This window comes from Dasypus novemcinctus, chromosome 21, assembly GCF_030445035.2.
Source record: "Dasypus novemcinctus isolate mDasNov1 chromosome 21, mDasNov1.1.hap2, whole genome shotgun sequence".
NCBI lineage: Eukaryota > Metazoa > Chordata > Mammalia > Cingulata > Dasypodidae > Dasypus > Dasypus novemcinctus.
Genome location: NC_080693.1, coordinates 29,259,192 through 29,331,280, shown reverse-complemented (window position 1 = coordinate 29,331,280; position 72,089 = coordinate 29,259,192). Strand labels below are relative to the sequence as shown.

The window sequence follows — 72,089 nt, the reverse complement described above, 5'->3', positions numbered from 1 at the left end:
TACAAAGTAAATAAAAAAATAAAAAAATTAAAAAATAAAAAAAAATTATGTCTGTTGACATAGTCCTATAAGGGACTCAGGAGTGGGAAATTAGACTACCAAACTTGTTTCTTCCTGCTAGAACTCTCCAATGAGATAAATTATGAAACAGCAATGTATCATTATTGGATAGAAATGGTGAAAGGACATCACAGTGTTTGTAACTAGCAGAGCTGCTATATGAATATAATAGTAGTTGAAAGGGAAAGTCTAAGGACATGTATATTACTAGATGGAAAGCTAAATAATGTAACGTGGGACTGTATAATAGTGAAACTTCATGTGAAATAAGAATGTGGGAAATACTGGGTATATAAGAACTTTCTAGAAATCTATAAATACAAGTAAACTAGAGACACAGAAACAGAATAGCAGCTATGTACAGCAGGGGAAGCATAGAAAGGTTGAGAAGTGATGAGTTTTTGTTTGCTTGTTTTTTGTTTTTTATTATTATTATTATTGGAACAATGAAAATACTCTAATAATGATTGAGGTGATGAATGCACAATATGTGATTATACTAAATAACATTGATTGTATACTTTCAATGGATTTATGCTGTATTAATATGTATCAATAAAATAGACTTGTTTTTAAAAATCTATCATTATTAACATAATTTAGTTGAACATACAATAATTTCATTATTATGATAAAATATTATTTGCTATTAATAGAATGTATTGATTGTTTTATGGTTAACATTTCCTTAACCTCCATTTTATGCCAGAATCTGTACTAAGTCTTCACATGCATTATTTCATCTTTACAGACACAAAAAGAAAATCTCAGGATTGGTGTCATTGTTACCCTCATTTTACACACAGAAAACTAAAGCTTAGAGTGATTTTAAAACTTGCTCAAAGTTCACACTGTTAGTGGTGGTGCTGGAATTCAAATTTAAGACTGTGAGAAAACTGCCTGAGACCCCCACCCCACCTCAAGCATCACACAGATACTGCTGAATGCTTCCTGAGCTTGTGGGGTCAGGGCTACTCTGTGGAGAGTATAATGGTTACTGACCCCGGGTCAGTCTTGAGTTTGGAGCTGAGTTGGGAAAGAGGCTTTAACGGGACGAGTTGGAAGTGTTGGTCTAAATCTGTCCAGTACGGCAGCTACTAGCCACGTGTGGCACTTAGCACTTGATATGTGGCTAATGAGACTAAGGAATTGAATTATTTAACTTAAGTAAATTTAACTTTAAAACCGATATTACATTCTGTTTTTGGAAAACTTTTAAGTATGCTTGGAACAACTTACGTAGGTGAACCTACTTTCTCAATTGTAAATTTTATGAAATCTAAATACAGATTAAGTTATTTCTGATGAAATTTTAGCATCAAATTGAACATTGTAAGTATAAAATATGCACTGTATTTTGAAGACAGTACAAAAAAGAATGTAAAATATGTCATTTTAATTTTATATTGATTGCATGTTAAAATGACAATAGTTTGTATATATTGAGTAAAATAAATTTCACTGTTTTAAATACAGCTACTAGCAAATTTTAAATTATATATGTGAGTCATATTATATTTCCATTGTACAGCACTGATCTAGATTAAGCCTGAACTTCTTAATACCTGCAAATGAAACTGTCCTACTATCTGAAAGTAACCCAAAAGCTATGAGACCTGTCCTAGACCCTCATCCAGGGCAAGGAAGGGGAAAAAACAAAGGCCTTTCTTAATAGGACCACACTCAGAACAAACTGTTCTATAAACCAATTACACTGATTCTACCAAATAGGTAATTTAGGCACAACAATATATAACAAACAGTAGATTTTAAACAACAGTATTCCCACATTAATTTCCAGTTTCTTTCACCATAAAAAAAATTGGTAAACAATCCTGGCCAGATGTGGCTAAGAGAACAGCCTCCACTCTCTTCCAATGTGGTATTGCCTTCTGCTTGTGTTCTCCCAGGTAGGCTAATCCAATCTGTTCTTTCCTACAGAGATCTGCACTAGGATGTACCTGCTCTTAGCCAAAGCTTCTCTGCTCAATACCTGCTCATACCCTTGCTCAAAGTTCCCTTAGTTTCCAGGTCTTTAGTATTTGTATTGCTGAAGAGTTTTACTTTCTGCACTCTGCTCTATAAAATACTTATCACTACCTGGTGCATGCCTTCTCTCCTTGTTCTCCAAACTGAACATTGTGTTACCTTATACACTAGAAGGAGAGGCTTGATAACGCATAGGGGTCATATTTTATTCTTTTTGGTACAAATATTAACTTCCTGATTAGGTTTGAGTAAAAATGAGAATTTTTTTGCTATATGCTAAAGCTAATCTGTTAGAGATTTTTATTTTTACTTGCATCAACCTTTGCAATGATCCTAACTTAGTAAATATGACTCTTATATAATGATCAGATAATTTATAAGAAGATCAGTGAGGTCATAGTGAAGGAGTTAATTTTAACATGGTTGGTGAGAAAGAACAGCTTCTTATGACAAAGAATTTATAACATTGATGATCAGACATAGCTTTTCACCACAAACACTTCATTAATTGTGGTTATCTGTAACAAACAGAACCTAGATATCACTAATGAGCAATGCTTGGGAGGTAACAATTAAAACAGAAAAGCTCTTTGCCCTATTTAACAGACTTAGACAAAAACTCAACTCTGATGACAACATGCAAAATAACATATTTAATAATATGCTCAAGTTTTATAGTAACTGTATATATAAACAATCTCCAACTTTCTCCCATCTTTCTAATAAAACACATGACTAATACTAAATTTAAAACTTCTTCACTTATATCATTAATTTCTTCACTGATAGTTTCTCATTAAGTACTATTGAAATACATGGGCCATGATTTCAACTATAATTTTAACTAATCTGAATCAAAATAATTGGGGACTTGTAATAATTTCTTTCCACTATGTCAAGGTGAAAATCTTTCCCTACTTTAATACCCTCTCTTCTTCACTTCATGCTCACAGTCATAAACGTAACAGCAGCAAGTGCCAAGCCTGGCTGTACATCCCTGTCTGAATAGGTGATACTAATATAGCCAGTCCACGAACCAACATTTGCGGACTCCAGAACTACATTATTTCCACAGTGGAGATGGAAGCCTAAATGAAGAGTATGGACCTTCCAGGGTTATGGTGAAAGCTATTTCCTCAAAGGCCCCAAGACCTTCTCCAGAGCATCACCTGGCAACCTCTCACCTAATTCCTGGTATAAGAACCTGGGAGTTCCAGTTTCCTGTTACAGTTAACTATGTAATCCAGACTCACCCTTCCACTGAACAAACACAACTAAAAAGGTCAGATGCAAGAGTAAAAACATCTTCTCAAAGGTATCAGAGAACAGGATAATGAGGCCTTGTCCTGCAGAGATCAGGTTGTAGACCAGAGTTCAGGAGGTCATTTATCAGTGGAGCTTCGGCTCCTAGACCCCTTTAGCTGCAGAGGGACTTGGTGATCCAGAGGAGGCCTCTGAGAGGTGGCCTCATGCTCCTGGCAAGCTCACTGGTATGGGAGAACAAAAGCAAAACACATTTACTGGGTTATAAGCGAACATAGATGAAAAGATTCTACACAAGACATTTGCAAACTGAATCAAGCCACATATGTGCAGATTACATAGTGGAGTCAATCCTGAGTCAATTACAGGAATGCAAAATTGGTTTAACATTAGAAAGCCAATGTAATTTTTCAAATTAATAGATTAAAGTATACATATCATATGATTATTAAAATGGAGACAATTGTGTTTGAGAAAATCTAGCATTCATTCATGATTTTTAAAAAATTCTTAGCAAACTAAAAACAAAAGGGAACTTGCTTAATCTGATCAAAGACATACACAGAAATACTTTAGCAAATAGCATGCTTACAGTTAAACACTAAATGCTTTCCTTCAATCTTCAGGCAAGATAGCATCTGAGTGAGTGCATCTCATAACCTATCCTGCAAAGAAGCAGCTGAGTAGGATCGGAGTCCTGCTGGAGCCGGCTGTTTCGGGGGTTTGCAGGGCAGGAGGTGTCTGGACATCAATTTGGTGAGACAGTGACAGAAGAGATTTGTGCAAGAGGCAGAATTTTGGGTATCTTACACGGAGGTCAGAAGTTGTGGGTGCGACCCTTCCCCTAAGGCTGGCAGCCCGGCTGCAGTGATCCCTGAGAACTTTGTTGTGCTGCAGTGTTCCCAAACCCTGAGTGGGCTGATTCAGGGGCTTGCAGGGCAGGAGGTGTGTGGATGTCAATTTGGTGAGACAGTGACAGAAGAGATTCTTGTGAGAGGTGGAATTTTGGGTTTCTGACACAGAGGTCAGAAGTTGTGTGTAGGACCCTTCCCCCTAGGACTGGTGGCCTGGCCACGGGGATCCCTGAAAACTTTGTTGTGCTGCAGTGTTCCCAAACCCCGTGTTAATCGGATGCGTGGTTCCCAGGTTTGTATACCCTAAACCCTGGTAGCCCACACTCCAGAGACCCACATACCTTGAGTCTGCAATATCACGGACATCCCATTCCTGAATCCACCATGCCCTGAGGTCCGTCTGAGGTCCTTGATTACCCTAGCACTCTGCATTTTTGTTTTGTTTTGTTTTTCTCCTTGAGCTTGAAGGAGTGTGCCAGCTGACTTGGGGAGAGTCTGGGAAGAAAGGAGAGACGAATCTGCTGAGGATGCCCAATTTACCTAAACATCCTGGGATAGGAAACTTGGTCTGGGAGAAGGTGGAGTCAGAAAATCCATTAGACCTCCCCTAGCACACCTAAGGGGGAGGGACTATAGGACATGCTATCCAAGCTTCCAATAGCATATTTGATGTTTCTAGTGAGGTGTAGGTGCTCTCATGCTGGAAATAAAGAGTCATTGTCTTCTGTGCTGAGTTAGTTCAACAAGGACCCACTTGAATCTCCTACCGGTCCTCTCAGGCAGCTTTCCTGCTGCCCTGGGAGAGAGAGAAGTGAGGAAGGGAGAAAGGGGGAATGTCAGATCCCTAAGCATTTTACTTAACTACAAAGAGGATTCCTAGCTTGAAACATTGGTTATTTTTTTTTTTTCATAGTTGCTACTATTGTGTTGTCGCCTGGTCTTTTCTCCCCTTTTATCCCCCAAGGTCCTTTTTCATTTATTTTGTTTTTTTCTCTTTTTCCTTTTCTTGCTTATTTCCCCTCTTCCCCCCCCCACCCCACCTTTTCTCTTTTTTTTTTCCTCTCTCTTTTTCTTCTTTTATATTTTATTTTCTTTATATAATAGGTGCTGCAGGGAGCTCTTCACATTTGCTGTGTTTCCTCATCCTCCATTTCCTCTTTCCTGTGTGTATTGATTTTGGCTACTGACAATATCCCTTTCCACTACATCTTTCTATCCTCCATCATCTACTGTTTCTCTTACATTCCACCTCCCTTTCTTTGGTCCCCAAATTGTCTGACTTTTTATCCCTAATACCTTTGTTCTATTTTCTGTCTTTTATCCACTCTTGATATTATTGTCTTTCTTTTCTCTTTCCCTCTCTCATGAAAACACTGGCCTTTTAATTCATACTATATTCCACCCCATATTCAGTTGACTGTCTCATTATAGGTACTCTACTTACCACTATAACTCTACACAATTTATATGAGTCTAATATCCATTCTCCTAGATTTCACATTGTTGCTCTGTTAACATTTATTACCGATACTAATTTACACATTTTATTTTCTTACTCATTTTGCTTTCCCTGGCCCTAATAGTTTCCTTCAAAGTGAACTTAGCCAGCAACAAGAAAATAGAGTAAAAAGAACAAAGTGACAAAGAGAAGACGTAACACACACAAACAACAACTAATAAATCCCCAAGACTAGACAAAGAAGTGAAGGAACTGATTAAGCTCATCAAGATAAAATGATGACCAGACAGCAACAAAAAAGTACAAACCAAACCAATAATCAGGAAAACATGGCCAAACCCCATGGACACACTAAAAACCAGGAAGGGGAGCAGAATATCGGACTAGTAATTAAAGCTCTAAAAACATACTATACTAGAGACCAACTTAATGAAGTAAAGGAAGAGATAAACAATATGAAGAAAATACTTGGAGAGAATACAGAAGAAATTGCAGTCATACACAAAAAGATAACAGATATGATTGTGATGAACACCACAATTCAAGAAATCAAAAATACACTTCTCACCTCTTAAAAAAAATTCAACAATGAAATCAATGATGTCATCAACACAGTGACAGAAACCATACCCTCAAAAAACCTCCCCAAGTACTCTGGAGAATAGAAGAGACTGGAGAAGGAATCCTGAATTGCTGAAATGAAGAAAGAAAAAAAAACACCAGGTTATGTTTCAGGTTCTCGGGAAATGAGCAGTCAAAGAGGTCAAAGCTGGAAGAGGAGACAAGATGGTCGCTGAGTGAACTTGCCTTTGTGGTCTGTCCCGGGAAGAGACGGCTGGGCGCGGCGGCAGGTTCTCCAAGGCGAGGCTTTTTCCGGATTTTTGCAGGGCAGAAGTGCCGGGACATCGATCGGGTGGAAAGTGAACTTAACCAACAACAAGAAACTAGAATAAGAAGAAAAAAGGGACAAAAAGAAGATATAACACCTATGCAAAAATAACAGCTAATTAACCTCCAAGAGCAGCCAGAGAAGCTAAGGAATTGATTAAATCCATCAAGATAAAGAGATGACCAGAAAGCAACAAAAATCTACAAACCAAACCAGTAATCAAGAAAATATGGCTGAATCCAATCAACAAACCAATAATCACGAAGGGGAGCAAAACTTGGCACAAGCAATGAAAGATCTCAGAACATTTATCACCGACAAATTTGACGAAGTAATGAAAGAGGTTAACAACATGAAGACATCACTTGGAGGAGAAATTGCAGACATACGCAAAAACATAACAGATATGATGGGAATGAACACCACAGTTCAAGAAATCAAAAATACACTTGCAGCAAATATCAGCAGACTAGAAGAGACAGAGCAGAGAATTAGTGATGTGGAAGACAGTACATCAGAAATCAAACAGATAGTAGAAGGGGTCAATAAGAAGATAGAAAAAATCCAATTAGGACTTAGGGACCTGAATGACAATGCAAAACGCTCAAACATACGTATTATAGGCATTCCAGAAGGTGAAGAGAAGGGAAAGGGGTCAGAAGGAGTGTTGCAGGAAATAATGGCTGAAAACTTCCCAAATCTACTGAAAGAGACAGATGTACATATCCAAGAAGCACAGCACACTCCACTAGTCATAAACCCCAACAGGCCCACCCCAAGACATATACTTGTCAAATTATCCAATGCTCAAGACAAAGAGAAAATCCTAAAAGCAGCAAGAGAAAAGAAAACCATCACATACAAGGGAAGCTCAATTAGATTAAGTGCTGATTTCTCTTCTGAAACCATGGAGGCAAGAAGGCAGTGGTATGATATAGTCAAGGTACTAAAGGAAAAAAATTTCCAACCAAGAATACTCTATCCAGCTAAACTAGCATTCAAACATGATGGAGAGTTAAAAATATTCACAAACAGAAACTGAAAGAGTATACCAACAAGAAACCTCCCCTTCAAGAAATTCTAAAGGGAGTTCTGCAGGAAGAAAGGAAAAAACAGGAAAGGCAAAGTTGGAGGAGAGTATAAGACCAACAACAACAACAAAAAAGACAAAAAAATATATACAAACAAAATATGACAAACACAAATCCAATCGAAATATGGCTAACACAAATAATTCCTTGATAGTAATAACACTGAATGTCAATGGATTAAACTCACCTATCAAAAGATTCAGACTGGGACATTGGATAAGGAAATATGACCCATCCGTATGCTGTCTACAAGAGACACATCTTAGACCCAGAGACGCATGGAGATTGAAAGTGAATGGCTGGAAAACAATCATACAAGCTAACAATAACCAAAAAAAGGCAGGAGTAGCTATATTAATATCAGACAAAATAGACTTTAAATGTGAAACAATTGTGAGAGACAAAGAAGGATACTACATTTTAGTCAAAGGGAAAATCTGTCAAGAAGATCGAACAATCATAAATATCTATGCCCCTAACAAGGGTGCCTCTAAATACGTCAGGCAAACGCTGGAAAAACTAAGTGAAAGAATAGATACATCTACAATTATAGCGGGGGATTTTAATACACCACTATCAACTCTGGACAGAACATCTCAAAAGAGAATCACCAAAGAAACAAAACATCTGAATAGTATATTAGAGGAGCTCGATCTAATAGACATATATAGATCGCTACACCCAAACACAGCAGGATATACATTTTTCTCAAGCGCACATGGATCATTCTCCAAGATAGATCATATGCTAGGCCACAAAGAAAGGCTGAACGAATTCAGAAAGATTGAAATCATACAAAACATTATCTCTGACCACAGTGGAGTCAAGCTGGAGATTTGCAAGGGACAGAAGCCCAGATTTCACACCATGATTTGGAAATTAAACAGCACACTCTTAGAAAAACAGTGGGTCAAAGAGGAAATCTCAAAAGAAATCAATGACTACCTTGAAACAAATGATAATGATAACACAACATACCAAAATTTATGGGATGCAGCAAAAGCAGTACTGAGAGGGAAGTTTATAGCCATAAATTCATATATTAAAAAAGAAGAAAGAGCAAAAATTGAAGAACTAACTGCACATTTGAAGGAATTAGAAAAACAACAACGAAGTAACCCAACAGGAAGAAGAAGGAAGGAAATAACAAAGATAAGAGCAGAACTAAATGAAATAGAAAATAAGAAAGCACTTGAACAGATAAACAAGACCAAGAGCTGGTTTTTTGAGAAGATTAACAAAATTGACAAACCTTTAGCGACACTAACAAAGAAAAAAAGAGAGAAGATGCAAATACACAAAATAAGAAATGAGAAAGGCAATATCACCACTGACCCCACAGAAATAAAGACTATCATAAGAGGATATTTTGAAAAACTATATTCCAACAAAAATGACAATCTAGAGGAAATGGACAAATTCCTAGAAACACATAAGCAGCCCATATTGACAAAAGAAGAAATTGATGATCTTAACAAACCAATCACAAGCAGAGAGATAGAATCAGTTATTAAAAATCTCCCAACTAAGAAGAGCCCAGGGCCAGATGGCTTCACAGGTGAATTCTACAAAACATTCCGGAAAGAACTGACACCAATCCTGCTGAAACTATTCCAAAACATCGAAACAGAAAGAACATTACCCAACTCCTTCTATGATGCCAGCATTACCCTAGTACCAAAGCCAAACAAAGACATCACAAGAAAGGAAAATTACAGACCAATTTCTCTAATGAACCTAGACGCAAAAATACTTAACAAAATACTTGCAAATCGTATTCAACAACACATTAAACGTATTATACACCACGACCAAGTGGGATTCATCCCAGGTATGCAAGGATGGTTCAACATAAGAAAATCAATCAACGTAATACAACATATAAACAGATTGAAGGAAAAAAATCACACGATTATATCTATAGATGCAGAAAAAGCATTTGACAAAATACAGCACCCTTTCTTGATAAAAACACTCCAAAAGATTGGAATACAAGGAAATTTTCTGAATATGATAAAGAGTATATATGAAAAACCTAAAGCCAACATTGTTTACAATGGAGAAATCCTAGACTCCTTCCCTCTAAACTCAGGAACAAGACAAGGATGCCCACTGTCTCTGCTCCTATTTAACATTGTCTTAGAAGTACTTGCTCGAGCACTCAGGCAAGAACCAGATGAAAAAGGCATTCACATTGGAAAGGAAGAAGTCAAAATTTCATTATTTGCAGATGACATGATCCTATACATAGAAAACCCTGAGAGATCTACAATGAAGATTCTAGAACTCATAAATGAGTTTAGTAAAGTCACAGATTATAAGATCAATGCGCAAAAATCAGTAGCATTTCTGTACACCAATAATGAGCAAGATCAGGAGGAAATCAAGAAACAAATACCATTCACAATAGTAAATAAAAAAATCAAATACTTAGGAATAAATTTAACTAAAGAGGTAAAGAACTTATACACTGAGAACTATACAAGATTGTTCAAGGAAATCAAAGAAGACCTGAATAAATGGAAGACTATTCCTTGTTCATGGATAGGAAGACTGAACATTATTAAGATGTCTATCCTACCAAAACTGATCTACACATTCAATGCAATCCCAATAAAAATCAACGCAGCCTTCTTTAAGGAACTAGAAAAACTAACTATGAAATTTATTTGGAAAGGAAAGAGACCCTGAATAGCCAAAGACATACTGAAAAAGAAAAACGAAATTGGAGGAATCACACTACCTGACTTCAAAACATACTACAAAGCTACGGTGGTGAAAATAGCATGGTATTGGCATAAGGAGAGACACATAGACCAATGGAATCGAATTGAAAGCTCTGATATAGAACCTCACATATACAACCACATAATATTCGATAAAGCCACCAAACCCTCTCAACTCGGAGAGAGTGGCCTATTCAACAAATGGTGTCTGGAGAACTGGATAGCCATATGTAGAAGAATGAAAGAGGATTACCATCTCACACCTTATACAAAGATCAACTCAAGATGGATCAAAGACCTAAATATAAGAGCCAAGACCATAAAAACCTTAGAAAGCAGTGTAGGGAAACATCTACAGGACCTTGTAATAGGAAATGGATTTATGAATATCTCACCAAAAGCACGAGCAGCAAAAGAACTAATAGATAAATGGGACTTCCTCAAAATTAAAGCCTTCTGCACCTCAAAGGAGTTTGTCAAGAAAGTAAAAAGGGAGCCCACACAGTGGGAGAAAATATTTGGCAACCATATATCTGATAAGAAACTTATAACTTGCATATATAAAGAACTCCTATATCTTGAAAATAAAAAGATAAACAACCCATTTAAAAAATGGGAAAAAGACTTAAACAGACACTTCTCCGAAGAAGAAATACAAATGGTAAGAAAGCACATGAAAAAATGTTCCAAATCTCTAGCTATCAGGGAAATGCAAATCAAAACTACAATGAGATACCATCTTACACCCATAAGATTGGCAGCTATGAAAAAAACAGAAGAATACAAGTGCTGGAGAGGATGTGAAGGAAGGGGAACACTCATCCACTGCTGGTGGGAATGCAGAAGGATCCAACCATTCTGGAGGACAGTATGGCGGTTTCTCAAAAAACTAGCCATAGATTTGCCATATGACCCAGCAATACCACTGCTGGGTATATACCCAGCAGAACTGAAAACAAGGACACAAACCGATATATGTACACCAATGTTCATAGCAGCATTGTTCACTATTGCCAAAAGTTGGAATCAACCCAAATGCCCATCAACAGATGAGTGGATCAATAAAATGTGGTATATACACACAATGGAATACTACTCGGCTGTAAGAACAAACACACTACAAACACACGTGATAACATGGATGAATCTTGAGAACCTTATGTTGAGTGAAGCAAGCCAGGCGTTGAAGGACAAATACTACATGACCTCAATGATATGAAATAACCAAGCTGCCCTAGATAGCAAGAGACTGAACGATAGGCTTACAGGAAATCGGAGGGTGGAGGAAGGATGTGAGCCGATGTCTGCAGGGGTGGAATTTAAGATGAGATGGTGCTAAGATGGAGTTGAAGAAGGACAACCACCACACCATGGAGCCTAGAGTGATTACAACTGAAAGTGGGAGGATTGCATCCAGCATCCAGGTGGAATCTGAGCCTCCTCTTGACATAGAGGTGCAATGGACACAACCAATCCAATGTCCACATAGAAGAGGTGGCATTGGATTGGGAAAAGTGGACATGGTGGCTGATGGGTATGGGGAAAGGCAGGAAGAGATAAGAGGTGGAGGCGTCTTTGGGACATGGAGCTGCCCTGGATGGTGCTTCAGGGGCAATCACCGGACATTGTAAATCCTCACAGGGCCCACTGGATGGAATGGGGGAGAGTATGGGCCATGATGTGGACCATTGACCATGAGGTGCAGAGGTGCCCAAAGATGTACTTACCAAATGCAATGGATGTGTCATGATGATGGGAATGAGTGTTGCTGGGGGGGGGGGGAGAGGTGGGGTGGGGGTGGTAGGGTTGAATGGGACCTCATATATATATATTTTTAATGTAATATTATTACAAATTCAATTTTAAAAAGTTCTTTAAAAAAAAATACACTTGCAGCAAATAGCAGCAGATTAGAAGAGACAGAGGAGAAAATTAGTGACATGGAAGACAGTACATCTGAAATCTAATGGATAGTAAAACTGATCAACAAAAAGATAGAAAAAAATCCAGCTGGGACTTAGGGACCTGAATGACAATGCAAAACACACAAACATATGTATTATAGGCATCCCAGAAGGAGAAGAGAAGGGAAAGGGGACAAAAGGGGTGTTGGAGGAAATAATGGCTGATAACTTCCCAAATCTACTATGAGAGGTGGATGTACATGTCCAGGAAGCACAATGCACCCCAAACAGCATAAATCCCAAAAGGCCTACTCCAAGACATATACTTGTCAAAGTATCCAATGCTCAAGACAAAGAGAAAATTCTAAAAGCACCAAGAGAAAAGAGAACCATCGCAGACAAAGGAGGCTCTATAAGATTAAGTGCTGATTTCTCATCTGAAACCATGGAGGCAAGAAGGCAGTGGTATGATATAGTCAAGGTACTGAAAGAAAAAATTTCCAACCAGGAATACTCTACCCAGCTAAATTAGCATTCAAAAATGGTGGAGAGTTCAAAATATTCACAGATAAACAGAAATTAAAAGAGTATGCCAACAAGAACACTGCCCTTCAAGAAATACTAAAGGGAGATTTTCAGGAAGAAAGAAAAAAACAGGAGAGTCAGAGTTGAAGGAGAGTGCAAGAGCAATAAAAAAGATAAAAAGAGAAGAAAAAACAAACAAAATATGACAAACACAAGTCCAAACAAAATATGGCTAACATAAAAAATTTCTTGAAAGTAATAACACTGAATGTCAATGGATTAGACTCACGTATCAAAAGATTCAGACTGGGACATTGGATAAAGAAATATGGCCCATCTATATGCTGTCTACAAGAGACACATCTTAGACCCAGGGATTCATGGAGGCTGAAAGTGAATGGCTGGAAAACAATCTTACCAGCAAACAATAACTAAAAAAAGGCAGGAGTAGCTACATTAATATCAGACAAAATGGACTTTAAATGCAAAAGAATTGTGAGAGACAAAGAAGGATACTACGTATTAGTGAAAGGGACAATCTCTCAAGAAGAACAAACAATCATAAATATTTATGCTCCTAACAAGGGTGCTTCCAAATATGTCAGGCAAACACTGGAAAAACTAAATAAAAGAATAGATGCCTCCACATCTTTTAATACTCCACTATCAACTTTGGACAGAACATCTCAAAAGAGAAACACTAAAGAAACAAAAACTTTGAACAGTATATTAGAGGAGCTGGATTTAATGGACATATACAGATCATTGCACCTGAACACAGCAGGATATACATTTTTCTCAAGTGCACATGGTTCATTCTCCAAGATAGACCATATGCTAGGCCACAAAGAAAGGCTTAATGAATTCAGAAAGATCAAAATCATAAAAAATAATATCTCTGACCACAGTGGAGTGCAGCTGGAAATCTGCAAGGGCCAGAGGCCAAAATTTCACACCAAAATATGGAAATTAAACAACACGCTCTTAGAAAAACAGTGGGTCAAATCCGAAATCTCAAAAGAAATCAAAAACTACCTTGAAACTAATGATAATGATAACACAATATAGCAAAACTTATGGGATGCCACAAAAGCAGTACTGAGTGGGAAATTTATAGCCATAAATTCATACATCAAAAAAGAAGAAAGAGCAAAAATTGAAGAACTTCACATTTGGAGGAATTAGGAAAAAAACAACAAAGTAATCCCACAGGAAGAAGAAGGAAGGAAATAACAAAGATAAGAGCAGAACTAAATGAAATAGAAAATAAGAAAGCACTTGAAAAGATAAACAAGACCAAGAGCTGGTGTTTTTTGAGAAGATCAATAAAATTGACAAACCTTTAGCGAGACTAACAAAGAAAAAAAGAGAGAAGATGCAAATACACAAAATAAGAAATGAGAAAGGAGATATCACCACTGACCCCACACAAATAAAGACTATCATAAGAGGATACTTTGAAAAACTATATTCCAACAAAAACGACAATTCAGAGGAAATGGGCAAATTCCTAGAAACACATAAGCAACCTATATTGACTAAAGAAGAAATTGATGATCTCAACAAAGCAATTACAAGTAAAGAGATAGAATCAGTCATTAAAAACCTCCCAACTAAGAAGAGCCCGGGGCCAGATGGCATCACAGGTGAATTCTACAAAACATTCCAGAAAGAACTAACACCAATCCTGCTGAAACTCTTCCAAAATATTGAAACAGAAGGAACATTACCGAACTCATTCTATGATGCCAACATTACCCTAGTACCAAACCAAACAAAGACACCACAAGAAAGGAAAATTAGGGAAAACGGACTTGGCCCAGTGGTTAGGGCGTCCGTCTACCACATGGGAGGTCCACGGTTCTAACCCCGGGCCTTCTTGACCCGTGTGGAGCTGGTCCATGCGCAGTGCTGATGTGCACAAGGAGTGCCCTGCCACGCAGGGGTATCCCCTGCGTACAGAAGCCCCACACGCAAGGAGTGCGCCCCGTAAGGAGAGCAGCCCAGCGTGAAAGAAAGTGCAGCCTTTTCAGGAATGGCAAGGCCACACTTCCCGTGCCGCTGACTACAACAGAAGCGGACAAAGAAACAAGACGCAGCAAATAGACACAGAGAACAGACAACCAGGGGGCAGGAATTAAATAAATAAATATTTAAAAAAAAAGAAAGAAAGGAAAATTAAAGAACAATTTCTCTAATGAACCTAGACACAAAAATCCTCAACAAAATACTTGCTAACCATATTCAACAACACATTAAACAAATTATACACCATGACCAAGTGGGATTCATTCTGGGTATGCAAGGATGGTTCAACATAAGAAAATCAATCAATGTAATACACCATATAAACAGATTGAAGGGGGGAAAATCACATGATTATATCTATAGATGCAGAAAAAGTATTTGACAAAATCCATCACACTTTCTTGATAAAAACACTCCAAAAGATTGGAATACAAGGAAATTTTCTGAATATGATAAAGAGTATATATGAAAAACCCATAGCCAACAACGTTTACAATGGTGAAATCCTAAAATCCTTGCCTCTAAGATCAGGAACTAGACAAGGATGCCCACTCTCTCCCCTTCTGTTTAACATTGTCTTAGAAGTACTTGTTCAAGCACTGAGGCAAGAATCAGATATAAAAGGCATTCGAATTGGAAAGGAAGAAGTCAAAATTTCATTATTTACAGATGACATGATCCTATACATAGAAAACACTGAACACAACAAAGCTTCTACAACTCATAAATGAGTTTAGTAAAGTCACAGGTTATAAGATCAATGTACAAAAATCAGTAGCATTTCTGTGCACCAATAATGAGCAAGCTCAGGAGGAAATCAAGAAACAAATACCATTTAAAATAGTAAATAAAAAAATCAAATACCTAGGAATAAATTTAACTAAAGAGGTAAAGAACTTATACACAGAGACTACACAAGACTGTTCAAGAAAATAAAAGAAGACCTAAATAAATGGAAGAATATTCCCTGTTCATGGATAGGAAGACTAAATATTATTAACATGTCTATCCTACCAAAACTGATCTACACATTCAATGCAATCCCAATAAAAATCAACACAGCATTCATAAGGAACTAGAAAAACTAACTATGAAATTTATTTGAGAGAGTTATGGTCATGGCCGATGGGGTTTACTACCAGGGCAGATGGCCCCTCTCTGGAAATGGTGTTTATGTGTGATGAATCTGGACTCAGATGGGATCTCCCTTCATAAGACTTTCATACTAATCTGCTGGAGGTGCAGTTAACGTTGGGGTTTAAGATATAGTTAGGGGATTTGAATCTCTGGACTGATAATGTGATAGCCAGGTCCTGAGCCTCAACAGACTCCAGCACCTACAATCTGATTTATTGGACTTACCACACTCAGCTAAGATGGAGTTGAAGAAGGACAATCACCACACCATGGAGCCTAGAGTGATTACAACTGAAAATGGGAGGATTGCATCCAGCATCCATGTGGAATCTGAGCCTCCTCTTGACATAGAGGTGCAATGGACACAACCAATCCAATGTCCACATAGAAGAGGTGGCATTGGATTGGGAAAAGTGGACATGGTGGACGATGGGTATGGGGAAAGGCAGGAAGAGATGAGAGGTGGAGGCGTCTTTGGGACATGGAGCTGCCCTGGATGGCGCTTCAGAGGTAATCACCGGACATCAGGAAGAGATGAGAGGTGGGGGCGTATTTGGGACGTGGAGCTGCCCTGGATGGCGCCTCGGGGGTAATCACCGGACATCGTGGATCCTCACAGGGCCCACTGGATGGAATGGAGGAGAGTATGGGCCATGATGTGGACCATTGTATATGAGGTGCAGAGGTGCCCAAAGATGTACTTACCAAATCCAATGGATGTGTCATGATGATGGGAACGAGTGTTGTTGGGGGGGGAGAGGGGGGGTGGGGGGGTGGGGTTGAATGGGACCTCACATATATATTTTTAATGTAATATTATTACAAAGTCAATAAAAATAAATAAATAAATAAATAACACTAAAAAAAAAGAAATTTATTTGGAAAGGAAAGAGGCCCAGAATAGCCAAAGACATATTGAAAAAGAAAAAGAAAATTGGAGGAATCACACTACCTGAATTCAAAACATACTACAAAGCTACAGGGGTGAAAACAGCATGGTATTGGCATAAGGAGAGACACACAGACCAATGGAACCAAATTGAAAGTTCTGATATAGATCCTGATATATATAGTCATATAACATTTGATAAAGCCACCAAACCCTCTCAACTGGGAGAGAATGGCCTATTCAACAAATGGTGCCTGCAGAACTGGATATCCATATGTAAAAGAATGAAAGAGGATTACCATCTCACACCTTATACAAAAATCAACTCAAGATGGATCAAAGACCTAAATATAAGAGCCAAGACCATAAAGACTTTGGAAAGCAGTGTAGAGAAGTATATACAAGAACGTTTAAGAGGAAATGGCTTCATGAACTTCACACCAACAGCACGAGCAGCAAAAGAACAAATAGATAAATGGGACTTCCTCAAAATTAAAGCATTCTGCACCTCAAAGGAGTTTGTCAAGAAAGTAAAAAGGGAGCCTACACAATGGGAGAAAATATTTGGTAACCATATATCAGATAGGAGACTTATAACTTGCATATATAAAGAACTCCTATATCTTGAAAATAAAAAGATAAACAAGCAATTTAAAAAATGGGAAAAAGATTTAAACAGACATTTCTCCAAAGAAGAAATACAAATGGCTAAAAAGCACATGAAAAAATGCTCCAAATCTCTAGCTATCAGGGAAATGCAAATTAAAACTACAATGAGATACCTTCTTACTCCCATAAGATTGGCAGCTATGGAAAAAAAACGGAAGAATACAAATGCTGGAGAGGTTGTGGAGGAATGGGAACACTCACCCACTGCTGGTGGGGATGCAGAAGGATCCAACCATTCTGGAAGACAGTTTGGCGGTTTCTCAAAAAACTAGCCATATATTTGCCATATGACCCAGCAATTCCACTGCTGGGTATATACCCAGTAAAACTGAAAACAAGGACACAACCCGATATATGCATACCAATGTTCATAGCAGCATTGTTCACTATCGCCATAAGTTGGAATCAACCCAAATGCCCATCAACAGATGAATGGATAAATAAAATGTGGTATAGACATACAGTGGAATACTACTCAGCTTTAAGAACGAATACACTACAAACACATGTGATAACATGGATGAATCTGGAGAACCTTATGTTGAGTGAAGCAAGCCAGGCGTTGAAGGACAAATACTACATGACCTCAATGATATGAAATAAGTAAACCAAGCTGCCTCAGAGAGCTAGAGACTGGATGATAGGCTTAAAGGAAATTGGGGGGTAGAGGAAGGATGTAAGCTGACACCTACATGGGTGAAATCTGTGATAAGCTGGAGGTAAGTATTTGTACAGGGAAGGGATAAAATTGGGGCATAGGAATACCTTTGGGGGGGCTTTGCGGGCTTGAGGGGTGCTAGGGATGGGAGGATGGATAATATTGCCCAAGAAATTGGGGGGAGGTTGAGGGAACCTATGAATATAGGAGATTGTCAGATATTTGGTTGAGAGTATAATGCTGAGAAACTTTTTCAAAAATATAATAAGGAACGTTACCTATGTAAGATGCTTAGAGGGGATAATCTGATGCAGGACAGGCTTCTAGGGAGTGTGTGGGTGCTCATTTTGTCATAATGGGTTATATCATTGGATAGAGACCCATATAATGAGAGTGAAGGTATACACACATCCTGGGGAGAACTGATGTTCACAAATAGAGGGAATTGTTTCTCTTGAGAGAAATGGCGGCTCCCAATGCGTTAGGGCAGTCAAGCATGTCAAGTCCTTAATACTGTTGCAAGTATCTCTGAAAATGGCCCTTCAAGCAACGAAGATTGACTGTCACTGTGGGCCCTGAGGGGAGGGGGAAGGACTTACTGAATAGATGGAATCAATGTAAGTGTGTGGGCAATCGAAGTGTTCCACAAGATTACACAAGGATGGATAAGACATGTTAAATTATACCAAAAATGTATAGGGGCCGATATGCTAAAATGTAAATCATAATGTAAAACATAAGATAGCTAAAAATTTAGAAAATTGTATAGTCTAAAATATAAACCACAATGTAAACCCAAATGTTACCTTGTTTGAAAACTATTGTCTCAATATCTGTACATCAGTTTCAGTAAATATAGTATGAATATGTTTAAAAAAATTATTGCTGTGGAAGGGAAAAGGGTTTTATGTTGGATATGTGGGAGACCTGTATATTGTATATATGAATTACTGTGATCTAAAACTTTTGTGAAGACAAGCTTAATATTAGAAAAAGAAAAGAAAAAGAAAGGACACTGAGGAAAAGATAGAAGAAGTTGCCTTGCCAATTTACATACAGGGCAACACTTATTGCAGTGATGGAAGTCAAAACATCAAAAACAAAGCTTTTGCTTTTTTAAATTTTTTGATACCCCAATTTATTTTTACCTTAATTTTTCTTAAAAATATGTATTCTATATCTAACTTTTAAACTCATCACTATATTCCATTTTACTATCAATGGAACCTGGCAACATATTGGGCTTCAGTTTTGAAGAAGTTTTGGATCACAGAGAGGTTCAACAATGGCAGGGGAGGAATACTGGTGTGGGATGTTATTGACAGGGGACACATGGTTGGCTGGGAATTCTCCAGGGCGTATATCCAGGGTACATAAAAATGTTTGGATATTTTCATAGTGGTTACAATTAAAAACAACAACCAAGAGAGTGCTGAGTTCCCAGCCAGTGGCGCTCTATCACATTCCCTAAAGGAACAGCAACAATCCCCCAAGTGCAATGGCAAAGACCAAAAAAGAAGGAAGGTCCAACAATGAGCCCTTGATACTAATGACTATGCTTGTAAGCCTGTACACCTGAAATAAGAACAAGGCCTAGAGCTGCAGGGTGCCTAAGAGTTACCTCCTGAGAGCCTCCCTGGCACCTAGGTATTACTACCAAGTACCAGCTGATGATGTAACTAGAAAATGACCTTGAATAAAAGTGTCAACTCAGACCAGCAGAATATCTCAGTCTACGTATAATACCAGGAATTAAAAATGCTTTTGACCTGAATGAAAGGGGTAAATGGAAAGGACAAATGAGTTTATATGGCTATGAGTCTCCAAAAAGAGCTAGGAGGTTATCAGAGGGGTTGCCATTATGCACATCTCAGCAAAGCCCCAGAGACAGATAAAGTAGATACAACCTCGGGTATTGGTTCTTCTGAGGGCTACAGAGACCCACAGGTTCTATGGTCATGGCAGATGGAGTTCAGTGCCATCTCAGTTAGCCCTACTTTGGGCTTTGTGTTTCTCTGTGATGGAGATGAACTCAGATGTGATCTTTGTTCACAAGCCTCTCCTGTTACTTTTACCAGATCTGTAATTGGCGCTGAGGTTTATTATATACCCAGAGGACCTAAGTGTCTGGACTGACCATGTGATAACCAGGCCCTGAGCCTCAAATGACTTGCAACTCCTATACTCTGGTTTATTGGACTTACCTCACTCAGCTAACATGGAGGTGAAGAAGGTCAACCACCACACCAGGGAGCCAAGAGTGCCTACAACTGAAAGCAGGAGGATTACACCCAGCATCCATGTGGAATCTAAGCCCCCTCTTGATATAGATGTGGGGTGGACACAACCATTCCGAGGTCCACAGGATGGAGGAATAGAGTATGGATTAGAGTGGACTTACTGATATTCTATTCATGAACTATTGTGGTTAGTAATCAAAGAAAATGTGGCATTGGTGTGGAGAAAGTGTCCATGGTGACTGCTGGTGGTAGGGAGTGGGAGGAAGAGATGTGATGTGGGGGCGTTTTGGGGGGTTGGAGTTGTCCTGGGTGGTGCTGCGGGGACAGTTACCAGACATTGTATGTCCTCCCATGGCCCACTGGGTGGACTGTGGGAGAGTGTGGACTATGAAGTGGACCATTGACCATGAGGTGCAGCGGTGCTCAGAGATGTGTTCACCAAGTGCAATGAATGTCTCATGATGATGGAGGAGGTTGCTGTTATGGGGGGAGGAGTGTGGTGAAGGGGGTGGGGGGTAGATGGGGACCTCATATTTTTTTTAATGTAGCATTAAATAAATAAATAAAGACAAAAAATAAATAAATGCTTTCCTTCAAGATCAAGAATAAGACACATATACCCTCAATCACCACTTCTACATATTATATTAGAAGTCCTAGACAGTATAATAAAGCCAAAAAAAGGTATGAAAATATGGGGATTAAAATTAGGACCGATTTTTTAAAAAGAAAAAAATATCAGTCCCAAGTGATATAACTGAGTATGTAGAAAACACAAGAGAATTTAAAAAGTGTTAGAATTAATAAATTTTAGAAGCTAAGGTCCTAAAATAATGGTTACAGAAGCAGATACTATGATATGTATATTTTAAATGTTTACCACTAAACAGAACTAAAGTAAAAGCAAAAATAATAAACCATTGAAACAACCATGTTACTACTGTTATATCATTTTGTTACAATTCCATTATTACATCTAGAGAAATTTTTTTTTTAATTAGCAGCAGCAATGCCAACTAAAGAAAGTATCTAACCAAGACCAGACCAAACTCTGACCTAATTAACTCTCTCCCATAATCTCTGTAATGGGGACAAAGTGGTCTTTTAGCCACAACAAACTCCAGCTGCTGCTGCTATGAAACATCAGGCCACTGAAGGAGAATGTTATTACTCTTTGAGAAATCTGGAAAACACAATTCATTCAACAAATATTTATTGTTCTGGCTCTCTCTTAGGTATACTGAGGTACCACAGAAAATAAGATTGATGGGTTACCTTCCTATACAAAGCTTACAACAAGGGTAAATATAAAGTTCATGAGTAAACTGGGGGAAAAAATCTCGATCTGATGATCCAAACCTCTCTAGGAGAAGCAATATTTTTTAATTGGGAGAGAGAAATAAATTGAGAAAAAAACAAATGGTTACATGTGAATGTGTGTCAGAAGCCACAGCACTGAATTAGTCACATTTTGCCCTTATCAATTAGTGTTCTATTTTAGCTATGATCATGCAGAAGGTAACAAATTAATTTGAAAATCTCAGTGGCTTAGCGCAACAAAGTTTATTTCTCAATCAAGTCATATATCCATATGACAAGTGACAACGTAAGCCCTCTGAAGAAAGGGCTTTTAGTTCTTCTTTGTTCCCTGCTGTATCCCCAACACTAATAACAGTTCCTAATACAAAGCAGATGCTCAATAAATATTTGTTGGCTGAATGAATAGACACCTGATCTATCCCATCAAACTGTATTGGTTTCCAAAACAATTCCTAGAGACAGAACTCAACCCAATTTCTCTGTCTTAGAGTATCTATAATCATCTAATAAATTTTTTCGTTATGTTTATCTACATCATTACATACTTGGGATCTTGCACTTCATACTAACATCGTTCAACTTCTTTGGTATAATTTCACTTTCACTTACACATGTTCTTTCTTCCCAAAATATGTTCTTCTCTATTGATTCTCAATAAAATGACATGCAAAAAGATTCCCCCATCTTGAGGGAAGATTATGAGGAATTGACATTGTTCTGATACGTGATTTAATTTTATTCTAGATTACATCTCCTTTAAATTTTAATTTTTAAGTGGTGTGTATTTGTAAAACCAAATTTAACTTTGTTGGATTCTTTCTTTCAGTATATCTTCTTAAAGAGGCTCCAATTTTATTTTTCCCTTCTGAGATTATATTCTCAAATATTTTGATTGACAAAAGAATTAACACTTTCCTTCCATTAAAAAGACCCTCATAATTTTTTGACAAATTGATATTTCTTGAGGGACTGCCCCATCAAGAAGTCTTGACTTCTATAGTTCCTTATTTTCTAGATCTGATAGTATACTTTGTGCTAAAAGTTTCAGAAATACCAATACCTGTACCTTACTAAACCACTGTGGGTGACTCTTACACAACTCTTACTTTAAAAAAGAATCTTAGTTCTCTGTTTTTAAGAGCCACCAGTCTAATAGGTGTAAGATGATATCTCACTGTAGTTTTGATTTACATTCCCTAGTAGCTAGTGATGCTGAGCATCTTTTCATGTGCTTTTTAGCCATTTGTATTTCTTCTTTGGAGAAGTGTCTATTCAAACCCTTTGCCCATTTTTAAAATGGGTTGCTTGTCTTTTTATTTTCGAAGTGTAGGATTCCCTTATAGATTCTAGATATTGGACCATTATAGAATAAATGGTTACCAAATATTTTCTCCTATTGAGTAGGGTGCCTTTTCATTTTCCTGATGAAGAAAAGTTTTGAAGCTCAAAAGTTTTTTATTTTGAGTCAGAAGCCATTAATATTGCCTTAAATAAAGAGTACAACATCCATGCAAAACTTTTGATTCAAGACACATGTACAAATTATAGAATTCTTACAGCCCAGAGTTAGAACACATAATGCATAACATATCATTTTAACCAAGTCTTTTAGGTTTATTCACAGCAAACTAAATATGTTCTTAATTTAGCAATATATTACCAATATCAAACTCCAAACCTAATCCCATTTGTATTAAAGCATATTCAAAGAAAACTATTCAATATAATTTCTTGCCCTGAAACCAAGCAATCACAGTTCCATATAAATGCCTCAAAGCATGAAATATACTTAAAAAGAAACCAAAGTGAAAATTCAACAACTTGCGTCTTTACCTCCTGGAGGTGGTAACTCTCACACACTTCTCAAGTTGGAACTCAAATGTCCAGTTGTGTAGAAAGTCTTGACCTGGCAATCTGAGATTTGTCCACTAGACTCTGGATTTACAACTTTTTCTAAATCCAAACAAGTCCATTTACACCCTTGATACTTGGGCATTCATAAATATAATGTGTCTTTACACTTCCCTAAGTAAGAATCAACACAAACTAATGTGTGATATTCTCTGTACAAAATAGTAATGTTAATAATTGTCCATAGTGTGTAAATTCTTACTTTGTACTTCAGAAGGAAATATAATTGCAAATATTCAAATTTTAGGTTTATTACATTGCAACTTGACCTACATATATATATATACATTTATATGTATATTCTACCCTTTGTGTTCACATGGCATGGTATATCTTTAGAAAGTATTCTACAAGTCAGTTCAAATCAGTGTGAAATTTGGTGATATTTATCTTGCATTTATTAATTTGTCTGAAAATTATAAACATGCTAAGATAAAAACAGAATTTATTTTAGAGGTTTATACTAAATAAAACCTGCAGACATTAAACGTCTTGTCTTAAAGCTTATTACCTTTCAGGAGCACAGCCCAAGAAAGACCGAGCTGCTGATTTAGAGTTGGCGATACTGTCCTGGAACCAGCCGGGCAGGGAAAGCCAGGTAGGCACAGCTGCACCTCATGTGATTGTGGAGAAATGCACTCAACAAACAAAGAAATTAAAATAAAGTCCTATTTTCCACAGAGCCAAAAATTACGAAAAAAAAAAGTTGTGTTAAAAATAATAACAATGGGGAACACCATGGGAAGAAAGCACATGCAGTCATTGCCGATGGCAGTGTAATTGGCAAAAAGCTTGCTGGATAAATACCTTCTCCATATCTGTCAGGAAGAACAAAGATGTTCACTCCCTTGAGTCTGGATTCTCTTTCTGGGGTCTTAAGAAAGCTTCAAGGAAGAAAAAGGAGCATGTTGACATATGTTCCCTAATAAATTGTTCAAAGTTAAAAATAATGGCAAATAACTCATGGCATGAACACTTCATGGAACATAGCAATCATTAGCATGAATCCCAGTTTGTTTCTTTTTTTATTTAAGGTGTGTCATTTAAAATGAAAATAAAAAGTTCTCAGCACTGTGAATTATTGGAAGGGAAAAAATACAAATGAAAATACTTGTTTTGCTAGACTATAAAAAATTTTGCCAGTATTTCTACATATTTTCTCTTTATGCTGGAAAAGCGCAGTAGCAGAGTGGGTGTTACTCAGTGGTTGAGTGCCTGCTTCACATATATGAGGTCTCAGGTTCAATCCCTGGTACCTCCTAAAAAGAATAGAAAAGAAAAAGTATATTCTGAAGAACTATATGTATTTGTGTGCATGTGGATATAGATTTATAGATTAGATAGATAGATAGATAGATGAGGATAGACAAATGATAGATGATAGATAGATAGATAGATAGATAGATAGATAGATAGATAGATAGATAGATAGACAGATGATAATAGATGAGAGAGAAGTGGGGAGAGAGGTGAATGGATGTGCGTTTGTATGACCTGGAGGGCTGTCAACAATGAATATTTCCAGGGGCTGGGATATGGGGAGGTGGTTAGGAGAGACCATTTTTTTCTTTATATATCTCTGTATTTTTCATTCTTTACAGGAAGTATTACTCTTAGAATGGGAAAAGAAAAATAATCTAAAAAGAAAATTTTAAGATAAGGGGGAAAATAAGACTTTTTATTTTTTTTTAAGAATGTCTTAGGAATTTACGGCTGGCAAGTGTCTGAAGGATCCCTTTATTACATGCACCAATGGTAAACCTAAAACACCCGTTTCTAAGCTCTGTTAAATGCTTCAGCGCATAGTAGGAACCACCAAGTGATAATCATCATAGTAGCTAACATTTTGCCAGTGCTCACTGTGCCCCAGTCACTGTTCTAAGGGCTTTATGTTTTAACTCATCTGGGCCTCATAGCATCCCTATGAAGCAGGGTTTACTATTTTCCCATTTTACAGGTGAGACCCTGAGGTACAGAAAATTGGAGTAACTTCCTTGACGTCCCACAGCTAGAAAGGGCAGAGCGGTGCTGGAATATCGGGGAAACAGACTCACTGACCTTCTGCCCTACTAGAAACGAGCGCAGGTGGCGTTTTCCTCCTTCTATTTCCCTATGGCCCCGCTGTATAAATGTGGCTCCCAGATACCTTGCTTTGCCCGCACTTCCCTCCCACATGCCCAAATCTTCCCCGTTCTCCTCTCAGTTTAAAGCCCTTCCTCAGAAGTGCCCCAGGCATGGACCCCAGCCTAAGCCCCTGGGGCACAGACCACCTTATGCTCGAGGGCACAGCCTCAGAGTTGCACGTCCCTGATCAGGAGGGGATCGTCATCAGGCTCCACCAGTTCACCCTCTCCATTCACAGATGAGGAACTTGGACCCAGAGAGCAGGAGACTTGCCCAGCTCCCCCAGCCAGTCGGCGGCCAGCAGGGGCCCCAAATACCTCGCTGGCTCCAGGACTTCTCTGGCACTCCTCAGAGCCCGGCAGGCCCGGGCACCCCGCGGACGCCGGGTAAGCATTTTCAAACAATGATTAGTGGAGCTGGAGAAGTTCCTCCCCAGGGATGTGGCGATCAGTTCCGCAAGCCTTAAAAGGTGCGCCAGGTGGAGGAAGGGCAGATGAGAAAGAGAAACTGTCCTCGGGGGAAATTGGTCCAGCTTGGGAAATTAGGTTGGCCCCTCCAGATCCAGGAGGGCTGCTTTGCTGAGGTCAGTGAGGAGGAGACGACAGTCAAAAGGCCTCAGAACAAGGAAGGGAAGTCACTGTGGCATGAGCCGTTCCACCAGCTGGGCAGGGCTGAGATCCTCGGACCTCCAACTAGGCCATCATGGAGGGCTCTCCATGGAGTTGCCCAGTTAATTAATTAGGGGATGAATGCCTCTGCTCCCCACCTGCTTGCCACACCTCCTGCCTTCACCTTAACTCTGCCCCTGCTGGAAACAGCTTCTGGACATGAAGTGTGGAGGGCAGAGCCTGTTTGTGCTCACAGGTAAGGCGTCAGGCAGGAGACTTGCTAGCAGGAGTGGAATAAGCAACGGTGAAAGCCAACGTGAGTGGGGAGCAGGTGTGGTTGAGTGCCTGCTTACTGTGTACACCATCAGGGGTTCAATCCCTGGTACCTCCTAAAAATAAAAATTTTAAAAACGTGGCAGATAGCACTGGGATGGGACCAAAGCCTAGATCTGAATCCTGGCTCTGTCCCCACATCACTGAATGGTTTCAAGTACAGTGCTCCGTGGGCTTTGCCCCTCTGTTTGCAACATGGATGCTGGGTGAGATGATGCCTAAGAATCATTGCCAATTGTCTGGTACCAAGAGAGACAGGTAAGCTCTTTGAGTGTTATTCATCTCTGGATGCCCTCCCTGCCTCCTGCTCACGTTAGTGCTCGCTGGCATAGAGTAGATACAACAATTAAGATTGTTGAATAAATTGTTGAAGAGAAATGAATGAGAAGTTGACAGAAGAAAGTAGAGGAGGGGTGGAGGAGCATGAGTGTCTCCATCTTGGGTTAAAAACTGGTTGAAGAGAAAGCTATTTGGGCCACCATCAAGAGAAGACTGGGCTGGCCAAGAAAAGACTGTATTTGAGGAACTGAATAGAAGCCCCCAGTGCTGGGGGGCCAGTGATGGTTTCCCCTATTTGCCCCTGCCCACTCCCCCTCTGTTAGGAGAGATGGAGACCTGAGGCAAGAGAGAGAGGGAAGGAAGAAGGTGTTGGTGTGTGGGTGTTTGTCTGCAGACTCCGTGCAGCTCTCAGTGTGCCCGAGAGAATCCGTGACAGTCTCTTTAAGTCCCTGGTATATGTTTGGTTTGTGGGTCTGTTTGGGTTTCCATGTGTAGTGGATTCTGGGCATGTACTCCATGTTTTCTCTAAGTCAATGGATCTGTGAATATGTGAATATCGTGAGTAAATGGCTGTGTGTCTCCATGTGAGCCTGCAGGAGTATGTTCCTGTCCTGCAGGCTGTGAGTGTGTCTCCGGGCTTGCCCGTGGAGCTGGATGCATCATGGTGGGTCTGTGTCTGTGCAGGCATGTGTCGCTGTCTTGGTGCTTCTGAGTGCTTGCTCTCAGTGGTCACCCTCTCTTCATAGAGTTTAGGATTCAGAGAAATGAGCTGTCTGGGAGGTAGGGTTTCTGGCTTTTGATCTTAAGCATCCTTCCTCATTTTGTGACTTTAAGTAAATACTTCCTACCCATTTCAAAGCAGACACCTGCCATGGCTGGGCCTCAGGAAAGGGCTCTGAGTTACAGCAGCTTTGCATCCAGGGAACACGGTCCTGTACCAGGCATCACAGGCAAGCCAAAATGAATTCAGTCAACATATTTCCCCATCGCCAAAAGTGTTCGAGGACTGGAGTGGAAGTGGAAATTGATGTTTATTAAGCACCTACTATTTGCTAAGTACTTTTAAGTATATTACCTCATTTAATCCTTATACATAGCAAGCTAAGAGGATGGGATTATTATTCCACTTTTAGAGAAATAAAATGAAGCTCAACGAAGTTAAGTAATTTTCCTGAAGTTTCTTTATAATTTCCTTTGTACATGCTAGTCCCTCATTCTAAAATTCTCTCCACTCTTGTCTGCCCAAGGGAGTGCAAGTCCTTCAAGCCAGCTCTGCTCAAATGCCACCTGCTCTGTGGAGCCTTCCCTGATTTTGTCGGGAGAGTTACAACTAAACACTGTGCCAGGCACAAGGTCAGATGGGAAAAGACAACTAAATATTTGCCCTTAGATGTTTCATCATCATGAACAGTGCAGCAGGAAAAGGCACTTCAATACCGGGCAAAGAAGGGCTAACTTTCCAACGAGGGCTGCAAGAGACAGAGGAAGAGGCACTCAGGTGGGCTGAAGAAGCCAAGGAGGGAGGAAGTGGGGCCCAAGCCACGGGTTGAGATAGGGTAGGGGGAGCATCCCAGGCAGGCAGCAGTGCGTGGGGAAGGGATGCGAGAACCTGTAGGCGAGGGTCTGTGTCAAGGTCGACCTGGCCAGGGCAGAGGGAGGAGGAAACATGGTGCCAAGGCTGAAAAGAGTCTGGAGGTTGTCACAAGGAATACCCCTATGTACAACTGAACAGAGTCTAAGAGACAGATAAGGTAGATACAACCCCAGGTATTGGTTCTTTTGAGTCTGCGTGATGGAATTGGACTCAGAGGGGATCTCTTTTCACAAGACTTGCATGCTACTTTATTGGAATTGTAGTTGGTGCTGGGTTTGAGATATATGTAGGGGATTTGAATCTCTGGACTGATAATATGACACCCAGGCCCAGAGCCTCAACAGACTTCAGCTCCTACACTTTGATTTATTGGACTTACTCCACTCAGCTAACATGGAGTTGAAGAAGGTCAACCACCACAACATGGAGCCTAGAGTGTCTACAACTAGAAGCGGGAGGAGTGCATCCAGTACCCATGTGGAATCTAAGCCCTCACTTGACATAGGTGTGCAATGGACACAACCAATCCAATGTCCACAGAGAAAATGTGGAATGGGTGTGGGAACGGTAGCCATGGGGGCTGCTGGGTGTGGGGAACGGGAGGAAGAGATGAGATGTGGAGGCATTTTCGGGACGTGGAGTTGTCCTGGATAGTGCTTCACGGACAATTACGGGACACTGTAGATCCCCCCAGGGCCCACTGGATGGAACGTGAGAGAGTCTGGGCTATGATGTGGACCATTGACTATGGGGTGCAGTGATGCTCAGAGATGAACTTTACCAGGTGCAATGGATGTGTCATGATGATGGGAGAGAGTGTTGCTGTGGGGGGAGTGGGGGGCGGGGGCAGTGGGGTTGAATGGGACCTCATATTTCTTTTAATGTAAATTTAAAAATAAATAAATAAATAATTTTTTAAAAAAAGGAAAAAAAAAAAAAAGAAAAATCATCACATATGGGAATGAACATTACAAAGCCTAAAAAAAAAAAAAAAAAAAAGAATGCCGGGAACAGCGCTGGGGAGCTCTGAACGCCAGGCTGAGCAGTTTGCACTCTCCGTAGGCAATGGGGTGGCGGGCAGGGCAGTAGAGAGGACAGCACAGTTCAGGAGTGCCCGGGACCTGACAGCTCCGGCTTTCTCTCTCTCTAGGGCTGCTCTCCTCGTCCACAGGAAACCTGCTGAGGTCCATGGGCTGAGATGGATGATGATGAGTCTGCCCACAGCACTGCAGGCCTCTGGCTAGGAGGGAGATCAGCCCACAGATGCCGCAGAAAGTCCTGAGGCCTGGCATGCCGCCCTTCAGGAGGTGAGACGATCTGACATTTCTCTGCCATCTTCCTGCCTTGGGTCCTGTCTTCTTCCACATTCTACCTTAGAGATATTAGAGAAGAAGAGCCACAGTTTAGCTCTCCTCCACTCACAAAGCATCTTCCTTTGCCGTCACATTCTCCTCCTGCCTGAAATGCCTTTTCCATTCCCATGCCTCTGTGTTCCTGGTGATCGCCTGCTCATTTTTCCAGTCCCAGTTCAAACCCTACCTCTTCTTTGGAAGCTCCCCCTGAATCAGGTAGACGGAGGTAATCACTCCCACTTTGCTTTTACAGTTAATGTACTGCTCATATTCTGCACTGCTGGAAGTCAAGGACAGTGGCTGATCTACATCTCTGCCCCAGAATCCAACACAATGCCTGGTCCAAAGCAGGCACTTAATAGATGGACATGAGGTGTGTGCTTGAGCTGTTATACTGCCCCAGGGAACTCCACACAGCCCAAACGCAGTTGAGGCGCCATCTCCAATTCCCATCAAGAAAAAGACTGACAAGGCAGAGGGTGACCAGAATGGAAAGGGACCTAGAAATTAGGTCCTATAAAAAATAGTCTAAGATACCAGGAGTGTTTGGAGTGGAGAAAAGAAGACTTAGTAGATACAGAATAGATACCTTCAAATGCTTTGTGAAAACCTACAGAGAAAGCAGACTTGGTCTGTTAGTCCTGCGGCCAAAACTGAGACCATGAGTAGAAGCAGGTCAGCTGAGATCAAGAAAAACATATTTAAATAACTACAGCCCTCCAGAGGTGGTCTGGGCGGTGTCGGGGAGCCATGAGAAGGCAGGGAGAACGCATCAGAAGCTGGGGGAAAGGGAATGAGTGTCTATTGCACCTCCACTCTCTTCTAAGTGCTTGTATGTCTATTACCTCATTTAATCTTCTCATCAACCATGTAAGATAGGAATCAGTAACACCATTTTATAGATGAGGGAGGAAATAAAGGTGGGCCCACATTTACAGCACCAATTAGGACTAAAACAGAGGCAGCTCTGACTCCAGAGCCTGTTCTCTTTTCTCTAAGTCACATCTCAAGTGGAAGATGGAAAGAAAGGTCAGGGGCTCTTGAGAGGAGAATGCTGTAAGGAGGCTGGGGTGGAGGGAGGCTGAGGTCCTGGCTCTTTGACACTATGAGTCATATCAGGGCTGAAGGGTTGGGGCTGGCATGGGTATAAGCAGATTATTTCTCTGGAACAGCCATTGGGTGACAATGATAGAGAAACAGAAAAGTAGGATAAACCTGGAGCGTCTCCTGGAAAATGACAGGTATGGTTACTGGAGTTTTCCTGTCATCTCCTTTCCTTTACCGTCCCTTTGAGTCTGTTTTTAATCATTGCTCTTTAAAAACTTCATTCAAAACATTATTGTTGGATAAGTTTTGGGTACAAATCACTGGACAAGACAGTAAGATAAGATGTAAACCCTGCTAAGAGCTGGCTTAATCCATTCTCCAGGATCTTACCGTCACCCCTCCGTCTTTCCTGGCAAAGGGTGGGTGGGCTGGGTTAATAATAGAACATTTCTAGAAACTTCAGAGCAATGGGAGAAACAAATATGTTAAAGGAAGAAATTGAGTGGGGGTGGGTGGGAAATTAGTGGATTATTACTGAGATAATTGAAATCACTTGGTTAACTAAGAAACTCAAAAGTTTTCTGTCCACCTGATTTTGTGCAATGAGGCCAGAGCAAAGACAAGCCTTGTCTCAATGTTCCGTGGGGACGTGTTACCCACTTTACTCCATGCCTTCTCTACAACAACCCCACACAATCTGTCCCTCTGCCTGAATGTCCCCTCCCCACATAATCTCATCTAAGTGTCCCCTTCCCAACCATTTCTTGACTATTTGATGAACTCCTATTCATTCTTCAAGTCCCAGTCCAAATGTCCTCTTTGAATTCTTCCCAAACTTCTCCAGACAGATACTCCCACTGGGTTCTTAAAATTAGCTTCTTCAGGCCAAACTGAGGGCAGAAGAGATATGTGCTCATTCTCCATCCCCCACAGTACCTAGTACAAGGCTCAGAAAACTACAACCCACAGAACAAGTACAGCCTGCTGCCTGTTTTTGTAAATAAGCTATATTGGAACACAGTGACGGCCATTTGTGTGTGTGTGTGTATATATATATATATATATATATACTGCTTTTGTGCTACAAGGGTAGAGTAGTTGCAACAGATACTATATGGTACATAAGTCTAAAATACTTCTACCTGACTCTTTACAGAAAAGGTTTGCCAACCCCTGAGCTAGCACATAGAACGTGCTTAGGAAATGTATGGCAAATTCAGTAAGGTGTTTTGTGAGGAAAGAAAATGGGATTCAGAAGGCCTGGGTTCCAGTCCCAGCTCTGTCTCTAACTGCTCGTTTGATGATGTACAAGCAAATAATGACAATGATAATAATGGTTGATAAATGATTGATAGATTACAGTTTTGATTGTTTATTATGTGGTGGGCACTGTGCTAAGTATTTTGAGTTTATTATCCACTTTATCCTCATAATCAAATTCAGGCCTAGTGAATATGCTACTAGTGAAATGCTACTAGTATTTTCCTCATTTAAAGAAGAAACTGAGGCTCAGAGAGCCAGGACTCTAAATCAGGTCGGACCTACTCCAAAGTTTGAGACCTTACTGGTTACCTGAGAACACCCTTCTGAGGTTCAGTTTCTTCATCTATAAAATTAGGATTGTGGGATGAGCGAAATGATTCTCAAACAATTTTAGCAAGGAGAATTTTTTTTTTTAATTACAAGGCTCCCCAATATCGCAGGAAGTCGACCTAGAGCTCCCATAATTAGTCCGCCGCGCGGTCTCTCCTCTCAGCACCCGCACCTGTCCCGGCTCTCCAAGGCTCTGGACAACCGCACGTGCCCCCCGGGGCTCCTGCTCCTCGGCCTGATGGACGGGCCCAGCGCCCACCCGCTGCTGTTCCTGCTCTTCCTCGGCGTCTACCTGCTCAATGCCCTGGGCAACCTGAGCATGGTGGTGGTGGCCAGGTCCGACGCGGCTCTCCGCTCTCCCATGTATTACTTCTTGAGTCACCTGAGCCTCGTGGACATTTGCTTTACCACCGTCACGGTCCCCAGACTGCTGGCCGGCCTGCTCCACCCGGGCCAGACCGCCTCCTTCCTGGGATGCTTTGCCCAGATGTACTTCTTCGTGGCCCTGGGCATCACCGAGAGCTACCTGCTGGCAGCCATGTCCTACGACCGCGCGGTGGCCGTGTGCCGGCCCCTGCACTACGGCGCGGCCATGACCCCCGGGCGCTGCGCGGCGCTGGTGGCGGCGTCCTGGGCCGTGGCGCACCTGCACTCGCTGCTGCACACGCTGCTCATTTCCGCGCTCTCCTATCCCCGCTGCGCCCCCGTGCGCCACTTCTTCTGTGACATGACGGTGATGCTGAGCTTGGCGACCTCGGACACGTCCTCGGCGGAGGCTGCCATCTTCTCCGAGGGCCTGGCGGTGGTGCTGGCCCCGCTGCTCCTCGTGTCCCTCTCCTACGCGCGCATCCTCGCTGCGGTGCTCGGCATGCGCTCGGCGGGGGGCCGGCGCCGCGCCTTCTCCACCTGCGGGGCCCACCTGGTGGTTGTGTCGCTTTTCTTCGGCTCTATTCTCTCCGTCTATTTCCGGCCGCTGTCTGCCTACTCCGCCCGCTACGACCGCCTGGCCAGCGTGGTCTATGCCGTGGTCACCCCGACCTTAAACCCTTTCATCTACAGCCTTCGCAACAAAGAGGTCAAGGGCGCCCTAAAAAGGGGGCTCCGAGGGAGGGCTGCACCCCAAGAGGTGTGAGGACAAATCTGGATTCGATGGCATAACGATTTAAAAAGAATCCTTTCTTGACTTTCCAAAGAACTATCAATTTTGATCCTATAGTGGCTTATTTCTCAATAAATAAAAATTAACACAAAGCAAATATAGCAGTGTTTACTCTTGGTGATGGGTACATAGCTGTAGGTTAAATCAGTTTCTATATTATCTTGAACTTTTGAAATAGATTTTATTTTTATATTTTAGAAAAGTTAAAAGGGAACATGCAGAGAGAGAAAATGGTGGGGGCGGGGCTAGGGTACTGAGTCTTGTAGCTTGAAAAAGGGCGAAGGAAGAAGCTCAACTGGCAGCAACCAGGTGGAGAGGAGCCTTGAGAAGCAGTTAAGGCCAAAAAATGATTTTTTTAATTTTTTATTTTTTATTGACATGTATCATTCATACATGAACACGCATAAACAAGTGTATAGTAAAGGTTGTGAACTTACAAAATAAACATACATAATATCACACAGAGGTCTCATACATCACCCCTCCGCCAACTCTTTGCATTGTTGTGAAACATTTGTTACAAACTATGCAAGAGCATCCTTAAAATTTACTACCAACTATAGTCCTTATCTTACATTTGGTGCATTTTTCCCCCAACCAATACTATTTTTTTAAAATATATTTTTGTTACAGATATTATGAACTTGTGAAACAATCAAACAGATGTGTAGATTTCCCATACAACTCCATACCCTGCGGGAAATTTTGTTACAGTTTGTGAGACAATATCATCAGACTATTACCACCAATCATGGTCCACAGCATACATTCAAAAGAGAATTTTAAAGAGGCTTTTTTGCAGTGCAACACATACCCCTACATACTCATCCTCACAAAACTTCAGTAAAGATCTAGTTATAGTTTTAAGGTATTTTTGCTTACTTTTATTCCCTAGATACTACCCACACTCACCATTTTCATGGTAAAAATTAAAAGAAAGATAAAATTCTTCTTGACCACAACTCAATCCAACCCCCATTCCCATCCCAGTTATCAATTCCATCTCTCCTTCTCTCTCCAAATATATACACATGTACATACACATATCTACATTCACACACAGACAGGTATCACTTTGGTTGAAACAAATATTAATAGTATCAATTTCTACATATTGCTCTGCAATTTGCTTTTTTCATTAAACAATATATCTAAGAGCTCTTTCCTTATCACTAAATAGAGCACAATTACGTCTTATTTAAACTTCACAAGTTCCGTGAGGAAGATACCATTATTATTCTCATTGTACAAGAAAAGAAATAGGCATAAAGAAGCCAAGGAATTTTCCCAAAGTCTTAAGTGCAGGCAGCTCATTTCCCTCAATGATTTGTAGTCTATTAAAAAAAAAAATTTTCTTATGAGCAAATTTTAGTAAAATACAAGCTCCTGAAAGATAAGTTTGTCCACATTTTCTAGTTTTTTTGGTTTAAAGTTTTATACTGTATTCTCATTTTTAAATTGCCTTTTTAGCTGTTAATTTTGCTCCTTTTTCATTCCTAAATGATTTTGGAATTTTTGTCTTGTGTTACAAACCAGTTTTACCTGTTATAGTAACCTTTACAAAGAACCAACAGTTTAATGGTTATTATTAACTCTATTGATTATTGGTTTTCTACTCCATGACTTTTGTTTTCACTTTATTAATATCTTCTGTTTCCTTTGTGTTAATTTCGTTGTACCTTTTCTAGATTCTTGAGGCTTGTGAGAAGAGTGTCTCTGCTGAGGCCAACTGTTGATGGAATTTGTCATCTTTTCTCTTAGCACAGACAACACATGATTGTTCTTTTGTGAGAGGAGTTGACAACCTTCTCAGGTCTCAAAGGTTCTACTCATGCTCCTCTCAGGTCCCTCTGTTCCACTCAGGCTCAGTCATGTCTTCCATCCAGTTATGGGCTCTGGCCTTAGCTGCTACTACAAGGTCCTTTCAACCCTTATCTGGAAGCACGCTGGCACTAACTAATAAATTTTTAAGTGAAAACAATGAGAAAATATTCTGTATAGTTTAAATATTTTTATTTATTACATACAGTGTTAGTCTGTGTATAGAAAATATCTGAAAGACTACTCCCCCACTTAGACCTGTTTTCACAGAGGGCAGAACTATGGGGAACCCTCACATTCTACTTTATTCTTTGGATATTTTCCAATAAACATGTATTAATTTATTAATAAAATTTTTTAACATTAAAGAAGAAATGAAATCCCCAATGGCATTATTAGGAAGACTTCATTTAAAAGGTGAGATTTTTAAAGATATAAATTCATTTCAAGAGACACATGAAAATGCATTGAAATTAAATCAATAAATATTTATTCTATATCTAACAGATGCAAGGCACTGAACTAGGCATTACAGAGATTAGAGAGCACCTATCTTCAAGATGCTTATAATATATTTGGTAAAAAAAGCTTCAAATAATTTCAACATAATATTTCAGGGATAAAACCCACCTACCTGGGAGTCATAAATAGATTCTAACTCTTCTATCACTATCTGTGTCACCTTAGGCTGTCTTCTGGGCCATCATTTTATTATATATAAATTAAGCAATTTATACAAGGTCTCTATGATCCATATTATACTATTTTAATTCAGAGGAGGAATTCTCCTCCAAAATACAGATATTATCAAAAGAAGTAAATCATCATAAACTGACAAATGATTAATATAATCAATTTAAACAGGAAGTAAAGATAATTTTAGAATGTGATAATTAAGTAAGTAAATCAATTCATGCACTTGAAAAGAAAATTAGGAACTGAATAGATTGACAAATGGAGACATTTTAATCCTGGTCAGTGAAAAAACTACAATAATATATATATCAAAAGCAGATACTCTTTATTAATAGATTTGTTTGGCAGAAACAAAGCACTGAATTTGAATTTTATTTCTTAGGGAATTAGGAATCACGGTACATCTGTGAATACAATGAACATCAAGGTTAGAATGGTATTTATTCAACATTGAATAATATTTATTGGGTGTCCACTGTGTCACACCTGGGATAGAGTGGAAAGCCCAAGAGGCACAATGGACCCTCCCATAGTGAAACTTGGGAAAACTCCCCACAGAGGTAGTATGGGGCTACCTAGAAGTGTTAAGCCTGGATGCTACTAGACTATTCAGAATACTACTCATCTAAACTATTGCACCTACTATCTGAAAACATACTTTAATCTTTGGAGTCACTGTCCCAGACTAAAGTGAATTATCTGCTTTGAGAAAACCTTTCCCATGGCTCCTTTTATGCCCTTATTTCTTAGGCTGTAAATAAAGGGATTTAGCATGGGGGTCACCACAGTGTACATCACAGACATAACAGTCTCCTTTACAGTAGAATTCTTAGTGGATGGGCATAAGTAGAGGCCAATGATCGTCCCATAAAACAGCGACACCACAGAAAGGTGGGAGCCACAGGTGGAGAAGGCTTTGCGGATGCCCCTGCCAGAAGGAACCTTGAGGATGGAGGAAACAATTTGCACATAAGAGGAAAAGATCAACAGAAATGGAACAATAATGACAAGCCCACCCAAGATAAATATCGCCATTTCATTTAGCTGAATGTCAGAGCAGGCCAACTTCAGCAGAGCTGACATGTCACAGAAAAAGTGAGGGATCACATTATCATCACAAAAAGACAACCCGGCCATGAGCAAGGTGTGCAACAAAGAGATGAGCGTGGTCAGCACCCAGGACAGCGCCACCAGGGAGAAGTACAGCTTGGGGTTCATGATGGTGGTGTAGTGCAGGGGGAAGCAGACGGCTACATACCTGTCATAGGCCATGGCCACAAGGAGGAAGCTCTCCAAGTCTGCAAAAAGCAGGAAGAAGTACATTTGGGCCAGGCAGCCTGCATAGGGAATGGATGGGGCTTGGCTCTGCATGTCCTGCAGCAGTTTGGGCATGGTCACAGAGGAGAAGCAGAGGTCAGAGAAGGACAAATTGCTGAGAAACAAATACATCGGTGTGTGGAGGTCAGAGTCCAGTCGAATCAGAAAAATGATGAGGAAGTTCCCCAGGACGGTGGTAAGATACATGAGTAGGAACAGGGCATAAAAGAGGTTCTGCTGCCCTGGCTCAATGGGCAGGCCCAGGAGAAGGAACTCAGAGATGATGGTTTGATTTACCCCTTTCATGTTGCTTTTGTTTACCTTTATAAAATTAAGAAAATTTTGTATGAAAATATGAATATACATATACATATATACACATTGCAGAACTTTAGAAAGGTATATTTTAAATTAAATACCAATAAGTGGGGGTGGCAGGCTTGGCCCAGTGGTTAGGGCGTCCGTCTACCATATGGGAGGTCTGCAGTTCAAATCCGGGGCCTTCTTGACACGTGTGGAGCTGGCCCACACGCGGTGCTGATGTGCGCAAGAAGTGCCCTGCCACGTAGGGGTGTCCCCCGCGTAGGTGAGCCCCACGGACAAGGAGTGCGCCCCGTAAGGAGAGCTGGCCAGCGCGAAAGAAAGTGCAGTCTGCCCAGGAATGGCGCCACACATGCGGAGAGCTGACACAACAAGATGACGCAACAAGATGACGCAATGAAAAGAAGCACAGGTTCCCGTACCGCTGACAACAACAGAAGCAAAGAAGACGCACCAAATAGACACAGAGAAGAGACAACGGGGGGAAAGGGGGGGATAAATAAATAAATAAATAAATAAATCTTTTTTTAAAAAATACCAATAAGTTATACAGATTAATGTCACAGTGCTTTATTTGTCCTCTTCCAAGTGCATAAATGTATATTTACATAAAGAAAAACTCCAACAGCATAGGAAATCATGAACAAATTTATCCTTATTCCCAGAATTCTCTAAGAATGTTCCAAAACTTCACCCATGAGTAGGTCTGCAAGTAGGTAGAAAATATCTAGGCAAAGACTTCTGTATGCCTCTAACTTAAGGATGCAAATAATATACTACCAATTAGAAAATTAATCGCCATCCTTATCAATTAGGAATGATGATGGTGATTATAATAATGGCAGTAATTGTAATGGTGATAATGAAGAGAACGATGATGATAGTGAAAAGACCACAACAATGTTTGTCAATGCCAAACATTGGACTAAAAGCTTAATATGCATTAGCTCATTTACTGTTCAAGAAATTCTATAAGGTAGATATTATCTTCATTTTATTGATAAATTGAGTTTTACACTAATAACTTGTCCCAGATCCCATACCTATTAAATGACAATGCTGCGATTTAAGCCCAGAAGTCTAACTGCACAGCTTGAACTGTTTCCAGAACTGGTGTGCTTCCAGAACTGGTCACATATTACAAGGTGGTATGTATTATCAAAGTAAAATCTTACAAAGGTGAGTGGAAACAGAATGAGTTCTGAGACTAAAGCATTCTGGGGAAGGGATGGGAAATTATTATTATTCACATGACTGATAATTAAAGAGGAATACCTGTAGTCAGTTTCATATTATCCAGGAATACAGCCATACCTCTCAGTCAGAGAACTCAGCAGGAGGGTGGACATCTTAGTGTAGCAGAGATTTTTTTTAGAGTGGAGATACACAAAACGAAAGTTTCTGAGACATTGAAAACCATTAAAAACATGGCACAACTCAACCAATTCACAGAATGGAAAGTTAAACATGGTCTTTGAACTCTCTCAATTTGTTAATATTTCAAAAATAACCTGAGGGAATAATGTTTTGAGAAGCTAATCCTTAAAGTATTTGTTTCCTTGTTTTTAACTTTCTCTCCCCCCCTCCCCCACCCCCCATTCATGTAGGTAGTAAGCTCTATGCACATTGCCTCAGGAAAGAGTTGTGACAAGCAAACAGAAATAGCCCACAAGATTTCTTGGCTTTTATTTCCAAAGACTGAGCCACAAAGGGAGAACAGAATTTTCTGATATAGAGAAAAAATTCTTAACTAGAATTGGGAGGTGATGTGAATTTCTTCCCAGCAAACCAGAAAGAGATTCCTTTGATCTGGAGAAGGGGAAGTTTGGAAGAACAGTCAGTGTGTCCCAAGAAAATGAAGACCCTGGCAATGCCACTAGGAAAACAACAAAATAAGATACAAGCCTTGATTCAGAGGCGCATAAAAACTTCTCAAATTTTAAAATACTACATGTAACTTTATGCCAATATAGCTGCTGATTTTTAATAAAATGACTGTTTTCAAAGGGAAAAAATCATGTTACCAATATTTACTCAAGAAACCAGACAGTGACCAACACTGAGCTTCTCCCACTTGTCTCTGGATCTCCTGGTTGACATTCAGTGTTTCCCTGTCCAGGAAATTAGAAATAAGGAGTCTTCTAAACAAGGAGTCATGACCTCAAACTTCGCTGGGGCTGCTGGACATAATATACCCTCTAGAGAGGATCCTCCATGAGGGCAAAGACCATGTCTATCTTGTTCATTATGAGTATATCAAGTTGCCTACTTGGATTTTTTACCTCCTTTTGATATCTTCATCTTTGTTTGTTTTACACACTGCATAATGGACAATAAAGTACAATAAATTCCTACAGTCCAAAAACAGAAGTTGTAAAGAACAAATTATCTGAATATAATGTAGAAAAATGAAAACTTAATAACAAAAATATTAATGTGAACTACTTGGATATTAGGGCTCTCCTAAATAATCCTAAATAATTTTTATGTTAAAGAAGCAATCAGCACAGCAATAATGCTTTATTAACAGATAAAATACAAGGATTATAAAAGAAGAAAGATCAGTGCCTAATTTGTATTAATGAACTAGAAAATGAAAACAAATAGATAAAGTATTAAGCTGAAATGGATAAAAGAAGCAAAAACTCAGAGGATTAAATGATCAGTAAATCAAAAAGCAACTATTGGTAGATTAGAAAACATAATAGCAGCAGTAAAATGTTTAAAGGAATTTAAGAACTGTTTCTTTCAAAAGACCAATAAAAGAGACATAAATGTCAGATCTAATTTTTAAAAAGATAAAGATAGAACGTTAGGAAATTTTTAAAGGATGTAATCACAGAGACAGAATTTTAAATCTTCCTAACACTTCTCAAATAAATTTGAAAATCTGGATGAGACACTTTTTTAAGCAAATACAAGCTATAAAAGTTGGCTCAAGAATATACACAATTTTTGAATAGACCATTAAAATAAACATACAAGAAGTAGAAAAATTAAAATCAACAAATATGAATCAAACAGAAGACAATGAAAAATTATCTCCAATAAAGTCATTGGGCCAACAATAAGCATATGAACGTCATTACTCAACATCATTACTCACTGGGGAAATGCAAATTAAAATCATAATAAGATACCACTACACATCCACCAAAATGTCAAAAGTGAAAAAAGGTTATAAAGTCAAGTGTTAGCAAAGATGTGGAACAACTATCACTCTCAAATATTGCTGTTAAGAATGTAAAACTATTATTCATCATTTTTAATAAAGTTTAACATTTACTCACCTTATGACCCAGAAATTTCATTCCTGAGTATCCAAAAGAAAAGAAAACAAATCTCCACCAAAAGGTATGTACAAGAATTTTCATGGCAGCTTTATTAACAGACAAAACTGTAAAACATCCCAAACATCTATCTTTGGAGGGACCAAAGGATAAACAAATTGTGGAGTATTCGTAGAATGAAAAAGAATGAACTATATTGATTCGCACAATGACATAGATAAATCTCAAAAATATTGCATTGAATGAAAGGGTCCAGACGCAAAAGAGTGTTATAAGACTCCATTTATATGAAGTTCAAGGACTGGCAAAACTAAACTCAGTGACAGAAATCAGACTAGTAGTTACTCCTGGGGGTGAATGGGTGCTGACTGGGAGGACCACTAGGGAATTCTCTGGTGTAATACAAATGCTCTATATGTTGTTCCGTTCAGTGGTTATGGGGGTATAAAATTCAGCAAGCTGTATACTTAAGATTTGTGTACTTTACTATACATAAATATATTGAAATTTTTCAAAATCATGGGGCCTGGAAACTTTCTGGGTTTTTTAAACTTTCAAGGAACAAATAAATCCATTCCAGAACCTAAAATTAAATTGAAAGATACCTAGTTTACTGAAGGGAAAAAATACATGAAGAATAAAATTATAGACCAATTTCATTTATGAATATGAATGTGAAATTCAAGTCTAAAATGCTAATAATCCCATCTTTTCATATTTTTTAATCACACTAATATGTTCAATAAGAAAAAAATTAAGAATAACTCACCAGATGCAAAAGGCATTTGAAAAAGATCAATACCAATTCCTGATCAAAGCTTAGAATAAAATAAAAGATTATTTCCTTAACAGAATGTGTTAGGATCTGCCAAAATAGGGGCTGCACCCCTCTGAATGAGTACATACTTTACTTTTCTAGACTGAAATGAAAATCACCATATCCCTAAAGACTTAGCCTTATCAGAAAATTTTGCTCTCCCTTTATTCTCCATTAACTATAATTCCAAGTCTTTACTCACACTGCTTCAACCCTCTGTCTTAGCAAGAATTTTTCAATTGTTCAAACAGCTTTGGGGCCTCTGAATTCAGCAGTGGGTTGTTTGCCCTCTACCTACCATCGAGTTTCTGCTAGCAAGACTGGGTAACTGTCAATAGTAGATCAGATTATCAAACCTTCATCGGTGCAGCTCATGATGACATCCAAATACCCTCTCCTTTTGGCCCATAGGATGCTGATGGGAAAAATCAGCAAGCAAACATTATTTTTAAACCAAAGGGACTTTCAATGAGGCATTTGTGATCACTACATATAGTGATCTTTTAAGCTGTCAAAATTTAGAAATAATCTATAAGGAGGATGTTAATTAATTAATTTAAGGCAGCTCTGTCCACTAAAAATAAAATGCAACCCACAAGTGAACCACATATGTAATTTTAACTTTTCAATAAACATTGTAAAAAGGCAAAAAGAAACAGGTGAAATTAATTTAATAACATTTTATTTAAGCTAATATATCCAAAATATTGTCACTTCAACACATAATCAAAATTAAAAATTATTAGTGATATATTGTATATCTACTTTGCATTCTGTCTTCAAAATCCAATATGTGTTTTATTTTACACTTACAACCATCTCATTTCAGGCTAGTCACTTTCAAGTGCTGAATAGCTGCATGTGGCTAGTGGCTACCTTGAGATCTAAGGTATAGGTTCTCCATGGCATGTTCTCTAGTCAATTAAAATGAAATTTAAATTTCTAAATGTAAATTTCTAAAAAATGAGAAGCAATGCTGGAAAATGGAGAATGGTGGCATTGACATGATAGAAGTTTTGAGAATTTCTGGAAGATGTGAAGCTGGAGGAAATCAGATGGAAGAAAAGTTAATCAGGTAGCCAGCTCTCACAAAACACAAAGACAGTCACCAAGAAAATAAATGGTCTATATTTCCTCAGGAACTCTAGAAAACTCCCAAATTCAGAAAAGTAAAACTTGTCACGGGGCCTTTGGAAGGCAGGAGGGTGGGCAAGCAACTGATTCTGAAAACTGTTGCAGAGTCCTAGATGGGAAGTGCTTGAACAGAACCCAAACCAAATATCATTCCATTGAGTAAACTGGGCCAGATTATTTAAAACTGCTGAGACAGACCCCTAAAGAGGGAAACAAGATCACCATAGCAAAGACAGCAATGAAGTCCCTAGATCTAACCCTCCCCATAAGTCCTCCTCCACATTTATAGGGTTGCAGACCCTGAGAGAGCTTCCACCCACGCAGGGAAGGAGAAGGTGGATCAGGGAGCTGGTAGGAGCAAGCAAATCAAAGGCCACCAGAACCCTGAGCTGTACCTGGAGCAGGTGGTGTGTAATACTAAAGGAAGGATCTGCCACCCACATATTCATCAGCCACCTGCCTCCTTCTCACTGATCTACTCCCAGCACTCCTACACTTCAAAAAAAGTCTTTCTATTTATCTACCCACCCAGATTGTCAACGCCCTCAGCCACCCACTTTATGGACCTGCAGAAGAGAATGACCAGCCAAATCGATCCAAGTCCATGCTCCCTGCCTACTCAGCCTGAGGACCATCTAAACCCACAGAAGCTGTTCAACCTGCAGAATGGCATGAAGATCTGAGTTGCTCAAGATTTGAAGGCAGTAGCAGTTCTCTCACCAACCACAGGCACTGAGCTCTCTCAAAGTTTTTAGATCCAATTTATGACATGTGAAATTAATGAAAAAATGACTCCTCCACTTTGATTTTCTTATTACCTAGATTAATACTACCCCAACCCACATGAACATCCTGTCTCCTGTCCTTTTGAAGACCTCATGACCCAGGGAGCATTGGTTAGGAAAGTGAGAGTTAGAAGGGAATAGGATTGACAGGGATGCCCAGGGGTCATGGAGGAAGTAAATGGGATTGGGAGGACTCCAGAGCAGCACAGTGTTTGAATGCTAGGTCTCTGGAGCTGGACGGCCTGAGATCATGTAACTCCATCTCTTTCCAACTTCACGACCTTGGTCAGGATCTTAATCTCTCTTACTCTGAATTGTTTCATTGGTCTAATGGGGATACAACAATACCTAACTCATCAAGCTATAGGAAGGAAAAAATTATGCAATCCATGTAAAAAAAAAATATGGCATCTAGTAAGACAAAATGTGGCATAAGGAAAACTTGCTGCTGTCATGTTTAAGTTTTGTGACCAAGGTGCAGTATTTTCCCAAATACCCACTCTGATTACCACCCTAGTGAACCCAGCACCTCAGGGCTAGAGGAGAAAGCGTGACAGACCATTCAGGAGTGGAAGAAGCTACAGCCCAGAAGTGACAGGTCAGAATCCAAATAGCAGGAATGTCTTCTCAAGTTATGAGTTGCATCTATCATATCCCTGGTTAAAGACATGACTACTAGGACAGATTGATGGAGGGTGAAGAAACTGGTTTTGTAGAAAGGAGTTCCAAAATGATTTCTCACTCTCTACTTTCCTAGGAAGGTACCTTCCAGGCAAAATATTCAGGAACCAGATGAGTCACACTCCATCATTTATTTGCCTGTGACCTTGGCAACTTTCTGAACTTTTCAAACCTTCCATTTCCAACATCAATGAATCTTATGTACAAATAAACAATTGATCGGTTCCGTTAACAGATCTGGTGATCCCATATTACATTTGGAGATGGGAGTCACTGATGTAAGTGGAAAACAATGAGGATAATGACTTCTAAATCATCCTGCAGGAATCTAACCACAGAATTATGTAATACTAGTTCTTGGTGTTAAAACGGTCTTTAGGGTAACTGCCTATTCCAAACTCCCTCCCAGCTTACCCAGCTTGTTTGAGTGTCACCCCAGAGCCTGCTTCTGTTTCCTACCTCCATATCATGCATTTCCAGGCCAAATTCCTGCCATTGTCTTCTGACTTCTCTCTTCTACAGTGCCCTGACCCCTGGGATCCCTGGGTCCCAAAGAAACTCATTAGTACTGAATCCAGTACTTGCCCCACCCAACTCCTGCACCGTTCTGAGCCATATTTCTGAATAAGTCATTTCCAAAGACAGAATTCTGAGTTCACCTCAAGTCTAACCTTCTCAGGGAAGTTTTCCCTGATCATCACATTCCACATTGATATCTGTATTCTCTATCTCCTCTAGTTTCTGACCTACAACAGTTATCCTACTCAAATACTGTAGAACTTGATCCATACTGTCTTATATTGTCCAATGGCTGCCTCCATATATAATGACCTTCTCTCCTTGGCCAGACTTGAAGTCCATTACAGCAAGTAATATGCTGATTAATTTATACAGGAAATATTTAACCCTTTAAGTCATTAATGCAGTCCTTTAAGAAATACTTACTGAGTAATTGCAATGAGCATTGAACCATGTACTGGGGAAAAAACAGTGACCAAGGGAGGCGTTGCCCTACCTTCAAGGAGCTTATAGTCTAGCTGGCAGAGGTGACCACTAAACAAACTACTACCATGTGTTACAAATGTTACCCTAAGGGAATGCAGGTTATGATAAGAGCACATATCAAGGACAACTAACCCTATCCAGTGGGTCAGGGAAGATATCTTGGGGAAAAAAGGTTTAAGCACAATCTGAGGAACTTTCCAGGAAAAGGGATTGAAAGTGTCCAGAGAGGGAAGCGGACTTGTCCCAGTGGATAGGGTGTCCATCTACCACATGGGAGGTCCGCGGTTCAAACCCCGGGCCTCCTTGACCCATGTGGAGCTGGCCCACACGCAGTGCTGATGCACGCAAAGAGTGCCGCGCCACGCAGGGGTGTCCCCATGTAAGGGAGTCCCACGCACAAGGAGTGCACCCCGTAAGGAGAGCCGCCCAGCACAAAAGAAATTTCAGCCTGCCCAGGAATGACGCCGCACACAGGGAGAGCTGACGAAACACAGATTCCCATGCCGCTGACAACAATGAAGTGGACAAAAGAACACGCAGCAAAATGGACACAGAGCGCAGACAACAGGGCGGGGGTAGGGGGGGAGAAAAATAAATAAAATAAATCTTAAAAAAAAAAGAAAAGAAAGTGTCCAGAGAGAGGAAATGGCATATGAAAAGACTTGAGGTGAGAAAGCCTGGAGCTTTATACAAATTAAAGAAGATCAGCATGGCTAAGTTGTGCTGGGAGAGGGACAGAGGATGGTGGGGTACAGATGGGAGGGCGGAAAGGTGAGTGATAAAGGTAGAGAGGCAGGCAGAGACAGGTCTTAAAAGGCCATGTAAACCAAGGTAAGAGGCTTATATTTTACACAAAGGGCAATGGGAAATCACTGGAGTAGTTAAAGCAGAGGTACATGTAATCAGATTTGCATTTTTAGAAAGCTGTTCCTAGCTGTGGTATGGAGAATGGATGGGAGTCATTTGAGACCAGAGGAAAAGAGAGCAGTTAGGAGGTGGGTATTCCAAACATGTTGGAGGAGCTTGATGGTGATGGTAGTCTAAACTTTGGTGGTAAAAGTGAGGATAGAGAAGGAAACAGATTTGAGATAATCAGAGTAGAATTTTCAGAACTTGGTGATGGTCTGGATATAGCAAGTAATAGGGAAGAAGGAGTCAATCACACCTGAGTTGATACTTTTCCACTGTTCCATTTGGTTTCATTGTTCCATCATCTTTCTAATCCAATTCACTTATAAATCTATTGGACTATTGTGTTGTTTCATACTTTTTAAAGTAATAAACTGCATTGGGATGAGCATCCTTTAATTAAACCTTTGCACCCAACTCCAGCCATTTTCGCTTTTTTTCTTTTTCTTTTTTAAGGAGGTACCAGGGATTGAACCAGGGACCTCATGCATGTGGAGGATGCACTCAACCACTAAGCTCCACCTGCTCCACATTAGCCATTTTCTATTAATTCCTTAGAACTGAAATTCCTGAGTCAAAAGGTACAATGTCCTTTCAAGGATTTTCATCTAACTTGCCAAATTGTCTTCCAAAAACTTATACCATTTTCTTTTCCATAATCAGGTTACAAAAGTAGCCATTTCCCTGTACTCTGGATATCAATACTGTTTTGTAATGTCTTCTTTGCTTCCAAACAAAAAACATTCTCCTTTTATGTCTTAATGGCCTTTCTCTTTTTGCTCAGGAATTCAAAAAATGCTTTTCACAAGTTTTGCCTCCATTTTTACTTTTTTTGTATCATTCTGGATCCTGGATCCTGACTTCACGTGGTTCAAGTGAAGAGTTTTTAAGGAAAGAACTACTGATATGATAGATATGTGGCTCAGAGTCTATGACAAGGCTAAAATCAATATGTCATCTGGAGCTACAGCTATCTCAAGGCTTGACTAGGGCTAATGACAGGTCTCAGGCCCTCACTGGTTGTTAATCTCTCCATAAGGCTATTCACACAAAGCATCTTTTCTTCCCCAGAGTGAGCGTTCTGAGAGAGACAAAGAAAGAAAAAGCAAGAGATCAAGTCAGACATTAGTGAGAGGCTTTTTATATCATGTTCTTAGAAGTGACATTTTATCATTTTTGCCGTATTCTGTTCATTAAATGTGAACTGCTAATGGACGGTAGAAATTGAGTATGTGTTTGGTGGTTTATGAAGTTGCTGAAGATTTCTTGGAAAAACTGAGGAAGTTTTGTTTTCACAAAGAAACAAACAATGCTGCCAGTATAATGAAGGCTGACAAGGATAAACCCCTGGTGGTACTGGATGAAGAGCTTGAGGGTATTTCACCTGGTGAACTTAAAGATGAACTACTAACAACAACCTCACTTCATTATGTATAGTTATAAATATCGACATGACGGAAAAGCTTCATATCCTTTCTGCTTTATTTCTCCAGTCCTGTTGTATGTAATCCTGAATAACAGATGATGTATGGTGGCAGTAAGAATATGCTGGTCCAAACTGCTGAACTAACCAAGGTATTTGAAATAAGAAATACCAAAGGCAAAACTAAAGAATGGTTATATGTGAAACCTGGATTTTTTCACTAATGTGAACTTCTGTGTTTCTAAAGTATTTACGTTTTATACCTGACCATATTGGAACAAAACATATATTTAATGATGCCTAAAAATGCGCTGCTATTTACAATTTTATTACCTGCACTAAAGAAAAGTCATTCATTTTTGCAAAATTTGAACAAAGAGGAAATTATCTTCATAGTAACTAAACTTAAAATATTTCCTTATATTTTAATAGTTACATGAACTACTTCTCTCCAGGGACTTTTTGCACTCTTGTGACTAATTTTATAATGTATGGTTCAGAATCTGTAACTATTTATAGACACTAATGGAAAGTGGATATTCAACCATGATAGACAACAGTTGCCTTCTTTGGACCCAAATATTTTCTCCCATCGAATCAGCTGCCTTTTCACTCTTTTGACAAAGTCCTTTGAAGTGCAAAAGTGTTTTAGTTTTGAGGAGATCCCATTTATCTATTTTTCTTTTGTTGCCTTTGCTTTCGGTGTGAGATCCAAGAAACCACCACCTACAACCAGATCTTGAAGAGGTTTTCCTACATTTTCTTCTAGTGGTTTTATGGTCCTGGCTTTGGCACTTAGATCTTTGACCCATTTTGAATTGATTCTTGTAGAGGGAGTGAGATAGGAATCCTTTTCATTCTCTTGGTTATAGATATCCAGTTCTCCCATGACCGTTTGTTGAATAGACTGTTTAGTCCCATTAATATGGGTTTGGTAGGTTTGTCAAAAGCCAGTTGGTCATAGAAGGGAGGGTTCCTTTTTGGACTCTCAATTCTATTCCACTGATCGATGTGTCTATCTTCATGCCAATACCATGATGTTTCGACCACTGTAGCTTTGCAATGTTTCAAGATCAGGCAGTGAAAGTCCTCCCACATTACTCTTCTTTTGTAGGGTGCTTTTGGCTATTTGGGTGCACTTTCCCTTCTAAATAAATTTGGTAATTGCCTTTTCTATTTCTGTAAAGTTGGAATTTTAATTGGTATTACACTGACTCTATAATCAGTTTGGGTAGGATTGACATCTTCATGATATTTTTTCTTCCAATCCATGAGTACAGACTGTCTTTCCATTTGCTTAGGTCTTCTTGGATTTCTTTTAGCATTGTTTTGTAGTTTTCTAAATATAGGTCCTGGACATCTTTGGTTAAATTGATTCCTAGGTATTTGAGTCTTTTTTTTGCTATTGTAAATGGAATTTTTTTCCTGATTTCCTACTCAGATTGCTCAGTACTAGTGTACAGAAACTTTACTGGTTTTTGTGTGTTGATCTTGTATCTTGCCACTTTGCTGAACGTATTTATTAGCTCAAGTAGCTTTATGGTAGACATTTCAGAATTTTCTAAATAAAAGATCATGTCATCCATGAATAGTGAGAGTTCTACTTCCTCTTTTCCTGTTTAGCCTGTTTAGTTGCCTTTTTTCTTGTCTAACTGCTCTAGCTGGAACTTCTAGCACGATATTGCATAACCATGGTGAGAGTAGGCATCCTCTCTTGTTCTTAATCTTAGATGTAAAGCTTTCAACCTTTCCCCATTGAGTACAATGTTGGCTGTGGGTTTTTCATATATGCCCTTTATCATTCTGAGGAATTTTCCTTCTATTTCTATCTTTCTAAATGTTTTTATCAAGAAGGGATTCTGCATTCTGTCGAATGCTGTATTTGCATTGATTGAGATGACCATGAGGGTTTTTTTTTTTCCTTCAATTTGTTAATGTGGTGTATTACATTGACTTTATGTTGAATGACCCTTGCATACCTGGAATAAATCTCACTTAGTAGTTGTGTATACTTCAATTTGCAAGTATTTTGTTGAGAATTTTTGTATCCATGTTCATTAGATAGATTGGTCTGTAATTTTCTTTATTTGCAATATCTTTATCTGGCTTTGGTATTAGGGTGATGTCAGCTTCATAAAATGTGAATTTTTTGGAAGAGTTTATACAGGATTAGTGTTAATTCTTTTCAAAATGCTTGGTAGAATTCACCTATAAAGCCATCTGGTCCTGGAGTTTTCTTTGCTGGGAGATTTTTGATGAAGGATTCAATCTCTTTAAATGTGATTTGTTTGTTAAATTCTTGTATTTCTTTTAGTATCAGTGTAGGCTGTTTGTGCATTTCTAGGAATTTGTCCATTTCATGTAGGTTGTCTAGTTTGTTGGCATACAGTTTCTCATAATATCCTCTTAAGATTTTTATAATTTTTGTGGGGTCAGTAAAAACTTCCCCCAATTCATTTCTGATTTTATTTATTTGCATCTTCTCTCTTTTTTCCTTTGTTAGTCTGGCTAAGGATTTGTCAATTTTATTTATTCTTCTCAAAGAACCAGCTTTTGGTTTTGTTGATTTTCTCTATTGCTTTATTGTTGTTCTCAATTTCATTTATTTCTGTCTAATCTTTATAATTTCTTTCCTTCTACTTGCTTTGGGAATGGTTTCCTGTTTTTTTTTTTTTATAGTTTCTCCAGTTGTTCAGTTAGATCTTTGGTTTTAACTCTTTCTTCTTTTTTAATATATGAGTTTAGGGCTATGAATTCCTCTCTCAGCACTGCCTTCGTTCTATCCCATAAGCTTTAATAAGCTGTGTTCTCATTTTCATTTATTTCGATATATTTACTAATTTCACTTACAATTTCTTCTTTGACCCACTGATTGTTTACGAGTGTGTTGTTTAGACACCATACATTTGTGAATTTTCCCCTTTCTCATATATTACTAATTTCCTATTTCATTCCAATGTGTTCTGTATAATTTCAATCTTTTTATATTTATTGCGTCCTGCCTTGTGACCTAACATGTAGTCTATCCTGGAGAAAAATCCATGAGCACTTGAGAGGAATGTATAATGCACTGGGTTTGGATGCAACATTCTGTACGTGCCAGTAAAGGCTAGCTTGTTTGTCATATTGTTCAAGTTCTCTGTTTCCTTGTTGATCTTCTGTTTAGTTGTTCTGTCTAATGATGTGAGTGGTGTGTTTAAGTGTCCAACTATTATTATAGAGATGTCTATTTCTCCCTTCAGTTTTGCCAACATTTGCCTCATGTATTTTGGGGCACCTTAGTTAGTTGCATAGATATTTATGACTGCTATTTCTTCCTGGTAGATTTTCTCTTTTATTATTATATAATACTAATAAAATATCTTCTGTATCTCTTATAACTTTTTGCATTTAAAGTTTGTTTTGCCCAATATTAGTATAGCTACCCCTGTTCTTTTTTGGTTACTGTTTATGTGGAGTATCTTTCCCCAACCTTTCATTTTCAGCTGGTTTGTATTCCTAGTCTAAGTTGAGTCTTTTGTAGGCAGCATATGGATAGCTCATTTTTTTTTATCCATTCTGTCACATTATATCTTTTGATTGGGGCATTTAATCCATTCACATTCAATGATATTACTGTAAATGCATTGTTTACTTCCCCTGTTCTATTCTTTGGTTTTCATATGTCATATCTTATTTTCATCTGTCTTTTTTACTCTTTTGGTTATCCTTTCTGCTATTCTTGCCTTCTGTACTCTCCTTCAAGCCTCTCTCTCCTGTCTTTTTCTTTCAGGCTAGAAGTTTCCCTTTAATACTTCCTACAAAGGTGTATTCTTTTTTATGAACTCTCTTAATATCTATTTGTTTGTGAATACTTTAAATTCACCTTCATATTTTAAGGACAATTTTGCCGGATGAAGAATTTTCAGCTGGAAATTTTTCTCTTTCAGTATCCTAATTATATCATACTGTTGTCTCCTCACCTCCAAGAGTTTCAGAGTTTCTGATGAGAAATCCACACTAAGTCTTACTTTATATTCCTTGTATGTGATGGTTTGCTTCTCCCTTGCTGCTCTCAGAATTTTCTCTTTATCTTTGATGTTTGACATTCTGAGTAGTACATGTCTTGGAGTAGGTCTATTCAGATTTACTATGATTAAGGTATGCTGCACTTCTTGGACATGTAAACTCACTTTTTTTCTTGAGAGTTGGGAATTTTTCAGCCATTATTTCTTGAAATATTCTTTCTGCCCCTTTTCCCTTCTCTTCTACTTCTGGAACTTCCATGACATGTATGTTTTTGCACTTCATGTTATAATATCATTCAACTGGGAAGTGGACTTGGCCCAATGGATAGGACATCTGCCTACCATATGGGAGGTCCACAGTTCAAACCCCAGGCCTCCTTGACCCATGTGCAGCTGGCCCATGCGTAGTGCTGATGCGTGCAGGGAGTGCCCTGCCATGCAGGGGTGTCCCCACATAGGAGAGTCCAACACAGAAGGAGTGCACCCCATAAGGAGAGCCACCCAGTGCAAAAGAAAGTGCAGCCTGCCCAAGAATGGCACCACACACACGGAGAGCTGACACAAGATGATGCAACAAAAAGAAACACAGATTCTTGGTGCCACTGGTAAGGATAGAAGCAGTCATGGAAGAACACACAACGAGTGGACACAGAGAGCAGACAACTGGGGCGGGAGGGAAGGGGAGAGAAATAAATAAATAAATAAATCTTTAAAAATATATATATCATTCACTTCTCTGAGCCTTTTGCTCACTGTTTTCTCTTCTTTTCTCTTCATCTTCAGCTGTTCTGCCTTCTTTATCACTTATTCTTTCTTCTATCATTTCAAGTCTGCTGTTATATGCCTCTAATGTATTTTTTTGTTTTTATTGTTTTTTAAACATTCATTTATTTATTTATTTATCCCTGCCCCCTCATTATTTCTATGCACACAGTCTGATTTCTGTGTCCATTTGCTCTGTGTTCCTCTGTGTCTACTTGTCTTCTCTATAGGCAGCACTGGAAACCGATCCTGGGACCTTCCAGAGTGGGAGATAGGCACTCATCTCTTGTGCCACCTCAGCTCCCTGGTCTGCTGCATCTCTTATTGTCATTCCCCTATATCTCTTTTTGATTTTGGAAATTTGTATGAATCTCATTAATTAGTTGTCTCAAATAAAACTTCTGAATATCTGCAATGTCTGAGATGAAAAAAACACTGGATAGGATTAATGACAAATTAGACACTGCAGGAAAAAAATGATTAGTGAACTTGAAAACATAGGAAACTATCCCAAATCAAACACATAGAGAAAAAATACTGGGAAATAAATGAAGAGAACACCAGACAGATGCTGAAAAACTTTAAGCAGTCTAATGCATCTGTAATTGCAGTCTCTGAAAAAGGTGGAGGGGACAGATAAAATATATGAAGAAATACAGGCCAAAATTTTTCCAAATTTAATGAAAACTATAAACTCACAGATCCAAGAAGTTCAACAAATCCCAAGCACAAGAAATATTAAGAAAACTACACCAATGTACATCATAACCAAATTACTTTAAACAAGTAATAAAGAATAATCTTAAACACCAGTCAGAAGTGAAAAACAAATAACATTCAGAAGAACAAACACAAGGGTGACAGCAGATTTCTCTTTGGAAACAATGCAGTCCAGAAGACAATGAAGAAACATCTTTAAAGTACTAAAATTTTAACCTAGAATTTTACATGCAGCAAAAGTACATTTCTAAAATGAAGATAAGGGTTTGTGAGCCCTGAGTGGGCTATTGGGGGGCTGACAGGGCCGGAGGCCTTCACAAACCGATTTGGTGAGACAATCGGGAGTATTTTGCAAGGCGGGGAAATTTTTGATTTCTGACATGAATAATAGCGCTTCCGGCTGGAGCCCCGCTCCCAAGGCCAGCTGCTGATCTGCAGCAGCCTTGGATCACTCGCAGTAAGGAGACGTGTCCGGGAGGCTGTTTCAGGGGATTGCAGGGTGGGAGGCGTCTGGAAGCCGATTAGGGGAATCTTTTGTGCAGCATAGGATTTTTGGTTTTGGACACTGATACAGCACTTCCGGCTGGAGCCCCGCCCCCTAGGCCTGGCTGCAGATCTGCAGTGTTCTTAAATTGGCTGCAATATAGAGGTGCCCCCAACTGGCTGTTTCCGGGGCTTGCAGGGCAGGAGGTGTCCTGAAGTCGAATTGGTGATACAGCCACAGAAGAGACCCTAGAGAGAGGGGATAATTGCAGGTTTCAGACACATAGGTCAGAGTTTGCAGATGTGACCTCTCCCATAGGGCTGGCACCCTGCTGCGGGGATCCCTGAAGGCTGTGTTGCACTGTGGTGCTCCCAGGCTCCCTGTTAACCAGATTTGAGGTTGCCAGGTCTGTGTCCCCTAACCCTGGTGGCCTACACCCCAGAGACTAACACCTCTTGAGTCTGCAATATCACAGACTTTCTATCCCTGAATCCACCATGCCCTGACGCCCATCTGTGGTCCTTGAATGTCCTAGCCCTCAACGTTTGCATTTTTTTTTTGTTTTTGTTTTTATCTTTTATTTTTTATTGTCCTGGTTGCTAATATTGCATTATTTCCTAGTTTTTTCTCCCATTGTATCTCCCAAGGTCTTTTGTTTTTTCCATTTATTTAGGGGTTTTTTTGTTGTTGCTGTTGTAGGTGTTCTATATCTTCTTTTCTTTTCCTTACTTGTTCCCCTCCCTTTTCTTTACCCACCCCCCTTTTTCTTTCTTTCTTCTCTCTTTTTTTTCCCCTCTCTTTTCTCTTGTCTCTCATTTTCTTCTTATTTTATTTTATCTTAATTATACAATAGGTGCTGCAGGGAACACCTCACATTTGCTGGGTTTCCTCATCCTCCGTTGCCTCATTTCTCTGTGAATTGATTTTGGCTACCTACACTATCCCCTTTCCCTCACATCTTGATATCCTCCATCATCTACTGTCTCTCCTATATTCCACCTCCCTTTCTTTGATCCCCAAATTGTCTAACTCTTAATTTCTAATACCTTTGTTTTGTTTTCTGTCTTTTATTCACTCTTGAAACTATTGCCTTTCTTTTCTCTTTCTCTCTCTCATGAAAACACAAGCTTTTTTTTCATTTTTTTAATTGATTTTATAAAAATATTACATTAAAAAAAAATATATGAGGTCCTATTCAACCCCACCACCCCCACCCCCAGCAACCCTCACTCCCATCATCATGACACATCCATTGCATTTGGTAAGTTCATCGCTGGGCATCTCTGCACCTTACGGTCAATGGTCCACATCATAGCCCATACTCTCCCCCATTCCATCCAGTGGGCCCTGGGAGGATTTACAATGTCCGGTGATTGCCCCTGAAGCACCATCCAGGGCAACTCCAAGTCCCAAAGGCGCCTCCACCTCTCATCTCTTCCTGCCATTCCCCATACCCATCAGCCACCATGTCCACTTTTCCCACTCCAATGCCACCTTTTCTACAAGCTTTTTAATTCATATCATATTCCTCCCATATTCAGTAGACTACCTCATTATAGGTACTCTAGTTACTGCTATAACTCTACACAACTTACATGAATCTAATATCCATCCTCCCAGATCTCATATTGTTGCTCTATTAACATTTATCACCAATACTAATTTACAATTTTTCCTTGCTTACACAATTGCCTTTCCCTGGCCCTAATACTTTCCTTCAAAGTGAGCTCAGCCAGCAAAAAGAAATTAGAATAAGAACAAAGTGACAAAGAGAAGATATAACATTTATGCAAAAAACATTAGCTAATTAATCCCCAAGACTAGACAAAGAAGCTAAGGAACTGATTAAACCCATCAAGATAAAATGATGACCAGACAGCAACAAAAATCTACAAACCAAATCAGTAATCAGGAAAACATGACTGAATCCAATGAACAAACTAAAAACCAGGAAGGGGAGCAGAACTTCACACAAGTAATTAAAGATCTAAGAACATATATCACAGACAAATTTAATGAAGTAAAGGAAGAGGTTAACAATATGAAGACAACACTTGGAAGGGAAATTGCAGACATACACAAAAAGATAACAGATATGATGGGAATGAACAGCACAGTTCAAGAAATCAAAAATACACTCGCAGCAAATAGCAGCAGATTAGAAGAGGCAGAGCAGAGAATTAGCGATGTGGAAGACAGTACATCAGAAATCAAACAGATAGTAGAATTGATAGATAAAAAGATAGAAAAAATCCAGCTAAGACTTAGGGACCTGAATGACAATGCAAAACGCACAAACATATGTATTATAGGCATCCCAGAAGGAGAAGAGAAGGGAAAGGGATCAGAAGGAGTGTTGAAGGAAATAATGGCTGAAAACTTCCCAAATCTACTGAAAGAGACAGATGTACATATCCAAGAAGCACAGTGCACACCAAACATCATAAACCCCAACAGGCCCACCCCAAGACATATACTTGTCAAATTATCCAATGCTCAAGACAAAGGGAAAATTCTGAAAGCAGCAAGAGAAAAGAAAACCATCACATACAAGGGAAGCTCCATAACATGAAGTTCTGATTTCTCATCTGAAACAATGGAGGAAAGAAGACAGTGGTATGATATAGTCAAGGTACTAAAAGAAAAAAATTTCCAAACTAGAATACTCTATCCAACTAAACTAGCATTCAGAAATGATTGAGAGTTCAAAATATTCACAGATAAACAGAAATTGAAAGAGTATGCCTACAAGAAACCTCCCCTTCAAGAAATTCTAAAGGGAGTTCTGCAGGAAGAAAGGAGAAAACAGGACAGACAGAGTTGGAGGAGAGTGTAAGAGCAACAAAAAAAACAAAAAGAGAAGAAAAAAAAACCAAACAAACAAAATATGACAAACACAAATCCAATCAAAATATGGCTAACATAAATAATTCCTTGAAAGTAATAACACTGAATGTCAATGGATTAAACTCACTTATCAAAAGATTCAGACTGGGACATTGGATAAGGAAATGTGACCCATCTATATGCTGTCTACAAGAGACACATCTTAGACCCAGAGATTCATGGAGGCTGAAAGTGAATGGTTGGAAAACAATCTTACAAGCAAACAATAACTAAAAAAAGGCAGGAGTAGCTATATTAATATCGGACAAAATAGACTTTAAATGTGAAACGTTTGTGAGAGAAAAAGAAGGATACTACATATTAGTAAAAGGGACAATCTCTCAAGAAGAAAAAACAATCATAAATATTTATGCTCCTAACAAGGGCACCTCTAAATATGTGAGGTAAACACTGGAAAAACTAAGTGAAAGAATAGATGCATCTACAGTTATAGTGGGGGATTTTAATACACCACTATCAACTCTGGACAGAACATCTCAAAAGGGAACCACTAAAGAAACAAAATATTTGAACAGTATATTAGAGGAACTGGATCTTATAGACATATACAGATCATTACACCCAAATACAGCAGGATATACATTTTTCTCAAGTGCACATGGATCATTCTCCAAGACACCATATGCTAGGCCACAAAGAAAGGCTTAATGAATTCAGAAAGATCGAAATCATAAAAAATAATATCTCTGACCACAGTGGAGTGAAGATGGAAATCTGCAAGGGCCAGAGGCCTAGATTTCACACCAAGATATGGAAATTAAACAACACACTCTTAGAAAAACAGTGGGTCAAAGAGGAAATCTCAAAAGAAATCAATGACTACATTGAAACAAATGATGATAACACAACATATCAAAATTTATGGGATGCAGCAAATGCAGTACTGAAAGGGAAATTTATAGCCATAAATTCATACATCAAAAAAGAAGAAAGAGCAAAAATTGAAGAACTAACTGCACATTTGGAGGAATTAGAAAAAAAACAACAAAGTAATCCCACAGGAGAAGAAGGAAGGAAATAACAAAAATAAGAGCAGAACTAAATGAAATAGAAAATAAGAAAGCACTTGAAAAGATAAACAAGACCAAGAGCTGGTTTTTTGAGAAGAGCAATGAAATTGACAAACCTTTAGCAAGACTAACAAAGAAAAAAAGAGAGAAGATGCAAATACACAAAATAAGAAATGAGAAAGGAGATATCACCACTGATCCCACAGAAATAAAGACTATCATAAGAGGATACTTTGAAAAACTATATTCCAACAAAAATGACAATTCAGAGGAAATGGACAAATTCCTAGAAACACATAAGCAGCCTATATTCATGAAAGAAGAAATTGAAGATCTCAACAAACCAATCACAAGTAAAGAGATAGAATCAGTCATTAAAAACCTCCAAACTCCGGAGTGGCTCTGTTGTGGTCCCTAGGGGAGCAGCGGCAGTCCCCCAGGTGCAACGGTAAGAACCAGGAAGGAATGAGGGTCCAACAGTGGGCTCCTGATACTAATGACTATGCTTGTGAGCCTATACACCTGCAATAAGAACAAGGCCTAGAGTAGCACTTGTGCCTGGGAGTTTCCTCCTGACAGCCTTCATTTTACTCAAATGTGGCCACTCTCGAAGCCAAACTCAGCATGTAGATGCAGTGCATTCCCCCCAGCGTGGGACATGACACCCGGGGATGAGCCTCCCTGGCACCAAGGGATCACTACCAAACACCAGCTGAAGGTGCAACTAGAAAATGACCTTGAATTAAAGGGTCAATGCGGATCAGCAGAATATCCCTGTCAACATATAATAACATGATTTCAAAATGCTGTTTGACCTAATGTAAGGGGGAAATGGAAAGGAGAAATGAGTTTATATGGTTATGAGTCTCAAAAAAAGAGTCTGAAGGTTGTCAGAAGGATTGCCCTTATGCACAACTGAGCAGAGTCTCAGAGACAGATAAAGTAGATACAACCCCAGGTATTGGTTCTTGTGAGGGCTAAAGAGACCCACGGGTTCTATGATCATGGCAGATGGGGTTCACTGCCATGTCAGAAGGCCCTTCTTTGGAGTTGGTGTTTCTGCATGATGGAACTGGACTCAGATGGGCTCTCTTTTCACAAGACTTTCATGCTACTTTACTGGAATTGTAGTTGGTGCTGGGGTTTAAGATATATTTAGGGGATTTGAATCTCTGGACTGACCATATGATGGCCAGGCCCTGAGCCTCAACAGACTTCAGCTCCTACACTCTGGTTTATTGGACTTACCCCACTCAGCTAACATGGAGTTGAAGAAGGTCAACCACCACACCATGGAGCCTAGAGTGCCTACAACTGAAAGCAGGAGGAGTGCATCCAGTATCCATGTGGAATCTAAGCCCCCACTTGACCTAGATGTGCAATGGACACAACCAATCCAATGTCCACAGAGAAAATGAGAAAATGTGGCATTGGTGTGGGAAGGGTGGCCATGGTGACTGCTCGGTGCAGGGAATGGGAGGAAGAGATGAGATGGGGAAGCGTTTTTGGAACATGGAGATGTTCTGGGTGGTGCTTCATGGACAACTACAGGACATTGTAGATCCCCCCAGGGCCCACTGGATGGGACGTGGGAAAGTGTGGGCTATGATATGGACCATTGACTATGGGGTGCAGCAATGCCGAGAGATGTACTTACCAGGTGCAATGGATGTGTCATGATGATGGGAGAGAGTGTTGCTATGGGGGGAGTGGGGGGTGGGGGCGCTGGGGTTGAATGGGACCTCATATTTTTTTAATGTAATATTTTTAAAAATTAAATTTAAAAAAAAAAAGGAAAAAATAAATAAATAAAAACCTCCCAACTAAGAAGAGCCCAGGGCCAGATGCCTTCACAGGTGAATTCTACAAAACATTCTGGAAAGAACTAACACCAATCCTGCTGAAACTTCCAAAAAAATCTAAACAGAAGGAACATTGCCTAACTCATTCTATGATGCCAACATTACCCTAGTACCAAAGTCAAACAAAGACACCACAAGAAAGGAAAACTACAGACCAATTTCTCTAATGAACCTAGATGCAAAAATACTTAACAAAATACTTGCTAATCGTATTCAACAACACATTAAATGAATTATACACCACAATCAAGTGGGATTCATTCCAGATATGCAAGGATGGTTCAAGATAAGAAAATCAATCAATGTAATACACAATATAAACAGATTGAAGTTAAAAAATCACATGATTATATCTATAGATGCAGAAAAAGCATTTGACAAAATACAGCACCCTTTCTTGATAAAAACACTCCAAAAGATCGGAATACAAGGAAATTTTTTGAACATGATAAAGACTATATATGAAAAACCCACAGCCAACATCGTTTACAATGGAGAAATCCTAAAATCCTTCCTTCTAAAGTCAGGAACAAGACAAGGATGCCCACTCTCTCCCCTTCTATTTAACATTGTCTTAGAAGTACTTGCTTGAGCACTGAGGCAAGAACCAGATATAAAAGGCATTCAAATTGGAAAGGAAGAAGTCAAAATTTCATTATTTGCAGATGACATGATCCTATACATAGAAAATCCTGAGAGGTCTACAACAATTCCATTGCTGGGTATATACCCAGCAGAACTGAAGGCAGAGACAAAAACGGATATATGCACACCACTGTTCATAGCAGCATTGTTCGCTATCGCCAAAAGTTGGAATCGACCCAAATGCCCATCAACAGATGAGTGGATCAATAAAATGTGGTATATACATACAATGGAATACTACTCTGCTTTAAGAACAAATACACTACAAACACACGTGATAACATGGATGAATCTTGAGAACGTTATGTTGAGTGAAGCAACCCAGGCATTGCAGGACAAATACTACATGACCTCAATGATATGAAATAAGCAAGCTGCCTCAGAGAGTTAGAGACTGGAAGCTAGGCTTACAGGAAATCAGGGGGTAGAGGAAAGATGTAAGCTGATATCTACAGGGGTGAAATCTATGATAAGCTGGACGTAAGTATGTGTACAAGGAAGGGATAAAATGGGGGCATAGGGTTACCTTTGGGTGGGGCTTTGCGGGTTTGAGGGGGGCTAGGGATGGGCGGATGGGTAATATTGCCCAAGAAATTGGGGGGAGGATGGGACAACACACAAACATAGGAGATTGTCAGGTATTGGTTGAGAGTATTGTGCTGAGAAAACCTTTTCAAAATATAATTAGGAAAGTTACCTGTTTAAGATACTCAAAGGGGATAATCTGATGCAGGACTGATTCCTAGGGAATATCTGAATGCTCATTTTGCCAGAGTGGGTTATACCATTGGGTAGAGACCCATATAATGAGACTGAAGGTAGACCCACAACCTGGGGAGGACTAATGCCATCAAATAGAGGGAACTGTATCTCTCAAGAGAAAGGGTGGCTCCCAGGGCATTAGGGCAGTTGAGCAAGTCAAGCCCTCAACTCTTTTGCAAGTATCTGAACATGGCTCCTCAAGAAATAAAGATTGACTGTCACTGAGGGCCCTAAGGGGAGGGGGAAATAGATATTGAATAGATGGAACCAAAGTAAATGTGAGGGCAAAGAAGTGTTTCACAAGAGTACACAAGGATGGATATAAAACATGTAATAGTACACCAAAAACATATAGGGATGACAGACTAATAATGTAAACCATAATGTAAAACATAGGATAACTAAAAAATTTAGAAAACTGTATAGCCTAAAGTATAAACCACAATGTAAACACAAATGTTACCTTGCTTGAAAGCTATTGTCTCAGTATCTGTACATCAGTTTCAGTAAATATGATATGAATAAGTTAAAAGATTATCGCTGTGGAAGGGAAAAGGTTTTATAATGGATATGTGGGAGTACTGCATACTGTATATATGAATTACTGTGATCTAAGGCTCTTATGAAGAGAAGCTCAATAATTAGGGAAAAAAGAACAGAAAAAGATAGAATGTAGAATTTTTCCAAATCATTATGTATTCCATATCTAACCTTTAAACTCATCGCTATATTCCATTTTACTAGTAAGGGAACCTGACATTATATTGGGCTTCACTTTTCAGGAAGTTTTGGATCACAGAGTGGTTCAACAATGGCAGCGGAGGAATACTGGTATGGGATGTTTTTGACAGGGGACATATGGTTGACAGGGAGTTATACAGAGCATGTGTCCAGGGTGCATGGAAATGTTTGGATATACTCATAGTGGAAACAATTAAAAACAACAGCTGGGGGTGTACTGGGTTCCTGGCCAGGGTGGGGGGCTCTGTCATGGTCCCTAGGGGAGCAGCAGCAGTCCCCCACGTGCAATGGCAAGGACCAGAAAGGAATGAGGGTCCAACAGTGAGCCCCTGATACTAATGACTATGCTTGTGAGCCTATACACCTGAAATAAGAACAAGGCCTAGAGCAGCACTGTGCCTAAGAGTTCCCTCCTGACAGTCTCCGTGTTACTCAAATGTGGCCAGTCTCGAAGCCAAACTCAGCATGTAAATGCAATGCCTTCCCCCCAGTGTGGGACATGACACCCGGGGATGAGCCTCCCTGGCACCGAGGGATCACTACCAAGTACCAGCTGATGATGTAACTAGAAAATGACCTTGAATTAAAGGTTCAATGTGGACCAACAGAATATTCCTGTCTACATATAATAATAGGAGTTAAAAATGCTGTTTGACCTAAAGTAAGGGGGAAATGGGAAGGACAAATGAGTTTATATGGCTATGAGTCTCAAAAAAAGAGTCTGGAGGTTGTCAGAAGGATTGCCCTTATGCACACCTGAGCAGAGTCTCAGAGACAGATAAAGTAGATACAACCCCAGGTATTGGTTCTTATGAGGGCTAAAGAGACCCACAGGTTCTATGGTCTTGGCAGATGGAGTTCACTGCCATGTCAGTTGGCCCTTCTTTGGAGTTGGTGTTTCTGCGTGATGGAACTGGACTCAGATGGGATCTCTTTTCACAAGACTTTCATGCTACTTTACTGGAATTGTAGTTGGTGCTGGGGTTTAAGATATATTTAGGGGATTTGAATCTCTGGACTGACCATATGATGGCCAGGCCCTGAGCCTCAACAGACTTCAGCTCCTGCACTCTGGTTTATTGGACTTACCCCACTCAGCTAACATGGAGTTGAAGAAGGTCAACCACCACACCATGGAGCCTAGAGTGCCTACAACTGAAAGCAGGAGGAGTGCATCCAGTATCCATGTGGAATCTAAGCCCCCACTTGACATAGAAGTGCAATGGACACAACCAATCCAATGTCCACAGAGAAAATGTGGCATTGGTGTGGGAAGAGTGGCCATGGTGACTGCTGGGTGCGGGGAATGGGAGGAAGAGATGAGATGAGGAGGCATTTTCGGGACTTGGAGTTGTCCTGGGTGGTGCTTCACGGACAACTACGGGACACTGTAGATCCCCCCAGGGCCCACTGGATGGAACGTGGGAGAGTGTGGGCTATGATGTGGACCATTGACTATGGGGTGCAGCAATGCTGAGAGATGTACTTACCAGGTGCAATGGATGTGTCATGATGATGGGAGAGAGTGTTGCTGTGGGGGGAGTGGGGGGTGGAGGCGGTGGGGTTGAATGGGACCTCATATTTTTTTAATGTAGTATTTTTTTTAAAAAAATAAATTAAAAAATAAAATAAAATAAAGAGAAGGAGAAGGAAGAGGGGAAGGAGGAAGAGGAGAAAGCGAAGGAGGGAAGAAAAGTAAATTTGAAAAAGATGTAGCTAAAAAAATAATGTTAAAAATTGGTGAATCCATGTAAAGAGTTTATGGATTTTCATTCTTTCACTCTTATACAGGAGTCAAATTTTTCTGAATACAAACTGGTAAAATGAAAGAGAGAAAAAGAGATCTTTAATATTTTATTTGGCATTTCAGAGAATGTTTGCTCAGAGAATTATTAATAGTTCATCAAAATCACAGAAAAGAAACCAGAAAATCAGGAAAATGATTTTAAACTAATAATTAAATCCAGATGAGAGGGACAAAATAAAAAGTTTTAGGCATTTTTCTGTCCATATTTATAGAAAAAAATACTCTAGAATATACTGAAGACCATGAATAAATAAAGAAAAGACAAAGGAAGAAGCCAAGAAAAGGTGGAACTAACTCAGAAATACAAAGAAAAGAAATTCCAGGTTGACAGCTGTACAGCAAGTCAAAAATACTATCCATCCAAATTAAGACAGGAAATCAGAGGGCTTCATGAAAATGTCTTCAGAAAGAATATGAATTCCACCAAATGATATCTATAGCATCTCCTACCTGGCTAAGAACTGACCTTGCCCTTTCCTTCTCCAGCATCCCTCCCCATAGCTCCCTGAAAGCACGCCAAACTTTGGTTGCTATAACCTCGAACCCTGCCCACCTTAAGTACATCTTTTTTTGAGAAAGCATATACCCAGATGTTTTTCCAAAACTTGCACACAAGCGTTTGGCACTCAGCAATACTTCCCTCAGCCTATATAATCTAAAAAACTGTTGTTATAGGTGTGGGCATATTCAAGTGAAATTCTTGCCCTCTCACTGTCTGTTGCAAAGTAGCTCTATATAAGTAAATTCCCCTAATAAATACTTAAGGACTGATCACCCTGGTGTCTGGTACCTCTTTCTTTGGAATCTCAACAGGCTCTGTTGTGGGCAGTTTGGGACAGACCCAGCAGAATCACCCCTATTTCTTCTCTCAGGATGTCTTACTGCTGGTTCAGTGGAATTCAATGTCCTTACACAAAATACATGATTAATACCTACTGATCTTAATCATAAGGCAAAAGTATATATTTTTTTCTATCAACAGGTAAAGGCAGAGAAAACTGATAGTTTGACATATAATACAAATATGAATAAATGAAATGTGGACTGATTTTGAGTAATTGATGGAGTATAAGAAAGGGAAACATCTGGCATTGAGTTTAATGACATAGAACTTCATTTTTTAAAATCTGAATTATACATTATGCTTCTGCAGTGATAATAGTTATATAATCATAATATTATAAATTCTGCTTTCTGTATGTATAAAAGAAAGGTATCACTTTTGTATGTATTTATTGTGGTGTGTAAATTTCAAACCATGAATCTCTGGACTGACCATGTGATAGCCAGGCCCTGAGCCTCAACAGACTTGCAACTCCTACACTCTGGTTTATTGGACTTATCCCGCTCAACTAACATGGAGGTGAAGGGGGTCAACCACCACACCAGGGAGCCAAAAGTGCCTATAACTGAATAAAGGAGGATTACATCCAGCATCCATATGGAATCTAAGCCCCCTCTTGTTACAGATGTGGAGTGGACACAACCATTCTAAGGCCCACAGGATGGAGGAATAGAGTATGGATTGGAGTGGTCTTACTGATATTTTATTCATGAACTATTGTGATTAGTAATTGAAGAAAATGTGGCATTGGTGTGGAGAAAGTGGCCATGGTTGCTGCTGGGGGTGGGAGTGGGAGGAAGAGATGTGAATGTGGGGGAATTTTCAGGGGTTGGAGTTGTCCTGAGTGTTGCTGCAGGGACAGTTACCAGACGTTGTGTGTCCTCCCATGGCCCACTGGGTGGACTGTGGGAGAGTGTGGGCTATGGTGTGGACAATTGACCATGAGGTGCAGCGGTGCTCAGAGATGTACTCACCAAATGCAATGAATGTCTCATGATGATTGGGGAGGTTGTTGTTATGGGGGGAGGAGTGGGGTGAAGAGAGTGGGGGGTATATGGGAACCTCATGTTTTTTTAAAGTAACATTAAAAAAATAAATAAAGACAAAATAAATAAATAAATTTCAAACCAGCTACCAAAAGTGTTCATCTTGCTAAAGTAGAGAACAGGGGAAAAAAAAGAAACAACAATACTCTAAGATATAATAGTAGAAAACTATCTTGCAGTGAAGAAAGACACAGACCTACTAATCAAAGGTATTTGTTGTGTTTTAGAAAAGATAGTAATAAAGGCCAGGTGATAACAAAACATAATCTGATGAAGTTATTGGACTCCAAATTTTGGAGAAATAATCCCATAAGCATCAGGGCAGAAAAAGAATGCCATAAAAGGTGAAGGGAGGAGGGAGTCATCATCCTTACTTCAGTTTTTCCAAGGCATTTCAGCAAATGGGTTCTGAATAGGAAAAAAGATGGCCACAAAATTCCATACCTACTCCGCAGCCCCCTCTCCCCATGGGGGCCCAGCGTGCAGTGGCTGCAGACAGAAGCCTCCTTGGTAGCATACGTGTACAGGTTGCCCTAAGGGGCCTTGGAGACAGTCCTTCCTTGCCTGTTTCTGGTGCTGTCTGTGACCTCATACCATCTGCAATCCAGATGGGTATGCGAGGTGTCTTTGGAAAACCTCAGGATCCACATCGGCCAAGTCATCATGTCCATCCTCACCAAGCTTCAGAACAAGGAGTATGTGATTGAGGCACTGCACAGAGCCAAATTCAAGTTCCCTGGCTGCCAGAAAATCCACATCTCCAAGAAGTGGGGTTTCACCAAGTTCAATGCTGAAAAATTCAAAGACATGGTGGCTGAGAAGTGCCTCATCCCAGATGACTGTAAGGTGAAATACATCTCCAATCGTTACCCCTTGGACAAGTGGCAGGCCCTGCACTCCTGAGGATTTTGCCAGCACTGCCCTCACCCGACCCATGCCCTCCAAAAAATAACTTCCTGGCCATCTAAAAAACAAAAACGCTATGCCTAGCCAAGTTGTCATTAGAGTTTACAGAAATATACAAAAGGAAAATTAAAATACGTGAAAATTCAGTAAGTATATAATAGCATCTATGTCCCATTCCTTTTAAAAGGTGCCTTGAAGGTATAATGCAACCAACCAAGAAATTAAATCTAAACAAAACTTTAAAAGTCATAATATTAAAATAATAGTAAAAGAATAAAAGATAACAGGTCTTATGGTGATAAAAGGCACAATGCAAAAAAAATTTCTGGCTTTGTTTTTGAGAAGGTTTTGGATTGCAGGAGGGTTGCAATTATGGCAGGGGAGGATCACTGGTGCAGGATGTCAGTGGTGGGGGGATGTGTGTATGGGTGCACCTGGGGCATGACTCTATGGAATGTGATGTGCTCATGTGGTCATAGGGTGTTGTCGCAGTGGGTGGAGACCCACACAATACCCGATGGTATATTGAATTGCCATTCCTGGGGAGTCCTGCTACATTCTCTAACAGAGTGGCAAGAATCTCTAGAGTACATGGGCAGTGCCTAGCAAAGAAGGACAGACCACTGTGCCAGGCCCTTGATATTAATGCTTGTACTTATGAACCTTGTTCTTGTGAAATTGAAATTTAGCCTAGTAATATACATTGCCTAAGAGTTACCTCCTGAAAGCCTCTTTTTTTTCTTTAGAATTATAGGAGATTTTCCCACATTTCTTTTTTCATTTGCTTTTTGTTTAATTAAAGTTAATAGATCACAAGGAATGTTACATTAAAAAACATCAGAAGTTCCAATATACCCCACACCCCACCACATCATTTTTGTAAATTGTATTTTTTTGAAGATATATACATTACCAAAAAAAAGTTACACTAAAAAATATGAGGTTCCTGTATCCCCCCCCCCACCCCACTACTCCCACATCAACAATCTCTCTCATCATTGTAACACACTCATCGCACTCGGTGAACACATTTTGGGGCACTGCTGCGCTACACAGATAATAGTTTACCCTGTAGTTTGCACTCTCCCCCAGTAAATTCAATGGGTTATGGCAGGATATATAAAGTCCAGCATCTGACCCTGCAGTATCATTAAGGACAACTCAAAATCCAAAAAATGCTCCCACATCACATCTCTACCCTTTCCTTGCCCTCACCAACTACTGTGGCCACTTTCTCCACCTCAATGCTAAAATTTCTTCTATTACTAGTCACAATAGTTTTGTAGTAGAATGTCAGTAAGTCCGCTCTAGTCCATATTTTATTCCTCCATTCTGTGGACCCTGGGATGATGATGTCCTCTCCACCTCTAGATCAAGACGGGGCTTAGATTCCACATGGATGATGGATGCAATTTCTCTGCTTACAGTTGTAGGCATTCTTGAATCCCTGGTGTGGTGGGTGACCATCTTCACCTCCCTGTTAGCTGACCTGGGTAAGACCAACAAACCAGAGAGTAGGAGTCACCACTCTGCTGAGGCTCAGGGCCCAGATGGCAAATGGGCAGTCCAGAGATTCAAGTCTCCTGAGTATGGACCATCCCTAGTACCAACCACAGGTTCAGTAAAAGTGACAGAAGAGGCATGTGTAGAAAAGTCACATCTGAGTCCAGCTCCATCACACTCAGGAGCACAAATTCCAAAGTTGGGCCCTCTGGCATGGCACAGAGTTCCAAATCCATCTGCCATGACTATATACCCTGCAGATCTCCGTAGCCCTCAGGAGAACAAGTACCTAGGGTTATATCTATTTTGGCTTTTTCTGGGGTCCTGCTGAGGTGTGCATAAGCACAAACCCTCTGATGACTTCCCAACTCTTTTTGGAAGACTCTTGGCCACATCCACTCATTTGTCTTTGCCATTTCCCCCTTTTATTCAAGGTCAAAGAGCAGTTTTTAACACTTGATCCAACATGTAGGCTGAGATAGTCTGCTGATCTGAGTTGGCCCTATTATTCGAGGTCTCTTTCTAGTTTCTTCTCCAGTTAGTGATTGGTAGTAATCCCTCGGCACCAGGGAGGTTCATCCCCAGGAGTCATGTCCCACGTTGGGGGGAAGGTAATGCATTTACATATGAATTTGGCTTAGAGAGTGGCCACATTTGAGCAACATGGAGGCTCTCGGGAGATAACTCTTAGGCACCCTACAGCTCTAGACCTAGTTCATATTTCAGGCACACAGCTCCTAAGCATAGTCATCAGTATCAAGGGCTCATTATTGGACCATCCTTCCTTGTTGATCTTTGCTGTTGCACTTGGGGGATTATTGTTGTTCCATTGGGAAATGTGACAGAGCTTACCTGGGTGGGAACTCAGCACTTCCTCAGTTGACGTTTGTAACTGTAACTACTATGAAAATACCCAACATATATCCCAACACATTTATGTTCCCTATATACATGCCCTGGAGAACTCTCCCACCCATGTGCCCCCCATCAATAACACCCCACACCAGAGTTCCTCCCCTGCCATAGTTGAACCTCTCTCTGGTACAAAACTTCTTCAACAATGAATCCTAATATATTGCCAAGTACTAGGAAATTGAAATACAGTGGTGGATTTAAAGTTTAGAAATAGAATACATAGTAATTTAAAAAACTAAAATAAAGTAAAAATAAATTGGTGTATTAATAAAATGAAAAATATTATAAAGCTTTGTTCCTAACATTTTGCCTTTCATCACTGTAATAGGTGTTGCCCTGTATGTACAGTGGCAAGGCACTTCATTTCTTCATCAGAGACTACATCCTTTCTCTTTTTTTTCTAATTCTTAATTCTGTCTTCAAAAAAGTTTTTTTAATTTATTTTTTATTTATTTCTCCCCACCCCCACCCCCCAGTTGTCTGCTCTTTGTGTCCATTCACTGTGAGTTCTTCTGTGACCACTTCTATCCTTATCAGAGGCACTGGGAATCTGTGTTTCTTTTTGTTACATGATCTTGTTGTGTCAGCTCTCCTTGTGTGCAGTGCCATTCTTGGGCAGGCTGCACTTTCTTTTGTGCTGGGCGGCTCTCTTTATGGGGTGCACTCCTTCTACATGGGACTCCCCTACATGGGGGACACCCCTTGGTGGCAGGGCACTCCTCGCACGCATCAGCACTGCACACGGGCAAGCTGTACACGGGTCAAGGAGGCCTGCGGTTTGAACCGCAGACCTCCCATGTGGTAGACAGACGCCCTATCCATTGGGCCAAGTCCGCTTCCCCAAGAAAAGTATTAGATCACAGTAATTCACGTGCACAATATAGGGGACTCCCAGATATCCTATATCAAACCCTTTTCCCCTTTCCCCAGCAATGATTTCTTTACATGTTCATGTTATATTTGCTGCAGCTGATGTACAAATTTTGAAACATAGCTATCAAATATGGCTCCATTTTGGTTTACATTATTGTTTATATTTTAGACTGTACAGAGTTCTAAATTTTTAGTTTCCTTATGTTTTACAATATAGTTTACATTTTAGTTTATAAATTTTTATACACTTTAGATGTAAGTTGACATGTCCATCATTGCATGATCTTATGGAGCACTTCATTGCCCTCCAGTTGCCCTGCTTCCATCCATGCTATACCTCTCTCCCCCTTCCCTCATGGCACACCATGACATTCAATCTACACTATTTGAGGAAACAGATTTACAGATACTGCAGCAATGCTGAGGGTTTGATATATTAGACTGCCCTAACTAATTGGGAGCCAGCAATCCTCTCCAGAGACACAATTCCCTCTCTTTGGGAACATCAAGTCTCCCCAGGATGTGGGTACACCTTCGAACTCATTGTATGGGTCTGCACCCAATGATATAACACACTATGACAAAATGAGCACTCACTATTCCCTAGATGCTTGCCCCTGAACCAGATGCCCCCCAAGCACCTTAAACACGTGATCCTACCTTATTATATGTTCTGAAGAGTTTTCTCAACAGTATAGTTTCAACCATATACCTGACATGCTCCCATATTCAATGGTTCCTCCCAGCCCTCCCCCCAATTCCTTGGGTCATCTGACCCATCCTCCCAACCCTAGCTCCCCTCAAGCCCACAAAGTCCCACCCAAAGGTATCCCTATGCTCTCATCTTATCCCTTCTCTGTATAAATACTTAATTCCTGCTTATCATAGACTTCACCCATGTAGGCATCAGCTCACAACCTTTCTCTTCTCCCCCAGATTCCTTTAAGCTTATCTTCCAGTCTTTAGCTCTCTGGGACAGCTTGGTTTGCTTGTTTCATATCAGAGAGGTCATGTAGTATTTGTACTTCAATGCCTGACTTGCTTCACTCAACATAACGTCCTCAAGATTCACCCATGTTATCACATGTGTTTGTACTGTATTCCTTCTTACAGCTGAGTAGTATTCCATTGTATGTATACACCACATTTTATTTATCCATTCATCCATTGTTGGGCATTTGGGTTAATTCCAACTTTTGGTGATAGTGTAAAATGCTGCTATGAACATCGGTGTACATATATCAGTTTTTGTCCTTCTTTTCAGATCTACTCGGTATATACCCAGCAGTGGAATTGCTGGGTCATATGGCAAATCTATAGCTAACTTGTTGAGAAACCACCAAACTGTCCTCCAGAATGGCTAGATCCTTCTGCACTCCCACCAGCAGTGGATGAGTGTTCCCATTCTTCCACATCCTCTCCAGCATTGGAGTCTGTTTTTTTCATAACTGCCAGTCTTATGGGAGTAAGATGGTATCTTATTGTAGTTTTGATTTGTATTTCCCTATTAGCTAGAGATTTGGAGCATTTTTTTCATGTGCTTCTTAGCCATTTCTATTTCTTCTTTGGAGAAGCATCTGTTCGAATCTTTTTCCCATTTTTTAAATGGGTTGTTTCTCTTTTTATTTTCAAGATATATGAGTTCTTTATATATGCAGGTTATAAGTCTCCTATCAGATATATGGTTACCAAATATTTTCTCCCATTGTGTAGGTTCTCTTTTCACTTTTATGACAAACTCCTTTGAGGTGCAAAAGGCTTTAATTTTGAGGAAGTCCCATTTATCTATTTGTTCTTTTCCTGTTCATGCTTTGAGTGTGAAGTTCATGAAACAATTTCCTATTACAAGGTCCTATAGATGCTTCTCTACATTCCTTTCCAAGGTCTTTATGGTCTTGGCTCTTACATTGAGGTCTTTGATCCATCTTGAGTTGATTTTGCCATTTTAACTACTGTAGCTTTGTAGAATGTTTTGAAGTCTGGTACTGTGATTCCTCAAGTTTCACTTTTTTTTTTTTTTGTCTTTATTTTTTTAATATTACATTCAAAAAATATGAGGTCCCCATTTCCCCCCACCCCCTTCACCCCACTCCTCCCCCCCATAGCAACAATCTCCTCCATCATCATGAGACATTCATTGCATTTGGTGAATACATCTCTGAGCACCGCTGCACCTCATGGTCAATGGTCCAAATCATAGCCCACATTCTACCACGTTCCACCCAGTGGGCCATGGGAGGACATACAATGTCTGGTCACTGTCCCTACAGCATCATCCAGGACAATTCCAAGTATCAAAAATGCCTCCACATCTCATCACTTCCTCCCACTCCCTACCCCCTGCAGCCACCATGGCCACTTTCTCCACACCACTGCCACATTTTCTTCAATTACT

The 72,089-nt window shown here is 39.8% G+C and overlaps 2 protein-coding genes and 1 pseudogene across 2 annotated transcripts; 2 read left to right on the top strand and 1 right to left on the bottom strand.

Moving 5' to 3' along the window:
- The first annotated feature begins 31,087 nt into the window (after positions 1 to 31,087).
- LOC101444106 (olfactory receptor family 1 subfamily R member 1) lies at positions 31,088 to 33,674 on the top strand. Its single transcript, XM_004476275.2, has 2 exons — positions 31,088 to 31,143; positions 32,636 to 33,674. Exons 1-2 carry the CDS (start codon positions 31,088 to 31,090, stop codon positions 33,672 to 33,674), a joined length of 1,095 nt encoding a protein of 364 aa, XP_004476332.2.
- Positions 33,675 to 36,890: 3,216 nt separating this feature from the next.
- LOC101443656 (olfactory receptor 1E5-like) lies at positions 36,891 to 37,841 on the bottom strand. Its single transcript, XM_004476274.2, has one exon. It carries the CDS (start codon positions 37,839 to 37,841, stop codon positions 36,891 to 36,893), a length of 951 nt encoding a protein of 316 aa, XP_004476331.1.
- A 28,092-nt stretch (positions 37,842 to 65,933) lies between these two features.
- LOC131275155 (small nucleolar RNA SNORA70) lies at positions 65,934 to 66,052 on the top strand (annotated as a pseudogene).
- The last annotated feature ends 6,037 nt before the right edge of the window (positions 66,053 to 72,089 follow it).

Excerpts from the sequence above, each read along its gene's own strand:
- LOC101444106 (XM_004476275.2), top strand. The coding sequence starts at position 31,088 with ATGATAGAGAAACAGAAAAGTAGGATAAACCTGGAGCGTCTCCTGGAA. Across the intron at positions 31,144-32,635 it reads CGTCTCCTGGAAAATGACAG|GCTCCCCAATATCGCAGGAA; the intron begins GTATGGTTACTG and ends TTTAATTACAAG.
- LOC101443656 (XM_004476274.2), bottom strand. The coding sequence starts at position 37,841 with ATGAAAGGGGTAAATCAAACCATCATCTCTGAGTTCCTTCTCCTGGGC.